Here is a 72,089-nt window from a genome sequence, read left to right on the forward strand (position 1 = left end):
TACATAATGCAATTATAAAGGAACTTAGGAGTTTGAATAACTCTATGAAAATTATGTAATTAAGTTAGCAGATAATCTTACCTATAGGTGAGCAGCCTAGGATCAGTCTAGCTGCCTTGTTTTGAGCTAGGCCTACTTGTAGCTTTCTGAATAGACCATTGGATGCAGATGACCATACTACAGAGCAGTAGTCTAAATTACATAAAACCATAGAGCAAACAACTTGACGAAACAGCAATGATGTGAGATAAGGTGAGCACTTCCATGTGACCGCCTTGTTGATGTGAGCGGACCAAGACAATGTACCATCAAGCCAGCTTCACAATCTTTACTTGTTGTATGGTTTGACCCTCAATCTGTAAATGAAATGTGGGATTGTGTGATAGTCTATAAATAGAGCCGAAAATTATGTTTTTGATAAATTACAGATACAGCCCTGAAAAATCAAGCATCTACTGCTCCTCTACCACTACTCCACCACTCCACTCCAAACTGATTTTGTGACTCCTATTGTTCTGGACCGGGCCAGATTTCACACCTCCACTGCCTCCCACAGGCTGGGGAGATTTTCATCTTACATTTTGATCCATCCCAAATGTCCCAGCCCCATCCGATTTCTTAGGTTTTTTCACTGTTTATTTATCATGCATTGCAACACTAATATATGGTCAGTACCCCAAGTCAGACTGCCCATATAAAAATTATCTTGGGGGTCTGAGGGCAGTAGCCCCCGACCCCCTCCCTGGAGAAGCACTTAAGTTAAGTACCCTCCCTTTGTTTACATTTAGACCCAGCCACCAGCCCCCGAAAATTAACACCTGAGTGCTAGTTCTAAAGTGGTAGACGAGTGGCAGAAGCGCAGCAGTAGGGACCTGAATCTGAAGGGCTTCATCTGTAAGTATAAGTTTATTTGATTTTATCCAGTTACTGTATGTATAATGCTAAGCTCACTAGACATAATCTGACTAAAGGTGCTCCCATAGTCGAGCGGACTGTACTCGGAGCGGACTCCGCAGAGGTCCGCGCGGACTCAAAGCGGACTCCAAGTGCGAAGCTCCAATTTTCTAATGCACGGATGTCCACGCCGCTCACTTGGTGTCGCATAAAAGGCTGCTCAGCGTTTTGGTTGACATCGACCTGCATTTAATGTGACGCCGATCTGCATTTTACTCTGACCACTCGCTCCGTGCCAAGTGAGAGTAGGGCAGGATCATGATTAAATGGGTAGGATTGGTCCGGTAAAACGTTGGCAGTAGATGCCGCTAAATTTAGTTTTACTATCGCTAATCGTCACCCATTGCAATTCATATACATTTGGACCATGTCTTTTTTCATCATCTGAAGAAACTTGAGATGTTTGAATGGCTTTTCTAAATGAAGTGTGTAAAACTGCCAGTTTTATTTCGAAATATTGGAAACGGAGATAACATAGACTCTTTATTTTGACATCGGATGACGACGACATGACAGAAGTTGAACAGCGTGGGGAAAATTGTGTAAACTGCCGCGAGACATGTAGGAAATTGGTCCGCGGAGGTCCGCGGAGGTATGCTCGACTATATGAAAGCTCAAAGTGTACGCATGGACCTCCGCGGAGTCCGCTCCGCGCACTGTCTGCTCGACCATGGGAGCACCTTTAGCTCTGTACATGTGGCAGCCGCATAATAAATAGTGGAGTCGTCGGCATACATTGTCAAATTATCTCTACTAATTGCAAATGGCACATTTGTAAAATTTTTGAATAAGAGGGATCCCAGGCAACTCCCTTGTGGGACCCTGCAATCCAGGGCCCTACTGCTCGATAGAGCCACATTCAAATAAACTCTCTGCAACCTGGCCGACAGGTAACTCCTAACCCATTGGATTGCAGAGGATTTAAAACCATAGCACACAAGTTTAGACGTTAAAATGTCATGGTCGATCACATCGAAGATCATCAGGATCGTCAATGGTGCATCAGCCCATTCAATATTCATCTTATTCAGTTCTAAATCATCTTCATAAAATGTTTTATATGATCTTGAAATTATAGTTTTGGGACAGGCCCTTAGTTCTCCTGGAGACAGCAACTAAATGATGGTCACTGAAGCCAACTGGGACTGAAACGGGTGAAGAGCTCAGATTGGGAGTATTTTGTGTAAATGTGATCAATACATTTTGAAGTTTTAACACCAATATTATTCATGACAATTCTCGTTGGTTGGAAAATTTATTTATTAAATTTACAAGCTACTTAAATACTGTATATTGGCACTGTCTGGGTGCCCTATAACAGCAGCCAATACTTATAGGTTTAAGGTGTGGGAGTTGCACTTGTAGCCATATAGCTTCAATATCATTTATCATAAAATCCTGCCTAAGTTTCACAGGGAAATATTCACAAATAAAAATTGCCACTCCACCACCAAACCTGTTTCTATCATGTCTGTAAATTGAGAAACCATGAATCTCAACCTCAGAATCTTCGAAGGAGCTGTCCAGATGAGTTTCGGAAACTGCTAGAATATCAACCTTATTTGACTGCAAGAATAGAGCAAGGTCATGAGTTTTCTTCGTCAGGCTACATATATTAATGTGAGCAAGGACAAGGCCCTTAGGCAGGTTGACTATGGTATCCATAATAAACGGTTAATGTGATAATAGTGATAATGTATAATGACATTAATGTGAATGTAATCTAATCAAATTTTGATCGGTCGCAAATTGCTCTCGCAAGGCCTACCTGTATCCATGTGCACATGGCCCTGTGTTGGATGACCTTATAAGAAGCATTTCTGTATGCAAATTCAGGTGTACGAGAACGTGCTTTCAGTTTAACCCTTTCACTACCACACTACATAATGGTTAACCCTTTCACTGTGACACTACAGAATGGTTAACCCTTTCACTACCACACTACAAACCCTTTCACTACCACACTACAGACGGAGAAGATCTATGGTAAGTTTCCTCTTACAAACCTCTTACAAGGTTATTTACGAGGAAACTTCGAGAATGAGGTCCGTTGTTCGTGTTGAAGTTGAGTGCTACAGTCTTGAGTGCATAGTAGTATAGACATTAGCATAGTAGGTAGTAATTAGTAGATTCCTTAGTAGCAGAGTGCACAATAGTCAAATATTCTGATATTATAGTCATATATTTATTGAAGAAGGGTTTTTAGTCGACAGCAGAAAATTTGGCAGGTTTCAGCTGTCGTGACTGTCAGGGGCGGAGCTAGGGGGTGGCTACTTGGGCTCAAGCCCCGAATGTATTCTGAAAAGCCCCGAATCTATTTATAAAAAAAAAAGAAAATAAATAAAAAAATGCAGAGGCTAATTTCCATCTGTGGTCTATCCAGCTGCTAACTGTATTTGAGTGAGTTAAGTCTTGGTGTTATGGTAGACTCAGACCTAAGCTTTAAATCACAATCAACAAGTTGACAAAAACTTAATTCTTCCACCTTAGAAACATAGCTAAAGTACGGCCATTTATAAATCAAATGGACGCTGAAAACCAGATGCCTTTATCTCAAGCCAACTCGACTACTGTAATGCACTCCTTACCGGCCTCCCGAAAAAATACGATGATAACTATTTTATTGCAATGCACTGCATTATTTTATTCTATTTTACTAACTATTTTATTGCACTGCACTATTTTACTTTGTATCAGTGAATCATAGACGCCTGGCCATAAGAGCATTCGGAGCATCTCTGCTCTCCCACTATTGAACTTGGGGGAGCAAAGGTATGATCTTGCTCCACCACTTTTTGATTATATGAAAAATATGATATATCCCCCCCCAATATATAAATCTATATGGTTAACTGAGTTTTATAGTGAAAAGAGCAGCTTTATTGGTCAAGATTGAAGGCTCTATATTGCAGGAAATTGCACGTACAGGTTCATTAAATTCAAAAAAAATCTGCCGTGGCGGGGGTCGTGCCTGACCCCCTACAAACCACCCCTTGCATGCCAAATTTTTTTTTTTAATTAAAATTAAAAAAAATTATAGAAAAAAAAAGTTTTTTAAATTAAAAAAAAAAATAATAATAATAAAGGGCACCTATCTGGGCTAAGTGCCGGATCTCCTACAATCCTAAATCCGCCCCTTGTGACTGTGGTGGGAAGTTCGTTCCACCGTTGTGGAGCGAGGAACGAGAATTGCCGGCTTCTCTTGGATGACTTATTGGGAAGTAGTTGGTGGTGATGATTTGATGAGGAAAACTATTCCTGCAAATGGCATCTCAGTTGCTATGGTGTTGGTAACGGTGACTTGGCTATTCCAGGAGGCTTGTTTTCTGCTAACGCTAGTTCAATAATATACCATGACAAACGTTCCATTTATTTCCTGGTATTCTGCCCAGCGTTGTTAGTCAGCTGCCTTGTGTCAGCTTTTTTTTTTTTTTTACTTCATTTTTTAGCGTTTATCGCTTTTTCTGGTCAAGCATGACCGACAGATGCAGGGTGAAATGGGAGGTAGAACAGGGGAAGACATTCGGCAAATGACGGCGGGTCCGGGAATCGAACTCGGAGTCAACCAGATCCGTGACGCAGCACGGTATTCCCAGACGCTTTCGCATCGAGGTACATGGTGAGCTACTGGAGCTCCCCTTGTGTCAGCTTCTTAGCAAAATCTCAGTAGGATTTCAAACTCTGATCACATTATAAGATGCAACACATTTTCTTCATTGTAGTCACGTAACATCCGGTTGTAAATTATGGTAAAAAGTTTAAATATTTTTTACCTTTGACAGTTATATTATCATACTGGCCAATCGCGTCTCGCTCTTCGCCATAATGAGATAACTCTTATCTCCTAGCACCTACTGTGCTCATGAACAAACAATTGCACCCATGCACCTGACCAGGCCACGCCCCAGCGTCCTCCTATAAGACGCCGGACATGGTCACACTCTACCTTCCTCTTTTTTTGTTTCCAACATGGACGCTGCAGTGCACTCCATGAACTAGTTGTTATGAAATGCAGAGAGAAATTACACAATGTTGGGTTTTCGCCGGAGATTCACCAGCCCCTGGAATCTTCTCGGCACATCCTAACAGCGCATCGGGCCTGTCCTGGGGTTTCCTCGTCTTGTGACAGCGGACCGAGGGACGTCGCGCGGCGGCTAGCTGTCGGGCTAGGCCGCGCACAGGTAGGGCCTGCGCTGCCAGGCATTAATGCTAGCATTTGTGATACTGCTCGTTGTCCCGGGAGACAGCCGAGTTGTGTATTGGCGTGAGGGGCAGGATATTTGGGAAAACATGGTCGTCATGACTCTGTTTTGGGTGTTTTGCCGGCTATCCTAGTGCGCGCGGCTAATGCTAATACTACAATGCTGGGTCTCCGTTCTTGTTCCCCGCCGAGGGCTGTCTTTTCTAAAAGGTCTTCCCTCCTCTTAACCATTCATGCTGACGGTCAATCGGTGTCTACTGTTGGGAGTTTTGACGAGGGCTTGTTTACCATTTCATGGGTGGATGGGCTGAGGCCTAGGGCTGGTGTGCTTTTTGTGAATCTATGAATTGTGTGCAGGACTGGTGTTTCTCTGGTCTGCATCCCCTTAACATTTGTGTGTATGGGCTAGCCCATTCTGCAGTGTGTAAGTGGAGTTTCCGTTCATTTATTCATTTACCCCTTCATGGGTGCACACCACAGTGGAGGTTGCTGCATTCCTACTAGTGAGGCAGTGCTTCACTAGTAGTAGTCTTTTGTTGCAGCCACCACTGGTCCTCCGTGCCTGTGAAGCAGGTGGCATCAGTCCTTTGCCTCTGACATGGTGGAACGAATTGCTGTTTTTAATGTCAAATTTGGTGTCAGGTGGTGGGGCCTTAGGGCCAGCCGACGTTGAAACATCGCGCAAGGTTTTGAGGTTATTAGCTTTGACCTAGCCGCAAGCTATAACCGCAGGGAGGGCTAGGATGCTGTCAACGCTTGTTTACAGACATCTTGGTTGGATCAGTCTCCCCTTGAAGAGGAGAGAAGTTTTTTCCCTCCTCAGGGCTCCCCTCTCCGCAGAGGGACTTTCCGCAGGCTACTCTCTGGCTCCCCGCATCTTCACCAAGTGCGGGCCTCTGCGTCGTCGGGGGTTACGAATTGCATTCTGCCCTGGACGACGTTCTGGTCCTTGGCCGGTCAGGGTAGATCACCAGGTCTCATACCAGGCAGGTGGTGTCTCACCAGCCTGGGTTTTGCTGTAGACTGGAAGTAGAGTTCTCCTCTTCCCAGTCAACGGGTGGAGTACTTGGGCTTTTTCTAAGCTCAAGGTCTATATAAGGGCATCCCTCTCGGAGCGGTGACGAATGGTTGGGTTTCTCTGCGAGCTCGGGAGGTTTCGTCCTAGGACTGTTACGGCGCTGTCCGTGATGCGCCTGCTGCTGGGGTCCCTCTTGGCCTCCTCTTCATGAGGAGGATGCAGAGGTGGTTTTTTCCAGTATGGAAATGGACCCGGTGTGAGACATATGGAAGCGGCTGAAGGTTCCCATGTCAGTACTGGGGGACCTCGTCTTCTGGGGAGGGTCTGGTGCCCTCACCTGCGGGGTCCCCTTGGGCAGCAGGCTGTCACACGTCACAGTCTTCACCGACGCTTCCCTCATGGGATGGGGGAGGGACGTGTCGGACAAACGCAGTAGGGGGCAGCTGCCATGCTGCCCGGTCTGCGCTACATTCAATGTGTTGGGATTGAAGGCAGTCCTTCTGGTCCTCAAACGGCTCGACCACCTTGTGGTGGGCAAGCATGTTTTGGTCAGGACGGACAACACGACGTCAGCGTTGTATATTGTCAGACAGGGTGGAGTGCGCTCCCCCCATCTGAACCGGGCGGCGGTCGGGCTCTGGCTATGGGCGTTCTCCATCTGCTCTGCCTGAGGGCTCTCCACATCCCCGGCAGGGTGAATGTGGGTGCAGGTGTGATGTCGCGGGGTGGTCCTCACCCTGACGAGTGGGGAATACGTCTCAAGCCTGTGGAACGTTCTCTGTCTCCGAGTGGGACCTCCAACTGGTCCTGGGCCGGTTGTCGGAGGCCCCGTTTTGAGCCTCTTGAGCAGGCGCCATTGGATCTGCTGTCTTGAAAACCGCGTTCTTTTTGGCCATCACCTCCGCTAAACGCGTGGGTGAGCTGTGTGCTCTCTCGGCGTGGCCTGAGTGCCTGTCTATTCGGGCCAATAGCGGTGCGACTCTGAGGCCTAATCCAGTCTTCGTGCCAAAGAATATCCGGAGCTCTTTTCGCTCCAGGGATATTGTGATTCAGGCGTTTCATCCGCCTCCTCACGCTAGTGGGTTAGAGGCGAGCCTTCATCTGTCGTGTCCTGTCCGTGCTTTGGGGTTTTACCTCAGTCGGACTCGGGATCTCAGGGCTGCCTATCAACTTTGTGTTTGTTACGGTGGCCCTCGCGCTGGTAAGGCACTGTCCAAGCATTGCCTGTCACATTGGTTGTGCGAGGGCATTGCCCTTTGCTACACGTTGGCTGGACAGGTCCCCCCTGGAGGTGTCAGTAGTGTCTGTGTCAGGTGTCTGTGGAGGACATCTGTTCTGCGGCCTTCTGGTCCTCCCCGGGTCCCTTCGTGAAGTTTTACCTCATGGACATGACTGGGGGTTCTGTCTCCCAGGCGGTTCTGAGGTCTGGGACCTCCCCTGTGTCCCGTCTGTCGGTGGGTTAGCAGGGGTGTGTGCCACGGGGTGATGTGTCACACGTGGTCCCGCCTGTACTGTGCGCTTTTAGGGGTTTCTGGTTCCCTTTTTTTCGCACATTGGTGGAGTTGACTGCCTCCCCCCCTTTGCTAGGACGGGCGGGTGGATGGGACTCCCTCCCCCCTGGTAGTAGGGCTTGCGGGCCCTCAGGGGGTACACTTGTCGGCCACGTGTCTGCTCTGCCCCATATCTCATTATGGCAAAGAGCGAGACGCGATTGGCCAGTATGATAACGAAAGGTTATCCTATATGAATACTGGCTGAGCGTCTCGCTCTTAGCGCCCTGAGGTCCTTGGTTGGGTTTTCAATGTTGGAAACTTTTTTTTCCGAGGAAGGAAGAGTGTGACCATGTCGGCGTCTTATAAGAGGACGCTGGGGCGTGGCCTGGTCAGGTGCATGGGTGCAATTGTTTGTTCATGAGCACAGTAGGTGCTAGGAGATAAGAGTTATCTCATTATGGCGAAGAGCGAGACGCTCAGCCAGTATTCATATAACTAGGTTATAGGATAACCTTTCGTTACTGTTACCATTGCTGGTATTCTCTGCCGACCTGGTTTTACCGTCCTGCTCTCGTCCACTAAAATGATATCCAGTTTGCCGTCTACCATCTGTCTGAATCCATGCGAATGCAGCAGGAAGCAAAATAAACATCCTAGTCTAAATCACATTTCACATGAACAAAATTGTAATGCTTAATTTAATGCTTTAATTAATGCAGGGTTTAATTAGTGCTTCACAGTTTTCTCCTAAATGGTAAATGTAAATGGCTGCATTATCCAAAGCGCTTTACAATTTGCTCCTCCTCACATTTTACCCATTCACTCACACATTAACACAATGACGGCGGAGGCGACCATGCAAGGTGCCGACCTGCTCATTGGGAGCAATTATGGGGTTAGGTGTCTTGCTCAAGGACACATCGACACGCTGCCCGGGAGGAGCGGGAATCGAACCGGGAACCTCCAGATTACCAGAAGACTGCTCTACCTCCTGAGCCACTGTCACCCCCCCCCCCCCCCCCCCCCCCCCCCCACCCCCCACCCCCTACACACACACACACACACACTAAAGAAACCAGGCAGTCGGAGTTCTATGTGTGATGTTGTCCAGAGGCAAAACTCTTTGTTCATGTTCGATCCTCCCTCAGGTTCACGGGATTCATCGATTGTGTACTAAAACGGCCCTCCTGGAAATCCAAGCTGTTGTCGGTTTATTAGGTTTAGGCAACAACAAGCAAGCGATTAACAATGTTTCCTTGATGACCTCGTCGAAGCTCAGCCAGCCGTAGGACCAGGACCAGCAGGAGTGCAGAGGGCCGGTCCCACAGGAGTGGTTTCCCCTCTGTAAACTGTGACTCAAAGTTGTGATTTATAGACCTTTTTTAGACGACCAGGAAGTAAATAGAAAAAAAAACTAAAACCACTCTCACTGTGACCTTACAAGACTCTTTTGAAACTGGTCCGACAGAGAATGATGATTCACACATACTCCTAGGTGTTTGTGTGTGTGAAAAAGGAGAGTGAGAAAGACCGTTTATGATTGCATGCACTACCTTCCTTTACCAGCAAGTGTCACCGTTAACTTGCAACACCTGTCCCCCTCCAGCCTTGTGACGCATGATGCATCCCTCCCACTCTCTCTCTCTCTCTCTTTGACTCGGCCATCATCAGCCTTGCCTGCCCACTTTTCTCTGTATCGCCCCCTCGCTCCACCCTGCCTGCTTCGCTCTCCCTCCCTTTCTTTCTTACCCCCCCTCTCTCTGAAATAAAGTAATTGCCTGCAGTATGGCTCAGAGTGTCTCCTTCTCTCTGACGTAGATCAGCTCAGCCAACCCAGTCAATCATTATTCTCCACTTCTCACCTGGTGGCCTGTAGTTGTGTGTGTGTGTGTGTGTGTGTGTGTGTGTGTGTGTGTGTGTGTGTGTGTGTGTGTGTGTGTGTGTGCGTGCGTGCGTGCGTGTGCGTGCGTATATGCTTGGGGGGTCGAGAATCTTAATGGGGGCCCTGTTGTTTGAAACGGCGTGTGAGTGGGTGGGAAAGAGAGAGAGATAGAGAGTGTGTGTATTTAGGGGCGGTAATGGGGGTGTTGTTGGGAGTTGGTGTGTGTGGGTGTGTATAATGTGTTTATGTGTGCATGGGATGAAAGGAGTTATTGGTGGCCGGGGGGATATGTGGGGTGTGTGTATTTGTGCGTCTTCCCTTCAGTCAGTCTGTGTACGTGACCATATAATTAAGTGTGAGTGCGGTCGGAGATGATTGTTAAAGACATCTTAATATACTGATCTGCCACTCAGCCATCCATTATTCACCAGCTGTATAGGCCCTCGTCCTGCAGGCAGGGGGTTGCCTGCAAAGCAACTTGGCAATTATGCATTCATTTATGCATTTATTTAGGTTACTTACACTGTGTGTGTGTGTGTGTGTGTGTGTGTGTGTGTGTGTGTGTGTGTGTGTGTGTGTGTGTGTGTGTGTGTGTCTGTATGTATGTTTGTGTCACATTGATCTGGACGTAAAAAGAGGGTAGTAGGTTCCCCAGATGGATTGGACAGACACAGCGGGTGCAAAAAAGTTATTCTATTTATTTTTGGGCTTTCTGTATTTTTCACCCAACCCAATTTCTGTCGTTATGCCAATTCCCTTCCTGGTCGTTGCGTGCATTGCCCCACTGTCTGCCTGGGGAGAACTACCACATGCCTCCTCCGATACATGTGGAGTCGTCAGCCACTTCTTTTCACCTGACAGCGAGGAGTTTCACTGGGGGAACATAACGCATGCAGAGGTTCACGCTATTTCCCCCAGATCCCCTCCCTGCTGAACAGGCGCCCCGACCGGCCAGTAGGAGTCGCAGTTTACAACGACCAGGACACATACCCCACCGGCTTCCCAACCGCTAACACTGCCAATTCTGTTAGTAGGGATGACTGACCAAGCCGGAGGTACCGCTGACAGCTGGATTAGATCCCAGGGTCTCTGCGGTGGTAGGCGAGTGCTTAGTCCACTGCGCTACTCAACCGCGCCGTAAAACATTTTATTTGACAAATTTCATACAGTAATGCAAGCACAGAAGCGATGGGAAATGTCCACTTTTCAATCGGAGGTAGAGGCAGCCAATGGCTCTTGTGTAGGTTAGAGGTGTCGAGGCGCCCTCTAGTGGGCAGGCTGGCTCCACTGCGATACCACTCTCACTACTTGAGCAGCGGGGGGGGGGTTAGTAACTAGCGTTAGACTTGGCGTCACAGTTACGTTAGCCACTCACCATAGGCGGCACACACACACACAATCACTACTATTATGCTAGCATGCCCACACACTGTGGGCCACTTTAGTACAAGGAAAATGTTATTTAGTGAGCTAGGTTTATATGAATGTGTGTACTGTCCATGTTCGTTTGTGTGTGAGTACTATTGATTGATTGATTGATTGATTTTTATTTATCTCAAACCAACACACATCACTATCACAACAAATTGATAAAAGCAAAAACAATATACATACATACACACATACATACATATATCTACATACACACATACATACAAACACATACGTATACACACATACACACAAACACACTCACACATACAAATAAAATGGGAAGGGGCAGAGAGAAGCAGTGCTTATCTAGCCCTGCCCTTTCCTTACATCACACAATTTACAGATTCTTGCTCTATCTATAGTAATCTGCATCTCTACTATGCAAGTGTGCATGTACCTTAACCACTGTATTTGTGAATGTGTGTGCTGTGCATGTATTTTTGTGTGTGTGTGTATTAATACTGTGTGAGCATGAATCTACCATTCCACAGTAAGTGTGAGTATATTGTATTATGCATGTATTTCTGAGTTACTATGCAGGCGTGACTGTATTATGCATACACATTCTGCTTGTGTGTGTGTGTGTGTGTGTGTGTGTGTGTGTGTGTGTGTGTGTGTGTGTGTGTGTGTGTGTGTGTGTGTGTGTGTGTGTGTGTGTGTGTGCGCGTGCGTGCGTGTGCATGTGTGTGTGTGCGTGTGTGCTATGCAAACATGCACATGCTGTGTACCCTACGTGTGTATGTGCGTGCCTGTCTGCCTCTGGATAGTTGTGTCTGATCAAAGCTTAGTGAGGCTGTGTTACCACTCTGACACTTCCTGCTCTAACTGCTGACAGAGGGAGGGGGGCAGAGCGAGAGAGGAGGGGGGTAGAGTGAGTGAGAGAGAGGGGGGGGGGTAGAGTGAGTGAGAGAGAGAAAGGGGGTAAAGAGCGATAGGAACAGGGGCGTCCATTTGGTATGGCAAGGTATGGCACTCGCCATACCTTGGCAAATAAAAATGTAAATTATTATTATTTTTTTTTTTACAATTTTTTATGTTGATTTAGAATTCGAATGTCAACATTATGAACGAAGCTTCGAACTATTCGGTACAGCCCTAGCATGTTTTGATATTGTCAATTATCTCACTTTTACTAGGTGACTTTTGCTGTGACTAACTGAAATATGCCCAAAAAAAAGGAAAATGGACATAGGGACGTTTTTTTTATCAAAGGGCAGCAGAGACAAGTGATACAGGGACACAGGTAAGGTCTGGCTTAGTGATTATAATAGTGCAGTTCAGCATTCAGTAACCCATACTTTTTGTGAATGTGTTTTTGATACTACATTCTGTTGAAAAAACACCTCAAAACCGTACTTAAGGAAAATTGGCTCAATTGCAAGAAAAGTAATAGACAGTTATGATATTACATTCTGCATAATTCGTATGCAAAATATTGTGGTTCCCTGCTTTAGTCTGTTGACACATTTCTATACTAAAAATGCTTGTGTAGTCCTGTGTCATACCTAAATGTCATATAACTGAATTGTATAGAAACAACTCACCAAAAGTGACTATTGCACAACTGATTTGACAAAAACAATGCACCTTCACCCCCCCCCCCCCCTCGCCATACCTTGCCTTTTACTGAAATGACGCCACTGGATAGGAAGGGAGAGAAGTGGGGTGAGTAAAAGAGAGAGGGGAGATGAGAAAAGTAGATAGAGAGGGGTGGGGAGGAGAGGAGATAGAGAAAGAGAGATGTGGGGTAGAGGGGTAGAAAGAGAGGGAGAGAGATAAAGGGAGGGAGGGAGAGAAAGAAGTGGAGAGAATAAGGCCTTGTCCAGACTAAAACTATTTTGATCTTTTTCGTTTTCGTTTCATTTAAAAAAAGGTTTCCGTAAAAACGAAAACGTCTCAAGATAATAAGTGCGTCCCACAAATTTACAAAATAAATGTCTTTCCTGTTTTTAGACGTCGCTCTTTTATTTTGAAAACCCCCGACCGGAAGTGTTGTCGTTGTTTTGAGCTGACCTAGTTTTCCAGGGGTCATCCCTATGTTCCCCGGGTTCTATGTTCCCCTGCTTAAAACAAAAAAAGGGTCCTATGTTCCCAACTCCCGAAATAAAGGTTCTATACTCCCCGGTCCCGCCCGCTCCCGAACAAAAAAAGGGTCCTATGTTCCCCGCTGAAATAAAGGCTCTGCTGCCGGCGGTGCAACAGATATGTCCGTCAGTCACTAAAGTATTTGGCATTATGCGTGAGTGGTCCCAGAATGACCTAATAACATTATTAGTTGAATAGTTACTGTACAGGAATTACAGGGATCATTTGAATATATGCGAGTTACGTGAATACGTGAATATAGCGGTGCAACAGATATGTCCGTCATTCACTCGAGTATTTGGCATTATGCGTGAGTGGTCCAGAATGACCTAATAACATTATTAGTTGAATAGTTACTGTACAGGAATTACAGGAATCATTTGAATATATGCGAGTTACGTGAATACGTGAATATAGCGGTGCAACAGATATGTCCGTCAGTCACTCGAGTATTTGGCATTATGCGTGAGTGGTCCCAGAATGACCTAATAACATTATTAGTTGAATAATTACTGTACAGGAATTACAGGAATCATTTGAATATATGCGAGTTATGTGAATACGTGAATATAGCTTGCCCGGGGACACAAACCTTCAATACGCATTAACAGCTCCGTCTTTTAATACACACTTATATCGTACAGTAACGTCAAATAAGATATTGAAAGATAAAGGAAGAAGTTACAAAGGGAAAAGGGCAAAAGCAATTACTCTTTGACAATGCTTTTTCGGGAGTAGCGGGGAACATCGGACCCTTTTTTAGTCATGAAGTGTACGTTTGAGAACACTACCGTAATGACAGAGAAATGAAGCAAGCTGACATGGTTGGCCCTCACACAACTCGGTCGCTTTTTCGGGAGCGGGGAATATAGAACCCGGGGAACATAGCAGGGGCGTATCTAGACCAAGCACTGTACTGGGGCACAGGGGGGCACTTAGGGATGCCAAGCCGGTTTTGGACGGTTTTTGGGCGAAAATGGGCAGTTTTTTAACTATTTTATTTTTAACTTTATTTCGGTTTTAGGGTTAGGTTAGATGCATCCATCTGTATGGAGAATGGGAGGGGTTTGTCTGATGTTAAGGCCTTGAGAACATCACCCACTGCCTGCAAGGATGTCTTTGACCAGAGCCTCTGCCTTTGTTCTTCCTAAAGTCATTTTCTTCACTATTTTGGAATCATGTCTTTTGATTGAGCTTGTTTTTTTTTTTAGAAAAAAATTATCATTTAGATGCCTTTATTTCATATTCGACGCAGACAGTAGGCTATATATAGCACATTTTGTTTGGTTTTCAGTTTTCAATCCATAATAAGTTAACAGAAAAGATAAGTACACAACCACATTATTTCAACCTAATAAAACTATGTTTATTGTCATTGTTTTAAGAACACAAGGTGACTTGGTAATACTCACATTTTGAGTAAAAAGAAATGGCGTTGCCCTCTCCCTTTTAACATGTGCAATGTTAAAATGAAATAAAAAAATAAATACAATTTGTTGATTAATCCCACTGGTGACCGTAATAATGTTTTTGTTATAAGGCTCTGAAAATGTTACTGAATGATGTATCAATGTATTTCCAGCTAAATTGAAATAATAAAGGGTCTCAATTAAATATGTGTAGTGTAAGAGAGAGAGAGAGAGAGAGAGAGAGAGAGAGAGAGAGAGAGAGAGAGAGAGAGAGAGAGAGAGAGAGAGAGAGAGAGAGAGAGAGAGAGAGATTCAAGTTAACATGCAGCCCCATATGTAGGAAAATAAACAGCTGCCTACCTGTCGCTGTCAGTGAGATCCCTGGCCCTGTTTTGCTTTACTGAGCTCCGTTATCTGGGGGCTGTAGTTGGTCCCTTTAAGCTGCACACCGGAGCATCTTTTAATCCAGCTGTTTGCTGTTCTCTGATATTTTTGGACATTTCGTTGATGCATTGCTCGACACTTCGAGCTGACATGGGGATATCTTTTATCCTTGATTTGATTGTCTCTTTGTTTGGCAAGCCTTCAAACAAAATATCTGAGCTACAGAGAAAAGCCTCCTTGATATACTCGCCATCAGTGAATGGCTTTCCACATTTCGCAATGCAATGAGCAATGCGATAGCTTGCTTCAGTTGTGTGGTCTTTAGCAGTCGTGAACACTTTGAGGGTGCTGGCTTGCTTTCCATACCTGGCCACAGCACGTTTAATCAATTCTGCCTTATCCGCCTGATCTTTGAAACTTTTTTGATGCTTCGTCTCAAAATGGCGTTTCACACCTGACGTTCGGCAAACTACATTTTCTAAACATAAGTACACACAGCACGGTCCTTCTGACACACCAACCTGTAGTCGTCTGTCCACGAGGGCTGGAATGCCCGAATTTCCTTTGCTTTAACTTTCTAAGCTGGCGGGGTTGCCATCATACAGAATGCAACCGCGGCACTGTGATTACCTGTGAACTGCGCGAGGGCGCGGCAGGCCAGCTGACTGCTGACAGCTGAGCACCATGGTATGTACCATGTATTAGCTGTCATAGGGGTGTGCAAAACAGTCGACTTACAAAAAGGTCTGTTGGAGGATTTCAACAAGATAAATGCGACAACAGTGCAAAATATTTCACTATAATATTTCAAAGCGAAGTAAAAAATTATAATAATAATTATTATAATTTTTCTGGGGACATTTTTACTGAGGCACAACTGATCAATACTGGGGCACGTGCCCCAGTAAAAGTGGTCTAAATACGCAGATGGAACATAGGACCCTTTTTATCGCAAGCAGGGAATATAGAACCCGGGGAACATAGACATGCTCCCGTTTTCCAGAGACAAACACTGCAGCACAGCGTACGTTCGGGAGTGGAGAGAGAGAGAGAGAGAGAGAGAGAGCGAGAGAGAGAGAGAGAGAGAGAGAGAGAGAGAGAGAGAGACCGCGGCTCAAACTACCTGTGTTGTATTAATAAAGTAATTGATTGATGTTTAACTTGTACCTGTGTCCAGTCCTTTCGACTAGCAAACGTTGTCTGTATTTAACGTTACCTCAGGATACTACTGTCTATTGTATTTAGTTGGTTAGCTATTTAGCTAATGTTGGTAGCATTGGATAGCATCAACGCTAGCTGGCTACAGCTAAACACCATGCCATGGGGATACTTTAAATTTAGATTTACTAAATTATGGAGGCTTTTTAATCGTCAAGGTAAGAGAGGATTTGTCATGATCAACTGAAGGGGTATGCTATGGAACAGTATGCTTGGCTACTACTTGGGTTTTCAGAAAAAGTACATTTAGCTGTGAAAGCCCGATCAAGCTCAATAGCTTCTGTAACACTGTAAGGGAGATGTCAATCTGTTGTCGACAGTGGTTGGTGATGTTTGGCTGAGTTTGCACATGCAGGGTTAAGGGAGAGGTGGGCTATCGCGTCATCGGTTCAGGAGAAGAAGCGTATAGCTTGTAAAGATGGTGACGCAATGGGGGGCGTCTTCAGAATTGCGCACTCTGGGAGCTGGTATCAGAAAGTACCGTCTTCAGGCTGCCAGAACGCAGTTCCGTGTGGCTGAAAGGTGCAAACGATCAAATACTTTGCCTGATACGACCAAAATAGTTTTAGTCTGGACATGGCCTAAGAAAGGGGAAATATGAGAGGGGGGTGGGGAGGTGAGGACAAAGATAAAGGGGGAGAGAGATGGAGGGAGAGACAGAAAAAGAGAGACGTGGAGAAGGAGAGAGAGAGGTAGGGTAGAGAGGGAGGGAGAGGGAGTATGGAGAGAGAGAGGGAGGGAGAGTTAGAGAGAGAGAGAGGGAGTATGGAGAGAGGGAGGGAGAGATAGAGGGATTATGGAGAGAGAGAGGGAGGGAGAGTTAGAGAGATACGGAAGGAGAGGGAGTATGGAGAGAGAGGGAGGGGTGAGGAGAAGAGATGGAGAGAGATAAGTGGAGAGAGGAGGGTAGAGGGGACAGAGGGCTAGAGAGGCAGAGTGTGCTAATCTTAGTGGGCGAGAGAGATAGTCAGATAACAGAAGAGAGAGAGAATATAAATGAGAGAGAGAGAAGAGAAAATATAGAGGCAGAGAGATGTATTTACAACTCAGAGGCGGAGGAGAGAGATATCCTAAGAGAGAGAGAGAGAGAGAGAGAGAGAGAGAGAGAGAGCCAGAGAGAGAGAGAGAGAGAGAGAGAGAGAGAGAGAGAGAGAGAGAGAGAGAGAGAGAGAGAGAGATAGAGGGGGGGTAGCCTATATGGAGGAGTTAGTGAGCAAAGAGAGAGTGAAAACGAGACCGTGTGAGAGAGGAGGCGGGGATGGTAAGAGATGGAGAGAGAGATAAGGAGAGACACAGAGAAGGAGATACAGAGAGAGCGAGACAGACGGAGAGAGTAATTTTCCCATTTGCATCCTTCAGTATGTGGAGTGCTGACAGCAGAGAGGCCTAATTAATCCAGAAAGCCCCAGCATCACTTTACAGAGAGTGAAGTGTTCGGTTACAAGTGGCATCTTTACCATAACACTGCCAGGAGGAGGTGAAACGCTGCCAGGAGGAGGTGAACACTGCCAGGAGGGGAGGTGAAACACTGCCATGAGGAGGTGAACACTGCCAGGAGGAGGTGAAACACTGCCATGAGGAGGTGAACACTGCCAGGAGGAGGTGAAACACTGCCATGAGGAGGTGAACACTGCCAGGAGGGGAGGTGAAACACTGCCATAAGGAGGTGAACACTGTCAGGAGGGGAGGTGAAACACTGCCATAAGGAGGTGAACACTGTCAGGAGGGGAGGTGAAACACTGCCAGGAGGAGGTGAACACTGCCAGGAGGGGAGGTGAACACTGCCATGAGGAGGTGAACACTGCCATGAGGGGAGGTGAAACACTGCCAGGAGGAGGTGAACATTGGCAGGAGGGGAGGTGAAACACTGCCATGAGGAGGTGAACACTGTCAGGAGGGGAGGTGAAACACTGGCAGGAGGAGGTGAACACTGTCAAGAGGGGAGGTGAAACACTGCCAGGAGGAGGTGAACACTGGCAGGAGGAGGTGAACACTGTCAGGAGGGGAGGTGAAACACTGCCAGGAGGAGGTGAACACTGTCAGGAGGGGAGGTGAACACTGCCATGAGGAGGTGAAACACTGCCAGGAGGAGGTGAACACTGTCAGGAGGGGAGGTGAAACACTGCCAGGAGGAGGTGAACACTGGCAGGAGGAGGTGAACACTGCCAGGAGGGGAGGTGAAACACTGCCATGAGGAGGTGAAACACTGGCAGGAGGAGGTGAAACGCTGTCATAAGGAGGTGAACACTGGCAGGAGGAGGTGAAACGCTGTCATGAGGCGGTGAACACTGCCAGGAGGAGGTGAACGCTGCAGGAGGAGGTGAAACGCTGCCAGGAGGAGGTGAACACTGGCAGGAGGAGGTGAACACTGCCAGGAGGAAGTGAAACACTGCCATGAGGTGAACACTGCCAGGAGGAGGTGAAACACTGCCATGAGGAGGTGAAACACTGGCTGGAGGAGGTGAAACACTGCCACGAGGAGGTGAAACACTGGCAGGAGGAGGTGAAACACTGCCATGAGGAGGTGAAACACTGCCAGGAGGAGGTGAACACTGCCAGGAGGAGGTGAACACTGCCATGAGGAGGTGAAACGCTGCCAGGAGGAGGTGAACACTGCCAGGAGGAGGTGAACACTGCCAGGAGGAGGTGAACGCTGCCAGGAGGAGGTGAACACTGCCATGAGGAGGTGAAACGCTGCCAGGAGGAGGTGAACACTGCCATGAGGTGAACACTGCCAGGAGGAGGTGAAACGCTGCCAGGAGGAGGTGAACACTGGCAGGAGGAGGTGAAACGCAGCCAGGAGGAGGTGAACACTGGCAGGAGGAGGTGAACACTGCCACGAGGAGGTGAAACACTGCCAGGAGGAGGTGGACACTGCCATGAGGTGAACACTGCCATGAGGAGGTGGACACTGCCATGAGGTGAACACTGCCATGAGGGGAACACTGCCATGAGGAGGTGAAACGCTGTTAGGAGGAGGTGAACACTGGCAGGAGGAGGTGAAACGCTGTCATGAGGAGGTGAACACTGCCAGGAAGAGGTGAACACTGCCATGAGGTGAACACTGCCATGAGGAGGTGAAACGCTGTCCGGAGGAGGTGAACACTGGCAGGAGGAAGTGAAACGCTGTCAGGAGGAGGTGAACACTGGCAGGAGGAGGTGAAACGCTGCCAGGAGGAGGTGAACACTGCCATGAGGAGGTGAAACACTGCCATGAGGTGAACATTGGCAGGAGGAGATGAAATGCTGCCAGGAGGAGGTGAACACTGCCATGAGGAGGTGAACACTGCCATGAGAGGAGGTGAACGCTGCAGGAGGAGGTGAACACTGCCAGGAGGAGGTGAACACTGCCAGGAGGAGGTGAACACTGCCAGGAGGAGGTGAACACTGCCAGGAGGAGGTGAACGCTGCAGGAGGAGGTGAACACTGCCAGGAGGAGGTGAACACTGCCAGGAGGAGGTGAACACTGCCAGGAGGAGGTGAACGCTGCAGGAGGAGGTGAACACTGCCAGGAGGAGGTGAACACTGCAGGAGGAGGTGAACACTGCCAGGAGGAGGTGAACGCTGCAGGAGGAGGTGAACACTGCCAGGAGGAGGTGAACACTGCCAGGAGGAGGTGAACACTGCCAGGACGATTTGAACGCTGACAGGAGGAGGTGAACACTGCCAGCCCTGCACACGTGCCGCATACCAATCGCGTAGCAGCCACACTACATAATGCTGCCTACTTTCTATACATTATAGAAAGGCACCTTTTTCATTACATTATTTTAGCCCCTGCTAAGTGGGAGTGGAGTGTAACTCTTTTATACATTTATAAATTAGTATTTATTTATTTAGGTATTTCTTCTTGTGTCCTTTTCTTAAAAGTGAACGTTGTTTTATTTATTTATTGTATGCTTGTTGTGATCTTGTACAATAAAAGATTTATCAAAAAATGTATATTTGTATCTCTTGACTGCTCCAGTGGAGCTCAGTGGCTAACAGTAGAAGAATGTGGGTGTACAAGATACAAGAGTTTTATTTGTCACGGCATACAGGTATACAGTGAAATGCGGGGGGTCTCGCCCGCAACGATGTGCAATAGTACAAGTAATAATAATAAGAGTCCAACCAATAGAGCGACGTAGTGCAATAAACAAGTAAACAAAGTAGGCATATCGGTATCTGTACATGAGCTATTTACAGAGCATGGTAGGACATGCTAGGTCCTGTGGCAGTGCAGTACACTGTTAGCTACGGATGAGGCATTGGGTCTTTATGTACACTGCTATACAATGCTATATTATATGATCTCAAGCTATACTAATCTTAAAGTGATAGTCCATAGTGTGAGCGTGTGCAGCATGAGTGAGTGTGTGCTCATGTTAAAGTGGCTGCTAGTGTGTGAGCGTGTACAGTGTGTGTGTTGTGTGTGTGCTCATGTGTGCTTGTGTGTGGAGAGTTCAGTGTTCAAGGCTCTGATGGCCTGGGGGAAGAAGCTGAGCCTAAGTCTCTCTGTCCTCGTTACTGGTGCTTGCAGGCGTTTGCCTGACCGCAGCAGCGTGAACAGGCTGTTGTTGGGGTGGTGAGGGTCTTTCATTATCCTGCAGGCTCTGGATTTGCACCTCTTGTTGTATAGGACCTGCAGGGTTGGTAGTGCAATACCCATGGTACGCTCGGCTGAGCACACCACTCTCTGTAGGGCCTTCTTGTCCTGTGCCGTGCTGTTGCCATACCAGGCAGTGATGTGTGTGTGACTGGGTGACTCCCAGGTGTGTGTGTGTGTGTGTGTGTGTGTGTGTGTGTGTGTGTGTGTGTGTGTGTGTGTGTGTGTGTGTGTGTGTGTGTGTGTGTGTGTGTGTGTGTGTGTGTGTGTGTGTGTGTGCGCGTGCGTGTGTGTGTGTGTGTGTGTGTGTGTGTGTGTGTGTGTGTGTGTGTGTGTGTGTGTGTGTGTGTGTGTGTGTGTGTGTGTGTGTAAACAAAGTTGGTTGAGAAGATTCAAGATTCAAGAGTTTATTTATCACATACATACCAGGGCATACAGTGAAATGTGGTAGAAGAAATTTGGCAAAAACTTCCATAGCTTCAAGAGCTTCTCATACACACCCACATTCAGTGCACATCAAATCCTGATAAATAAACAAACAAACAAACATATAACACATAACTCACTCCTGAAATCCTCTGTGGGCACACAGTCCAGAGGCGTCAGGTAAGTTATTAAGTTATGGCACTGTTGTCGTTGGGATAGTCAATACGAATGTTAAAATCTCCTCATATATATTTATTATTTTCTTTTCTTTTTCGGTTTTAAATCTCTTTTTAAGCTCTTTCTCCTTGGATTCCTTGTTTATCTACTGCATGTAAAGCACTTTGAATTGAAAGGTGTATACATACACAAGCCTCGCCTCGTGTACTGCGTCTATATTAGAACATACGTTTCTTTTTTTCTCTCTCTCTCGAGGCGTCTCAGATTTATTGAACAGCGGTGACAGCTGAGAGACGGGAGAAACGCTTGATTTATTTTCAACCGAAACATCCGTCAAAGCGAGAGGACAGACAACAATACAACAGAGATGAGGACTGAAGAACTCCCACACACACAGTATATACTGTATGTCCTATACTTCAGAGTCTAGCCTCAGTCGGCTACCAAGTCAAAACACAGTGTGACTGAACTTTCCTAACCTGTACCTCATTTGTACGCTACGACGGCTCTCTCCAGTGTTGTAGTTCTCAAGTCCGAGTCTTGGACTGATTTTCAGGACTTGTGACTCGACTTGAATGAATGAATGAATGAAAAAGTTTATTTTTGAACATGTAATTCTCCATATTCCTCCAAACAAATCACGATCTAGCTCCGTCAAACCAAACAATCATAGCACATATATATTTTTTATAAAAAAAACATAAAAAAAGGAAAAACATAAAAAAAAAAAAAAAAATTAATTATAAACAAAAGGTCAAGAGCAATGTGTTTGGTTGGCAGACATGTCCAAAAAAGAAGTAGAGGGAAGCTAAGCTTATTGATCCCTACCACCTTACATTTTATTTGTTCTTCCATTAATTTTACTAGATATAACATAATTTAGTATATTACAGTATAGAATATACTTTTACTTATAATAATAAAAAAAAAAAAAAAACTTGATTCACTTGACAGCAGTGAATATAGTACAGCACCACATAACACAATATAACATAACTTTGTTTATCCTCATTTCTCATTTCTGTATTTCTCTAATGTGTATTTTTTTAGCTGCTTTTTAAATTGTGCCATATGTTTACTCAGTTTGATGTATTCAGGTAAATTATTCCACAACTTCACTCCACACACCGATATGCACATGCTTTTCAGCGTAGTGTGTACCATTGGTTGTTTAAGATTCCCTCTCCCTCTTAAGTTATATTCTCCTTCCCTGTCTCTGAACCATTTTTTAATGTTGCCTGGGATTAGTTTGTATCTGGCTTTGTATACAATGAGGGCAGTTTTGAAATCCACTAGGTCCATACATTTCAATGCCTGTAGCTTTATAAATAAGTTATTGGTGTGTTCATAATATCCTACATTGTTGATTATTCTTATTGCTTTTTTTTGCATGGTGCATATTGGCTGTAGAGTGCTTGAACTTGAGCACTGATGACTCGGACTTTGACTTGGACTCGAGCATTGACTGCATTTTGACTCGGAAGGTGCAGACTCGGACTTGTTAATTGATCAATTAAATACAGTTATTTCTTTAAAGTTTTCTTTGTAATAGGCCCTAATCATTTGGCATAAGATATTGATGGCTAGTGCATTTGTTTGGCTATTGTGTCACAAAGTAAATAAACTCCCTTTTAAATGGTGACCGCTGTGTCATTTATGTTTAATGTAGACCTTTCTTTATTTGTATGTCAGCTCTTTAACTGCCAGAGTGGAGTGATGACTTGGACTCGGACTCAGACTAGGGTAATGGGGACTCGACTCAGATTCGACTTGGGCTCTTCTTTGGTGACTCGAACTTGGACTTGAACATTGGGGACTCGAGACTCGACTCAAGATTTAGTGACTCGACTACAACACTGGCTCTTGCCATGTGTTTCCGAAGGCGCCATTTTCCATTGCCCTCGCTGGTTTCATGTTGCGTGTCACCGGGGGCGTTTGTTGATTTCATCCACTGGCTTTAACGGTTGTGCTCAACACATATCTGTCTCTGTTGTAGGGACTTTGTCGACCGCTCGGTTTTAATTGACATGTCATGTACATTATATTATAGCAATATAAGTAATATATTGACGTATTTACAAAAATGTACAATGTGTACATATTACAAATAAGTAATATATTGACCCATTTATGTATTTACAAATAAGTACATATATTGTAGTGAAGCTCTTGGTGGTTAGGAAATGTAGTCAACGACACGGGGTGTCTAGTCAGGACACGGGAGGCAGGAACGGTCTTTGAGGAGTTTTATTATCAATCATCAGACAGATGCACAGGCAATTCCTACTTCTATTTCCCATTACCGCGGTGGGAGTGTGTGAGTGTGTGTGTGGTTCTAAATGGGGAGGAAACAAAGATATCAGCGTTACTAATACTTATTAATCAGTCTGTTATATACTATACTGTCGCTACAAGTAACATAAACCTCATGAGTGGAACTAACAATGGGGATGAGCAGTGCTTTACCTATACTAGTCACAGGGATAAGCAGTGATAAACAGGTACTAAATACTACTAAATACTACTAAATCTCAATACCTTGTATGCGAGGTTTGAGGCGGTGAATAACAACACCAGCCTACAAACCACTGCAATGGAGGGGGGGGGGGGGGCGCTGCTGATGGAGATTCAGTGTTCAGAATAACAGAACATGAGGTGAGGAGGGCGGTTAGGTGGTCGAGCGGAGATTGCGTTCGTCACCAGCCCCGGAGCTGTGAGCTTGGTTCGCCTGTTCGAATCCAGCTCACAGCTCCGGGGTTGTCACCAGCTTGGCTGGCCGTCTGCACTGATACAATTGGCTGTATCAGAGGGTGGGAGAAGCTGGCGGGGTGGGTCCGGGTCGTTGTAAACAGCGACTCCTACAGTTCGGTCGGGGCGCCTGCTAAGCGCGGATTGGACGTGAGGGGGATAGTGTGGTCCTCCCACACGCTACGCCCTCTCAATGAGAATCCGCGCTGCCAGGTGAAAAGAAGCGGTGATTGGCTGGACGTGTGTCGGAGGAAGCACGTGGTAGCCTCCACTCTCCCAAATGATCTGACTGTGGGGGGTAAAGCGCAGCGACCAGGAAGGGACTGGGAATTGGCATACGACTAACATTGGGATGGGAGAAAATCGGAGGAAAATGGAGGGGGAAAAAGACCAATAAAAAAAAATAAAGAACATGAGGTGAGGAGGACCTTTAAGAAAGTGAATATCAGGAAGGCAGCAGGACCTGACGGCATCCCCGGCCGCGTCCTAAAAGTCTGTGCCGACCAACTGGCCCCGGTATTCACTGACATATTTAACCTGTCCTTAGAACAGGCTGTCATCCCCACCTGTTTGAAGAAGTCCACCATCATCCCTGTACCCAAAAAATCTACGCCCACTTGCCTCAACGACTACCGCCCTGTAGCTCTCACCTCCATAGCCATGAAGTGCTTTGAGAAGCTAGTGAAGGGCTACATCTGTTCCTCCCTCCCCATCAACCTGGACCCCTGCAATTTGCATACCGCCCCAACAGGTCCACGGAGGACGCCATAGCCCATGTGCTGCACACAGCAGCATCACACCTGGACAAGAGGCAGGGGAACTATGTGAGAATGCTATTCATCGACTACAGCTCAGCATTCAATACCATAGTCCCCTCCAAACTCATAGCCAAGCTCAGGGACCTGGGCTTGAACTATGACCTCTGCCAGTGGGTCTTGGACTTCCTGACGGGCAGACCCCAGGTGGTGAGAGCAGGCAACTGCACCTCCTCATCCATCACCCTCAACATAGGGGCCCCACAGGGCTGTGTTCTGAGTCCCCTCCTCTACTCCCTGTACACACATGACTGTGTGGCTCAGTGGAGCAACAACACAATCATCAAATTTGCTGACGACACAGTAGTGGTGGGCCTGATCTCTGCAAACGACGAGAGGGCCTACCTGGAAGAGGTCAAGGTCCTGGCGGGATGGTGCCAGGAGAACAGACTCTCCCTGAACGTCAGCAAAACAAAGGAGATGATTGTGGACTTTAGGAGGTCAGGGGTCAGGGACTACCCAGATAGCAAAAGATGTTAATTCAATGTTGAGTTATGGTCAAAATGCTTGATTTTTGGTTAAGGTCGACGATTGATGGTGGATCAACCATTAACCAATGAACCACTTGGCCAATGTTGAAAACATGTCATTGAATCAATCTTGTTTTGTGGTTGAATTTTAATGATTGAAATGCCAAGATCTAATAAATGTTGAATCAACGTATCATGCTCAACGTATGCTGTCGTCATTGTCTCATCACCCAGACTGCACTGCACTTGTGCTGCCCCGCCTCCCAGAATGCACCTGTGCGGCAGCTTCCTGGCTGCTACCTCATGTCTCTCTGCATCGTTAAGACTGGTGAGTACTGCATGGCAATAATGTCGATTATGTTGTATGTTGTATGTTGTATGTATGCTTTCGATTGCAAACGCCAGCGGAGTAGTGCCGTGTTCGTTTTTACATGGTAGAGAATATTATATTAACCGTTATTCATGCCTGCTAGCTGAAGCTAATTTAGCTAGTAGCGTTAGCAGTTAGCTATGATGAATGTTTCTTGATTTTGGTATAGTGATATCCACCTGTTGCATATACTGTTATACATTTTATGAGCCGTATTGTATTGTACCCATATGCAATATGTTAAATAAAGTTTACATCCATTCATTCTGCTAGCATTACCGATTGCATGAGCAGCTGGCTAACGTGAGCTATCAGGATTCAGACCCTGTTAGCTCAGAGCTCCTCTTTCAACTTTACTAACCCTAACATTCAACAAGCATTAAACAAAATGGCCCAGTCATCTATTCACCTTTGTTTAATACACACAGCGTTGTCTCTAATGTTATCTAACTACTGATAGCTCGCAATATCATCAGTTTGGTGCTGCTAAGTAGCGTGAGCTAACGTTAGCTTCTAGCCACAATGCTATATTGTTATAATGGCATACTCCATTGACGTTAGCATGCAGCTAACAATGCTACCGATAGTTTTTTAGACTAAACTATCCGCTCTTGGTGGTCACTTGTGTTGATGTTAGTTTTGTTTCATCAACAAATGACAGGCAGAACACACAGTGAATGTGTCCGTTTTGTTTATTGCACTTTTATTAGGCTTTGCTGAAGAATAATTGCTGCATTGAGTAAATAGGCAAGATGGTGGCGCGGCATAGGCGCCAGGGGCGGATTTAGGATTGTAGGAGATCCGGGGCTTAGCCCAGATGGGCCCCCCCCCTTTTTTTTCTCTCTTTTTTTTTTTTTTTTTTGTTTTTGGGCAGGCAAGGGGTGGTTTGGAGGGGGTCCGGCACAACCCCCTCCACGACAGATTTTTTTTTAATTTAATGAACCTGTACATGCAATTTCCTGCAATATAGAGCCTTCAATCTTGAGACTTGAGACAAAGGCATGGATCTGGTTTTCAGCATCCTTTTGATTTATAAATGGCCGTACTTTAGCTATGTTTCTAAGGTGGAAGAATTAAGTTTTTGTCAACTTGTTGATTGTGATTTAAAGCTTAGGTCTGAGTCTACCATAACACCAAGACTTAACTCACTCAAATACAGTTAGCAGCTGGATAGACCACAGATGGAAATTAGCTTCTGCTAAATCTGGTGCAAACATATTTTCATGTAACAATGATGAATTGTACAAAAAAAAAAAAAAAAAAAAAAATTATTTTTATTTTTTATTTTTTTTTTAAATAGATTCGGGGCTTTTCAGAATACATACGGGGCTTGAGCCCAGGTAGCCACCCCCTAGCTCCGCCCCTGATAGGCGCCTGCCTTATTGACATTTTCTTTGCTGGAGCTTCCAGGAAGTGTATTGGCACAAAAAAACGAAAGTGTGACTCGAGGCGCACGACGTCGCGGCGATACGCATATGAAAACAATACGAAGATGATACGAAAGGTGTAACCGCCGCCGTACATTCAGTGACATTCATACAGTATCCTTTGATTTCACATAATTTAATTATTATTTCACAATAAAATACTGTAATCAAAATCCTCTGTAATATCACATCAGATTTTGTAATCTCACAATAACATAGCAATATTTCACATTTAATTATTATTTCACAATAATAGTAATCAAAATCGAAAGGCCCATTTGCATATTATTGGTATCTAGGGACATCTATGGACCTCAGGGAATGTATTCACATTGTCAGAAATATTGTGTCTATTACTAGGCTTGCTTAAATTGTGATGAAACAAATGAGAATATGAATTATGATGTTTCTTTGCATCTTTGACAGTGAATAACACCATGCTAATAATGACCAAACATTAAAAACTGCCACTGATCTCGTTCAGTCCCCTCTTGAGGTCATGTGTAAAAAAAATCGAAGGAAATTAATAAAGGGAAGATGATTAAACCGAAGGTTCTGTAGATGCAGTACTGAATTCTCCCATCCGGACCAATGCAATTTGAAATATTATTATAGAATATGATGCTTATAAATGACCTTATTATAGCCAATTCGCACATTTATATATATATTATCTTTCAAATGCCTGAGTTCAATTTGGATTTAGTATCACCAGGCATGCATAAGAACAGATAATAATCTACTGTAATCTACTGTACTTTTAAATTTTCCCCACAGTGCAACCGTTTTGAAACTAATTTCAGATCTAATTGTTTCTCCCACTTTGGCCTCCTGACAGACACCGATGCCCTTCAAAAGATCCAAGATGCCCTGGGTCAGAGAGGACGGACCATCCTGCAGTTCTGCCAGAAACTGGACAACCCGGAGATCAGGGAAGTTCTGGCCAGATATGATCCAGAGGCTTCGAAGAAGACTCCTTATGGTGTACTTCAAGGAGCCTACGGAGAAACTGCTGCTCGGAGTTGATGTAAGTTTTATTTATTTAAATATTAAAATATTTGAAATGCTAAACGAGTGATTACAAACCCTACAAACACTGTGATAGACCCTCTAAACACTGTGATAGACCCGACAAACACTGTAAACACTGTGATAGATCTATCACAGTGTTTAGAGGGTCTATCAGTGTTTAGAGGGTCTATCACAGTGTTTGTAGGGTCTATCACAGTGTTTGTAGGGTCTATTACAGTGTTTAGAGGGTCTATCACACCCTCTAAACACTGATAGACCCTCTAAACACTGGGACAAATCCTATGCCATTGTTTATATTTAACCCTTGTGTCTGAAAACTAAAGTATTATACTCTTATTAGGGGACTAAATTGAAAAACTCCATAAAAAGATTATGTTGAAATAATTTCCCACTTTCTTTTCCATAAATATTTTATTCAACTTCAGCCCTGATCATAACCATTTTTTATATTATTTTTGTAATGAAATACTCCCACTTTTCTGAAAAGAGTTGTTAAATATGACAAAAAAAAGAATATGTGGTGGTTATGATCGGGCTGAAGTGGAATAAACAATTTATGAAGAGTAAAAAAAAAAATACAAGATAATTAAAAGATTATGCCACATATTATGTTGGCTCATCACTGCAAAGTTATCAAACAAATACGAATCTGATCAGACACAAGGGTTAAGTTGTTGTTCCCTTTCTAATTTCCTCAAACATCTAGTCTAGTTAATGTGATCAATATTATTTGACAATTGATGCTTTTTGTTGGACATTTCAGTCAGTAGTGAGCTCATACTTTGAGCTCATAAATTTATAGTTAAAATGATTGCAATCTTGTCTTCGTTGTGCATGAATGCGTGTGCTCACCACACACAATATGTGTGTCACTATTCTGGCAGTGGCTATATTGTTAATGAAAGCCTGTTATAAGGTCTGTTATTTGTTTTTTGTAAAAGGTTTTAGTCACTGGAAGTTCTGATACCCTAGAAAAAAAATTATTTTCATTTTAAAAGCCATGTTGTCATTTTTGTTCACACATTTTTGGAAATATGGTCATATAAGAATTTTATTATTATTTATTTAACAATAGTGTGTTTAACAGCAGGAAAAAAACATGTAATGTTATGATGTATACATATCAGCAGCAATATTTTAATGTAAAATGTACATTAATCAGTATTGATTCCTTAACTTTACAAGTTACAAGTAGATGTACAAGTTACAAATGTACAAGTAGAGTACCATTTAGATTATGGTTGAATAAACATTGATGTCTAACATTGATTCAATATAAAATCAACTAAAATGTGCATGTAGATTACCATTTAGATTATGGTTGAATAAACATTGATGTCTAACATTGATTCAATATAAAATCAACTAAAATTTGCATGTATATTACCATTTAGATGATGGTTGAATCAACATTGATATAGTATCAGCTATGGTTGACACCTAACGTTGATTCAACGTTAGGGTCATAGACAACGATCTATATAATTTAGATGTCAGGCTTCAACATAGATTCAATATTTCTGCTGAACCCTATTTCAACGTTGATTCACCCTTTTTTTGCTATCTGGGTACAGCCCCCTCAGCATCGACGGGGCACCGGTTGAGAGAGTGAACAGTTTTAAGTACCTCGGAGCCCACATATCCGAGGACTTGACATGGACCACACACATTGACAGTGTTGTGAAGAAGGCACGACAACGCCTCTACTTCCTCAGGTGCCTAAGGAAGTTCCAAGTCAGTCAGAAGATCCTTAAGAACTTCTACTCATGTACAATAGAGAGCATCCTGACTGGCAACATCACCTCCTGGTTTGGGAATAGCACTGCACAAGACCGAAGCAGACTACAAAGAGTGACACGTTCAGCGGAACGCACAATTGGAGGGGGGCTTCCCACCCCCCAGAACATTTACAACAAGCGGTGCAGGGGTAAGGCTAAGAGAATCATCAAGGACTCCAGCCACCCGAACAACTGCCTCTTTGAACTGCTGCGGTCAGGCAAGCGATACCGGAGTCTCAAGGCGAGCACAGAAAGACTCAGAAAAAGCTTCTATCCCCAGGCCATCAGGCTGCTCAACGAACAATAAACACTATGCAACAACCATCAAATGCACACAGCACACACATCCACACGCACACACTCACTTTAAACAAACAACACACTGCAGTACCCACTCTCCACACTTTAGATCACCTAAACACACTTTATATTTATTGGTAAAGGATTTGCACTACAACTCGTACACCTTACTGTAAATTGTACCTAAATTGTACCTCACCCCATTTCTGCTTTGCACTATATAGTATTGTATATTAGTACATTGCATAGTATATTGTATGGTAACTCAGTTACTTCTATTCTGCATCGAACATTGTACATATGTCTACACTGAACACTGTGACCTATATTTTTACTTCTTTTTACATGCTACTTTATTTTATTTCATACTTATCTTGTCTAGCACAGTATCTGGAGCATAACAGTAAGAAGCATTTTGTATAAAAGTATTCTGTACTTCTGTATGACAACTATTAAAGAAACTAGAAACTACAATCAACAATATAGATTATACTCAATAGGTTGGATTATCACTATAAGCATACTGGTAAATTGCTTCCTAAGCAGCTGGTAGGACACGCACACAGACTGAGGGGATCAACTAAGCCCACTCTAATATATAAATGCTGACTATCAACTGACATGTCTGGGCATGTCTGAGAGGCATGCAGCTGCAGAACAGCACCCCACTGTCTTTATGTCTGCCCAGTCCTTGGGCCTTTTGCACATATATTATATATTTTTACTTTCAATGTTTTCAGAAAACATCGGAGTTCCGCTTCTGGGGAACAAACCCAGGGCGCTCGTATTGATCGTCCACGAGGGTACATTCACAGACTTACGAACCATTTCGCCATGTCGAAGTGTGGAAGGTTTTGCTGTTTCACTGACCCAGCTCCAGCTGCCTTTTACTCTTTTCCCTTGGTAGTCGTCGGCCGGTCGGCTGGGGCCTTTATTTTTATGCTCGAAAAAGAAGCCGCTAAATAGATCACCGAACACAGTTCACAACAATCCCGTGGATTTGATGCTTGGAAAATAACAGGTCATCACGGCCAGATGTACTCTGCCCCAACGGGATGTCGATTCCATGAATGGATGATCTCTGAACAAATCACAGCTATGATGTTTCTCACCCTAATATAACTATTCCTCCATATTATTTAGATTAATAATACAGATTGATTTACTACAGTAGCTATTCATTTGAATCTGCAACTATTTACTAAAGCTTCTGCTTTTTCATGTTTGTTAAAGATCCCCTCCAGATGAATTTGAAACCATTAACCCTGGTACGGGGCCGGACTTAATATCACGTCATAAATAGATTACAGTCCATATTAATTAATTTTGCATTTATTTTCCTCAAATGTAGCCAAGAGTTAAGACCCTAACCCTATCAAAACAACAGTCAAAGTGTATATTTTCAGCACTATGTTTGTTTACCAATGATTTTAAGTGTTATTAGGGCTTTCAATGGACATAGAAATGTCATAAAACTACACTACCAAGCTCACACCAGCCTCTGTGAAAGCTGCTGCAAATATTCTTTGTGAAAGATTCTGATGTTATTTTTGTGATTATATCTCCTGGGTCGAACAAACCTGAACGTTATTGCCATAAAATACAATGTAGATTGTTTCTCTACCTTTCTGTGAATGTCTAGAAAAAGAACACGTCTCAATCTGATGAAAAATGGCGGAGCTATTTACATTATAAAAAAGTAACTGTACTTGAAGTAGATTTCATTGACGGTCTTTGCTGCCCTGTCACTGGCGCCTGGTGGTACTAAATCCAGATTGAACTCTGCCTATGGAAAAGGGCCCGATCCATATATGTATGACTTGGCCATAATAAGATCATTTATAGGCCTCATATTCTATTCATATTTCAAATTGCATGTGTCCGGATGGCACAATTCAGTATCTACAAAAACCCCTGTAAATCATCTGCCCTTTATTCATTTGCTTAGATTTCTTGTACACTTGATCTCAAGAATGTGCTGAATGATCTCTCCTTTGGTTCATTACAATTTACTCAAGCAATCTTTAAAAAGAGGTTAACAATGTTTCCATATTGAATAACAATTTGTATGAATATGGTTTTTCCACCAAATTGTTCAATAAACTAGTGAGAATGGCTGAGCTGCATCTCTACACCTTTACCCTTATTAATAATTCAAGGAGCTATGGATATGCAAATCAGCAACAAGCACTCATTGATATTTACCAGTAATTCCAATTTAGCATTTTATATTCTCTCAAGACAAATCAATACCTACTCAGCTTTCTGTGTCTGCTGAAGCTAAAGGTGTCAAGTTACGACATATTGGCCCAGGATAGGTTCGACCCATTAATGACATCACACATATAACTCAGATTTCAGGGGAAGCAGAGAAGAATGACAAAAAGAAAAAGGTGTGCTGGTGACAAGTGCTGTACAAATAACAATCTTTATAGTCAAAGACATGCCTCCAAGAGGACACATTTATGAGCGTAGGGGACCTTTGATGGCACACTATGTACCTCAGGAAAGCAAAAAAGCACACACACTTCACTGCATGACCTTAAAAAAGGTCACTTCTCGAACCGCCTCTATTGACAATAAAAAGTGTCACTGCACATTTTACTCCCATCACTGCCAGAGCAAATGGATTCAAATAATGCCATAGCCATGGGGGTGTGAATAAATAAAGATTACTGTTTTTAAAAAATGTCACAGGAAATACAATCTTCCTGGTACACCTGGATGAGTGCTCAAGCAACATAGCAAACGGTACCTGCATTTTTATTCTGGTTAGTGTGTGGGGTTAGTACACAGACTGGTCTCAAAGCAGCCATTACACCACAGGCGGTCCCAGCCAGCCACCATCTTTAAAAGTGATTCAGAACAATGAACAACTTCTCTTATCCACACTCTCGTGAAGACTATTGTATCGCTTTTCTACATCACTTTCACTGTGCAAGTATACTGAGCCCATGAGAGGCTCAACCCAAACAAACACTGTCGCCTGAATAAGTAACATGCTGAACATGAAGTAAGCTAAAGCCTCTGAGCCAGTAACCTCAGATATGGCATATATTAATTTTAATACTCTTTTTGTATCTTTACACCATAGGGCAGGGGTTCCCAATACATTTTCTGCCCGGTCCACTTTTTTTAAATAACTTGGCAGTCCAAATGTAAGATTACAATTGAGTTTTTTTGTTACATGAAGGAGCATCAAATTTGCACAACTATAGCCTAGTGCTGGAAACACTTTAACGCAGGCATAGACTTTCATGAAATAAATGTTTTACTAATTGTCCATGGCAGAGAAGCACAACACTCATTTGTTTAACACAATTAAAAATAAGCTATTTACCGAATGGAAACTAGATACGCAGGACCACTTTGAACATAACAATTAGCATACATTTCAAACACCTTTGATAACGTCAAAACAAGTCTAACAACCAAAATGCCCTTTTAAAAATAAAATAATAATATTCGGATCAAGCTGAAACCATGGGATGGAAATCATAGCGTGTCAATGTGCTCCTCCTCTGCTCCTTCATCACCAGCCCTCTGCCACATTCTGCTCCTCTGCTCCTTTGTCACCAGCCCTCTGCCACGTTCTGATCCTCTGCTCCTTTGTCACCAGCCCTCTGCCACATTCTGCTCCTCTGCTCCTTTTTCACCAGCCCTCTGCCACGTTCTGATCCTCTGCTCCTTTGTCACCAGCCCTCTGCCACATTCTGCTCCTCTGCTCCTTTGTCACCAGCCCTCTGCCACGTTCTGATCCTCTGCTCCTTTGTCACCAGCCCTCTGCCACATTCTGCTCCTCTGCTCCTTTGTCACCAGCCCTCTGCCACATTCTGCTCCTCTGCTCCTTTGTCACCAGCCCTCTGCCACGTTCTGATCCTCTGCTCCTTTGTCACCAGCCCTCTGCCACATTCTGCTCCTCTGCTCCTTTGTCACCAGCCCTCTGCCACGTTCTGATCCTCTGCTCCTTTGTCACCAGCCCTCTGCCACGTTCTGATCCTCTGCTCCTTTGTCACCAGCCCTCTGCCACGTTCTGATCCTCTGCTCCTTTGTCACCAGCCCTCTGCCACGTTCTGATCCTCTGCTCCTTTGTCACCAGCCCTCTGCCACATTCTGCTCCTCTGCTCTTTTGTCACCAGCCCTCTGCCACGTTCTGATCCTATGCTCCTTTGTCACCAGCCCTCTGCCACATTCTGCTCCTCTGCTCCTTTGTCACCAGCCCTCTGCCACGTTCTGATCCTCTGCTCCTTTGTCACCAGCCCTCTGCCACATTCTGCTCCTCTGCTCCTTTGTCACCAGCCCTCTGCCATGCACTGCTCCTCTGCTCCTTTGTCACCAGCCCTCTGCCCACTCTGGCCATGTCCCCCGGGCCATGGACTTCTTCCTGCTTGCTCTCTCTCTGCCTTCTCTCTCCCCTTCTCTCTCTCTACTTTCTCTCCCCTTCTCTCTCTTTTTCTATCCCTCTCCCTCCCAATCATGTTTCCTGAATACTTTTGTTGTTTATCTGTTCCTCGCATTATGTTTTACAGTTTAGGTTAAATTGTCCGATGTATCGGTTTCAACGTCGTGGTTCAGTTCTATGTGTTGTGTTCCCTGTCTGTTTTCCATAGCTGCTAGCTAGGGGTGTAACGGTACATGTATTTGTCCCGTGAATTAACGGTACGGACTTCACGGTTCGGTACGTGCAGCCATACGAAGAATACGTCTGAATCAGTCAGTTCTGATCCACACTCCCAATCCAGAAGGTGGCGATAAAGCACCTAAACGCTATTTGCCAACCGTCAACTAGAACAGCAGAAGAAGACGACACACTAAAACGTAAGGTTATGTATATAACCAAGTTCTATGAATTCTGGTGACGCTCAGCGTCAGTCTGCACTGACTTCACTTCGTGCACGTGCACTGAATAAAAAATTCCACAATGTACCTTTACATACCAACATTCGTCTGGCCACACCCCTATCCGCTTACCTTCATAAGCAGGTGTGTGGTCACCTACTCGCCTCCTTCCCAAACGTTCACCACAAGGCGAGATCAAGGGCCGCAGCGGCGTCCTGACGCTGAGCGTCACCAGAATTCATAGAACTTGGTTATATACATAACCTTACGTTCTATTTCATTCTGGCCTCCGCTCAGCATCTGTCTGCACAAGAGGAGCTGAGCGGAAGCCAGAAGCTCGACAAATGTACCCCGCTGAGGCCCCCCACAACCATCAGACCGGGGAGGACCGAGCCCCCCGACCCTCCCTAATGGAGGGATACCCTCCCTATTGGAGGACGGGAGGGAGACGGATCCGACCGTGCGAAGAGGAACTCGAGCAACTCAACGCACAGGGTGAGCAGACCGTGGCTTGACCCCACGACTACGCACACGCACAACCCGCATGCCACCAGGGAACGAACGGAAGGAACAACCCTTGTTACTGCCCCCAAAATCACGGGGTCAAGAACAAACTCAACCCCGTGGCAAGGCCATAGCAGCGGAGCGCGAAGGAAGACCCAGACCCACTGAAGGGACTGGATCCCCTGGAAAAAGGGGGCTCGGAGAGGTCAATGACGCCAGGCATCAAGACCCCACCAGGCGGTCACTTAGTGACACCGCCCCCCACATCGCCAGCGTATTCGGACAGGGCCCCTCCAAGAGCGGGCCCTTTGCCCCCATTAGTACGCCGCCTGGCACACTGACCCTGCAACACAGGCAGTCAGCATGGCCGTAAAGCATTCAAAAGGTTAACCAACGGAAGCAGGCAGCGCACCGGGGAAACCAGGCAGCAGGCTGTAGACCCGAGCCTGGAGCACTGCGGACGAGACAGGCGCCAAAGGGGTCAACTGAAAACAGCCTCCCGGTGGAAGGGGCGTATGCTGGCATTGTTGCGCACCATGACAAAGCCTCCATAAAAAAAAAAACACCCAGAGGGGTCGAGGCAGAGAAGGCTGACACGATTGGCAGACATCATGAACGTGCAGGGGCACACTCAACCGAGTAACCCGGGAGTCGACTCTGCTCCAACACACCAGGGAATCAACCACCCTCTTGGTACCACATACGGTGGTTGTTCCTATAACCCCTCAAGAAAAACTCCAAAACACACCTGCGGGTATACACCAGCTATACCGCAGTACAAGTGTTTCAGTTTCCAAAAAAGGGTTATCCCAGGCCTACGGTTTCAACTAAACATTACTTCGGACCGGGCCCGGCGGCTCGGGAAGCACACAGGGTTACCAGAGGAGGTCCAGAAGACCACCCCAACAGCCCCCTCTTCGCCATGTGTGAGAGAGGAGCGAAAGAAAGGAGAACCAGCCCCTTATGATAGTGTCAAGTACAACCTGTACCCAACAAAGGGTCTCCATAATGCCTAACCCTGTGACACCCGGGCCGACCCGGCATTTTTCCCCCTGAAAAAAGCACAAGTCCCTCAGGGTACCAGAACAGCAGATCTGCATCCCCGGCGGACAACGGGTTAACTGACCTGGACCAGCGCGACCAGAACCAGTCCCGTGCCCTAACCACGCCGACATGCCCACTTCAGGAGAGGGGGTAGGTATGCGTGTCGATCTAAAACATGAAAAGAGGGCGCCACCCAGACGGTCGCATTTGTACCGCGCTCAGTGGCCCACCCCAAGGGCGTGAGACCCCTCTACCTATGTTCTGATCTATTCCGTTAACATCCCCCAGAGAATTCATCGAGACAACCTAGTAAACTGGCGCTCAGAAGAGACAAAACTCCATCCCAGTTGCCCTATAAAAACGCTGTTTTAATAACGAGCAACCAAGGCGTACTTAGCCCCCTGCGTGATTCTTAACAGAAACACCCCGAGCCAGCACTATGTACACGTCGAGACCCAAACACATAAATGGATAGTCTAGCAAGACACCAGACATTGTTCCTCCAAGTCGCCTGGGAGAACGACATGGAGCCGTTGTGCTTCATGTTCTTTCCTCTTTTTATTTAAAAAAGAAAGAAACACAGACTGACATGAATCCCACGTGACGCAGCTGAGGGTAATTTTTTTTTACATTTTTACATCCCGCCACCCTCGCCACAGGGAGGAGACTTCCCACGCGAGCTGTATAGATTGAAAAGAATATATTGCAACATTGAGCTATGTAACACTTGGGTTAGAGCTCTCCGAGGAGGAGGCACTGAACCAATACACACTCAATAATCGAATTGAATCGAATACACACACAATAGAGCAGAACTCCTTTTTTGAAGTTCTACTCACCTTGACAATCTGAGGAGGAGGCTCTGAACTCTGAGGAGGCTCCCTCACTGGGAAGGAGAGTCCGAACTCACAGAAGGCACTTCTCCCTGAGGAGGAGCTTCGTGAGGAGGAGCTCTGACAACTCCCTGAAACAGATCCATAACATGGACCTGAACAACCCACGGAAGTCTTACCAATAGAGACGCGCTCAGTGACGTACTCTATGGCGGGGGAATTTCCGCGGTGCACACGCCCAATCTTCCAGGGCGTGGGACCAGGAAACTCCCCCCCCCCCCTTACCCTGTAACGTGCCGAACAGCAACGTGACAGGAACATTGAAGGACAGGTGGTTTTAACCCCTGACCAATCAGAAAAGGGGAGGAAAGGATTACCAGTTCACCCCTTTACGACCCCTCACCCATGATACGATATAATGACAAGTAGAGCATGACACAGTCATAGCATGCTACTGTACATGAAGCATCTAACAGCCTCACATAGCTCATGCGCAAACCTGCTACCTGAGTTTTACCAAGGAAAAACACAGAACAGAGAGGGCCCCTTTAAGAGCCCCGGTCCAGACTTACACATGTGCTTCTGTGGGCCAACACTAACCCAGTTGTAGATCACAAGACACACACAACCCTTCATCACAACAAAAAATGGCAAAAGTACACTCTTACTACAGAGGAACACCGTTTTTCATAACGAGAGAAGACAGAAGTCCTCGATTATGTAATGGCCACAGACCTTGCTAAGCACACATGATAAGTGACCAAACAACCTTTCCTTTAGGAAAAAATAGTTTCTCAAGCGGAAAGCACAACCCCAGCAATTAAGCTGAGGGTTACATCGTATCCCCACAAACACAGTGACACAATATATTGTAACCAAACATGTCTGAGAGGAGGGGGGGGGAGCCCCAGGGAAACCGGGGGGGTCACCCCTCCTATCTTACCCTTGATATGACCAAGGCGAACAGGCACCTCTGTTAATGTGTGAACATGCTGTTCATTGTCATCACAGGCTGAGAAAAAAGATTCATTCCTCAATCACATGTCACTAAGCATAGCTTTACAGGTTAAATAACCCTCTTAGTTGTGAGTTCACCCACGGTACAACGTTACATGAACACACATGTTCTCATCACAACCAAACCAGTTCATTTTTACACATGTAAAAAAAAAACGCCGATTTACTACAGAGAGAAAAGCTATACCAGTGACAAGACAATTCACACACAACACGCGTCGTATCCTCAATGTATTGCAGCAACACATGTTTTGGAAACATCGTTATTACAAAACATTTAGAAGGGAAGAAAAGAAGAAGTGTTTAAAGTCCGGTCAGGACTCCTACCTTCACCCTGAACGCAGGCCGAGAGAACAGCAACACTGGTTAATGGGACACCGAGTTGAACCCAGCATCTCCTGCGTTGGTGACAAGGGTATGTCCGCTACGCCACCCAGCCGCCGTTCTCCATGTTGACGAAGTCCTCGCCGGCACTGGCACCCGGGTGTAGGGTCGACTAACATCCTCTGTCAAAGATGACGTCGTAGTCAGAGTGTTAAAGGCATGTTATAGTCACAGTAACGTTCCAACAGTGTAGCATTAAGCTAACAGCCGTCCGACTGATAGCAACAAGCCAACGTTTACTAGCCTAGTGAACACAACGAGCTAGCGCCGCAGCTAACAGCTGACTGGCTAACAACAGTAGGCCACAACTAGCACGCCAGCTAAGCAGCTATCACCTGAACTGTACACAACGACATAACAAGCCACACTTCAGACAGGCCGCTGTCCAAGTCCCTCCCCATCCTAAGAGGGAAGAGAAAAAGAAATGTCAAACACAGTTTTCAACGGTGATTTACCAGACATACAGCGGAGCCGGCACAAATTCCCATCCGGGCTGTAGCCGACTTGAGCATGGAACTCCCGATAATGAAGATCCTATGCCCACATTTTCTCGTTAGGGTGTACTTCCACATTTATGTGAAAGATGGGGCCTGCACGGGACAGAGAAGCATCCGCTTGTCCAGAGAATCCTGGGTTCACCAGGTCCCGGTCGCGGCCCACTAGGTTGACCATCATGGGCGTCAGACCAAGATCCTCCGTCCGCCGCTTAAGAAGCCGAGCAGAGGACCCCAGTCCGGGGTCGGCGTTCGTAAAATTGTCAGCTAACCCCCATAGCATAAACAGACAACCAGTGCTCGCAAGCAAAACAGTACTTACCCCACCCGGAAGCAAACCGGCTTCTCACAACAGCCGGTGCCTCCCACAGTCCAGCTGTATGACCGGAGGGCCAATACCCATCCAGCCGCAGCAAGGAGGACTGCAGTTGGGGAGTATGTCAGCGGCGCGAGCCCCTAATACGAAAAAGCCGGTGGAGGTCAGAATGATCATCATCTTCCAGACACTCCAGTGACGAAGACAATATCGCCGTATTTTCTCGAAAATAGTGAGAGATAAAATAAAGATATGATGTCAACGTATCTTCCCGTTCTTTTGTTTTCCAACTTTCTTCAACTAACAACCTCGTCAAGTGTGGGTATCTACCGAAGGCACTTCCTTGTGGTGAAAGTGAAGAAGGAGGCGAGTAGGTGACCACACACCTGCTTATGAAGGTAAGCGGATAGGGGTGTGGCCAGACGAATGTTGGTATGTAAAGGTACATTGTGGAATTTTTTATTCAGTGCACGTGCACGAAGTGAAGTCAGTGCAGACTGACGCTGAGCGGAGGCCAGAATGAAATAGAACAAGATGACAAGGACGCCTTCACATTGTAGTAGAGGAATCCGGCTTCAAACATTTATTAAAAGTGCTCGTGCCTCGTTACACTGTCGCATCCCGTGTGCACATAAGCCAGTCCGTGGTCCCAGCCACTAACAGGCGCACACAAGCAGTGATTGAGCATGAGCTGTCCACTGCATCCGCCGTTGCACTAACAACTGAGGGATGGACCTCCCGTGCTACTGAGAGCTATCTCGCAGTGACCGCCCACTTCATTAACTGTGAGTGGGAAATTAAAAACCCAGGCTATATGATAATAAGTGAGGCTAGATGATATGGAAAGAGATGAAAATAAGTGAAGTTAGATGATAATAAGTGAGGCTAGATGATATGGAAAGAGATGATAATAAGTGAAGTTAGATGATAATAAGTGAGGCTAGATGATATGGAAAGAGATGATAATAAGTGAAGTTAGATGATAATAAGTTAGGCTATGGAAAGAGATGATAATAAGTGAAGTTAGATGATAATAAGTGAGGCTACTGTAGATTATATGGAAATAGATGATAATAAGTGAAGCTAGATGATAATAAGTGAGGCTAGATGATAAGGAAATAGTTGATAATGCATTAGGCTAGATGATGATAAGTGAGGTGAGGCTTGATGATATGGAAATTATTTTGTATTCTATTTATTTTGTACTTTTATAACTTAAGATATGCTTTTCAGTTATGTAGCTGATTGTGACCAATTGCTTTTTTATCAGCCCTGCATAGAAATAGGACCTATGCAAGAGTGTATGTTCACTGTTGTGTTTACTGCTTGATGCACTACAGGGCCAGGCTGTACCAGCTATCTCAGGGGGGACTATGCCACTAGGGGGGACTATATGACACTAGGTGGAACTAGGCACTACTGTCTGTTCAAAATAAATGAGAAGAAACCTAGCCTTATGCGTTTGGGACTTTTGTTGCTTTTTTCCTGTTGTACCGAACTCATATCGAACCGTGACCCCAAAACTGAGGTACGTACCGAACCGTGGCTTCTGTGTACCGTTACACCCCTAATAGCTGCAGTTATTTTGTTTTCCTGTAGTTCCTTATTAGTCTGTGTCATTACCGGCTGTCCCTCGTTCGTCATCACCAAGGCGTTCTCAGTTTCTCATTTTCCCTGTGTGTATTCATGCTGACTCTGCCGTGTTCAGTTTGTCGGATCATTTGTTTGTTCTAGCCTGTACTAGTTATTATACAACGGCATGCAAATTTCTCGATTCTGATTGGCTGAAACAGTCATTTTACACGTGTTTATTCTTCACAATTCCACGCTGCTGGCCCAGGACCCGCCCACAACCGAATCACATCACATCACTCCGCCGGATCACAAGATGCCGGACAATAATTTAACAAATGGATATGTTGATAACGACTAAACGACTAAATATCAAGCGATTCTGTCACAGCAAATGTCTTAGTCATTTAAACAATGTTGGATGATGTAATTGATGGGTCTTGAATCATTGTGTAACAAAAGAAAAATCGATTGATTGATTGATTAATTTGCAATTTTTTTTTCAATTTCTTTTTCCTTCTCTCTGACTGCAGCCCTGGCTCAGTCTCCACCCACCCCAAGCACACACACACACACACACACACGCACACACACACACACACACACACGCACACACACACACACACACACTCCTGTCTGCAACGCGGGGGATAGTCAGACTGAGAGAGAGCTGGGTGCTGCGCTGTTCTAAGTGAGCATGGCCTATTGAGTTGATTGATTGATTGATTGATTGCTAATTTTATTACTGTACGATTGGTTTCCAACTGGTTAAGTTTAGGCCCTCTACAGTAGGTTTAAAAAAATAAAAATAAAAAAATAGGGCGAAGCAAACTTTTTTTCCCTATAGGGCAAAGAAAACGTTTTCATTTGTTTTACCTACTTTCTATAGAAGCATCTAAGAATGAAGTAGGTCTGCATCCCCTTAACAATTGTGTGTATTGAGCCGTACTGTATTGTACCCATTCTGCATCTGGTAATAAAATGTTCAATCAATCATTCCAATAATACATAGTTGGATGTGTTAGTTGGTTGGATGCACTTCAAGCTGCTTCCACATGAGGCAACTTCTCTCAATCATTCCAATAATACACAGTTGGATGTGTTAGTTGGTTGGATGCACTTCAAGCTGCTTCCACATGGAGGCAACTTGTCTTTTTTGTAGTTGTGGGAACTACTTTTTCTGGCGGATGGTTTTTTCAATAAATCTTCGATTAATGTGTGTTTATTGTATAGCAATAAGGTTGGATGAATATGGCAGTTGTATAAAAGCATTACACCACTTGCAGTCGTGATTTGTGAACAATAAACCATGCCTAGGGGGGTCTAACGACCATTGTTCACAAACCACTCCTGCGCGTGATGTAATGCTTAAGTACGTTTCTGTGTCTCTATATGTGGTCATTATATTCCGTCTGTCTCCTGTGACATCCTGTACCTGCCTGCATCCTGTTATGAAAAGATACCCATCGTTGAGTTAATTCAGTGCCTCTGCCTGTTTATTCTGCTTTATTCTGCCTTCCAACAATTAACCCTGACACTTTTGAATGGAGAAATCTGTTGTAGGTACCGGATATGTTCAGCCTCGTAGATCAGTTTTTCAGTTGAGTCACACAGCAAACATCCAAGGTCTATAACGCTGTACCGAAGATCATTGGCTGTACGTAGCTTCGCGGCCTCAAAACTGTCCTCAAGTGACTGAACTAGCTGAGGTGAAATGGTGGAACGAATGGAATTAACATGATGAGAAATATACAGCGTTTGTTTTTATGCCCTGAGCTTGTGTTAAACTAGCACAAGGGTTCACAGGCGCAAATACACTTCTAGATTTTTAGACATTGTCCCCACTGTTATGCTTTTCTGCTAGCTTGCTAACGTTAGCTAGCATGCTAATGTGATGAATGAATTGGCTTGGCTGACGCTTTTATTTTGAAAGCAACACTTCACCAAAGGAAGTCTTATTTAAGATGAATTAAGCTAGCTTGATGAAACTACTTCCCACAAAACAAACATATTCAGAAACGATAATTAGGGGTGCTATAGAGAGTGATAGATGTCGCACTAGAGCACCAGCATTTTTTTTTTATTATGAATTAATTAATCAATATATTTTTCGAAGGAAAAACAATACTTTTATTCTGCACATTTCTAAAAGCTCTGTGGATGTATTATAAAAAAAGAAAAAGATTACTCTACATAAAAGTTTATCTATAGCATCTTTAAATATGCTGTGATTTTAATGTATGTTGAGTAACATTATAATTGACTGCATCTTGAGGTACAATGGGAATGGGACAAATAAAGATGGTTTAAATTAATCAATGATCTCAGTGACTGGTTGCCATGGTAACTAAGGACTCTGACAGAAACCACTGGACAGTGCGTGCGTAGACGCTGGTCTAAATGGGAAAATGTAATTTCCCTATCACATGAATGTTCCTTTTGAACAAATTAAACATACTGTGTCAATTTGCCAGTGACTTCAAAAATATGACTTCAAAGCGATGATACGTATGAGAGATCCTTTGATACTGACGACTCACTCCCCATTCAAATAGATAGGGGTCGGGTCATGTTAGTCTCGTCAGTCCCCCTTATCGGGATAGTGGCGGAGTGAACCAACTTGTCCTTAGACAGACTTTGATGTGACCATCTTTTATATGTTGGTCCGTATGATGGAACCTAGGGGTGGTGGGTGATGGTAGTGACGGGTGGGTGTGGGGTTAGCAAGGGGTCTAGAGGTAACTAGATTCCTTTACTCAAGTGCTGTCCTTAAATGTACAGCTTAGTAGTTTGATTTAAGGATACCTTTTGCCTTTCCTTTATTGCAATTCAAAGCCTTTCCTCTCACACTACATTTATCAACCACATGTCGTACTAGTTACTTGAAAACCAAAAAACTAGTTTTTCTGATATTGAACACGATGAAGGTTATTAAAAATATTCCTCTTTAATCTTCATGTCAGCCAACCCTTGAATCAAACTTCAGTGGAAGAACTATCATACATCAGTGAAAAACTGACACACCACTAACCTGCACAGCACTTTCACAGGGGATCTGTGGGACACAGGCTCCTTTGATCTTTGTCAGCAAATAAACACGATAATGAGATGACTATGACGAATGGGTGTCCACATTAAACCACATTAAACACATCACTTTGTGAAGGCAATCAACTCAGAGTCATGCAGACATCCAAGTCTCGATGAACGTCATGCACCAATGCCTCCTTGGCTTTTGCCGTGTTGACAAATTTGACCAAATTGACAGAAAACGTTTCTGTATTTTCATCTTATTTTAGTTTGTTTTATAAGTACTCAATATTGTTTCAGTTCGTTTTAGTTTACTTTTCCTCTGGTCTCTAGTAATTAAAATTTGTATTTCAGTTAACTCAAATGTTTTTTCATTCCTAGTTTTAGTTTTTAGTTCATTATAATAACCTTGGGCCTTAGCAGGACATGGTCATTTTGGATAATCAAGATGCTGATCATGGGTTTTCAAAGGACATACAGTAGGACTGCTAGTAGATAGTAAGTAGAAATAAGAGAAGGAGGCTGAGGGCCATTGCTAGAATTGATTAGGAGGATGATTGATGAGTAGACCTATTGTGATTATGACGATGGTGATGAGTAGGCCTATTGTGATTATGACAGTGGTGGTGATGAGTAGGCCTATTGTGATTATGACAGTGATGGTGATGAGTAGGCCTATTGTGATTATGACAGTGATGGTGATGAGTAGGCCTATTGTGATTATGACAGTGATGGCGATAAGTAGGCCTATTGTGATTATGGCGATGAGTAGGCCTATTGTGATGACAATGATAGTGATGAGTAGGCCTATTGTGATGACAATGATAGTGATGAGTAAACCTATTGTGCGTATGACAATGATGTTGATAAGATAAGATAAGATATTCCTTTATTGATCCCCTTGGGGAAATTCAGGCACCATAGCAGCATGGGGGAGGGGGAGGGAGGTACAGGTAGTAAAAATAAGCAGTGTAAACAATATAACAAGTCAATATAATTAACTATCTAACTAACTGAAATATACAGTATTCACAGTATCACAGTATCACATAAGGTGCAGTATGCATAAGGTAGTGTTATTGTCCTTTTTAGGTTCCTAGTAGTTGTAGTTGGATGTCTGGCAGCAGTCCCTGTCACTGTTGTGGAGTCTGATGGCCGCTGGTATGAAGGACTGGCCGAGGCGGTTAGTTGAGTGTCGGGGGGGTATGAGTCTGTGACTGAACGTGCTTCTCATCTTGACTAGCTTGTCGTAGAGGGGGTCGGAGGGATTCTCCAGGATAGCAGCCAGCTTCCTTCTCATCCCCCTCACTGCCATCACCTCTAGTCTGACCAGCTCGACTCCCACCACAGAGCTAGCCTTCCTCACCAGCTTGTTTGTTGGTGTCCCTCGAGTTGATGTAGCCCCCCCAGCATGCCACAGCATAGAAGAGGACGCTGGCCACTACATACTGGTAGAATTACTGCAGCAGTCTATTGCAAACATTGAAGGACCTGAGTCTCCTCAGGAAGAACAGCCTGCTCTGTCCCTTCCTGTAGAGGGCCTCTGTGTTGTCCGACCAGTCCAGTTTATTGTTCAGGTGTACCCCAAGGAACTTATATGACTCCACCACCTCCACCTCCTCCCCTCGGATGGTGATGGGAATCGGGGGGGGCCTCCTCTTGCCGCTCCGGAAGTCAACCACCAGCTCCTTGGTCTTACTGGTGTTGAGTTGGAGGTGGTTGCTGTCGTTCCACCCCACAAAGCTCTCCACCAGGGCTCTATACTCTAGCTATATACTAGCTTACGATGGAGGAGTCGTCAGAGAACTTCTGCAGGTGGCACCCGCTTGACTTGTGGCAGAAGTCTGAGGTATAGAGGATGAAGAGGAAGGGTGACAGCACAGTTCCTTGGGACGTGCCGGTGTTGCTCACCAGTACGTCAGACTGACTGTCCTTTAGTCTGACGTACTGCGGTCTGTCAGTGAGGTAGTCCTTGATCCAGGCCACCAAGCCGTGCTCCAGCTGCATCACGGAGAGCTTCTGCGCTAGCAGTGACGGCTGGATGGTGTTGAAGGCACTGGAGAAATCGAACATAATCCTCACTATAGGCCTATTGCAGTGGCGGCTGCTGACCAAATTTCTTGGTGAAGCACAAAATTATTATATTATATTATATATTAAATTATATTTTTTAAACATCCCCAACGCTGCAACACCCCCATTCCTCCCAGGTGTCAGGCTCCTCATTCGCTTCCATTCATTTTGGGGACCATGTTTAAATATCATACTTCTGAAGTATAAACAAACTATACTGCTGTGACGATTTCAATAAAACAGACCATTCTGAGTCAATGGTACAGCAAAACTGTACATTGAAATATTGGTAAACATATCGGTCAATCCCATTGTTCTGTGGGATTATGCCCCCCCACATCTCCCCGCGGCGATATTAATATTTGATTAGAAACGCAAGCAAGGCTTGCGGCGACTCATGTGGTCCTTGGGGGCTACCTGGTGCCCGCGGGAACCATGTTGGTGTATTACACACGCGATGGCTTGTCGTACAGAACTTGTAAGTCGCTTTGGATAAAAGCGTCAGCTAAATGACTAAATGTAAATGTAAAAAAAAGGCCACAGCGGGCCAATGAATTCATAATCACTGTAAAATATATATATATATTTTAAATGCACTCACCACACAACAGCCAAAGCAGTGACCGATCTCATCTTCCATTGAATATTGCAGCTTCCTTATTTCCTTCTCTATTGATATCTCCTCATCACATCTTGGGAATCATAAACATTCCTTCCTTCCTCACTTCCCTAAAGCGTCTTGTTACTCTCTCTGCTCTCGTCCCCCCCGGCCCCCTCCTCCTCACGAGCTCCATGTAACGCGGAAGTGCAGTGGTCTATGCCATGTCTCGCAGCTCCTCTCTGATTGAGTCTCAGACCGTCGAGGGCTGTCAATCATTCAACCCGCGTTCGTGAGTAGCGTGCGCAAAGTTGCACGGGTGGGGCTTAGATGACTCAAATAGCCTATTTTGATTGGATAATAGAATAAAAAGATCAACCCGTGCAGGGAAAGTTGCACTTGAGTGATTGACAGCTAGCGATTACTGACTGCAGGCCTGATCAGAGAGCTCAGAGCTGTCACTTTTGGCCATTTTTGAAGAAAAAATTTATTTCACTGGCATTTTCTTTTTACAGCGGAAAACATTTCTAATAAAAAAATATATAATAATAATAATAATAATAATAATAATAATAATAATAATAATAATAATAATAATAATAATAATAATAATAATAATAATAATAATAATAATAATACTAATAATAATAATAATAATAATAATAATAATAATAATAATTAAAAAAAAATATATATATATATATACATATATATATATATTTTTTTTTAAATTATTATTATTTTTATTATTATTATTATTATTATTATTATTATTATTATTATTATTATTATTATTATTGTTATTATTAATAATTATGAATTATGAGTGAATTTGTGTTTCACGTGTTGTCATGGAATAACCTCCACTGGCCTATTGTGATGACAATGATGTTGATGAGTAGGCCTATTGTGATGACAATGATAGTGATGAGTAGGCCTATTGTGATTATGCCGATGGTGATGAGTAGGCCTATTGTGCTTATGACAATGATGTTGATTAGTAGGCCTATTGTGTTTATGACAATGATGTTGATGAGTAGGCCTATTGTGATGACAATGATGTTGATGAGTAGGCCTATTGTGATTATGACAATTATGGTGATGAGTAGGCTATGGCGTAGGGTAATGGTTTTCAACCGGCGTGTACTGCCGTGCCATGATGCAACATCAAGTGTGCAGTGGAATTTTAGGAAGACCAATGCATTTTTTACAAGGCTTCATACAATTTTATGATATGTTACCATTCAACATACATACTTGTGTCAGCACTCACTTATTCACAACTAGCAGGGATTTTATATCCTCCTGAGAACCGAGGAAACAATTTATCTTCAAATTTCAGTTTTCTTATGATTTTCTGACTATTTGGACAGAAACATCTCACAATTTAGCTTTTCCAAAATTTGTATTTATTAAAAAAATTACAGCATGTCCTTCACAATAGACAATGGGTCATTCTTCATGTAAAAAAAACGCAAATATGAAAAGGCTAAATTAAAACATTAGACTGATTGCAGTGAACGAAAATGTGTTGAAATGACCATTGTTGGGACAATAACATCAACTGGCAGAACAAACAGTTAACTACCTGTTTAGTAAACTAAAGAAACACATGTTTACTTGCTGTAACTCTTTACATAACTCTACATGTTCACTTTATTCGTATTGTTTCTTAATTTCTCCCCCTTTAGCTGTGGTACTCCTTGAAGCAATACATGGTACTACATGGTACTACAGGGTAATACATGGTACTACATGGTACTACATGGCACTACAGGGCACTACATGGTACTACAGGATACTACAGGGTACTACATGGTACTACATGGTACCACAGGGTAATACATGGTACTACAGGATACTACATGGTACTACAGGGTACTACATGGTACTACATGGTACTGCAGGGTACTACATGGCAATACATGGTACTACAGGGCACTACATGGGACGGCTCATCTCCCTGCACTCACGGACTGAGCGGCACAGGAGGTCCTTTGTCCCCACAGCCATCAGACTGTACAACAGCGTAATATAGTGCGGGGGACCTGACCTCTGACCCACACACCTGTTTTTACACCTGTTTTTACACCTGTTTTTATACACTGTTTTATACACCTGCTTTTATCTAATCACGCTCCTATTAATATTGATGGATATGATTTAGTTGAATTTTATCATGTGCTTATTTTTAATTCATGATGCAGACATAACGTGTAATAACTGAATGAGAACGGTCAATGTCTGTATACTGTGTGAGCTGCGGGATACCCTGAATTTCCCCAAGGGGATTAATAAAGTATCTATCTATCTATCTATCTATGGCAATACATGGTACTACAGGGCACTACATGATACTACATGGTAATACATGGTACTACAGGGTACTACATGGTACTACATGGTACTACAGGATACTACATGATACTACATGGTACTACAGGATACTACATGGTACTACAGGGTACTACATGGAACTACAGGGTACTACATGGTACTACAGGATACTACATGGTACTACATGGTACTACATGGCACTACATGATACTACAGGATACTACAACATGGTACTACATGGTACTACAGGGTACTACATGGTACCACAGGGTAATACATGGTACTACAGGATACTACATGGTGCTACAGGGTACTACAGGGTACTACATGGTACTACAGGGTACTACAACATGGTACTACATGGTACTACAGGGTACTACATGGCAATACATGGTACTACAGGGCACTACATGATACTACATGGTAATACATGGTACTACAGGGTACTACATGGTACTACATGGTACTACAGGATACTACATGATACTACATGGTACTACATGATACAACATGGTACTACAGGGTACTACATGGAACTACAGGGTACGGAACTACAGGGTACTACATGATACTACATGATACTACAGGATACTACATGGTACTACAGGATACTACATGGTACTACAGGGTAATACATGGCACTACAGGGTACTACATGGTACTACATGGTACTACAGGATACTACATGATACTACATGGTACTACAGGATACTACATGGTACTACAGGATACTACATGGTACTACAGGGTAATACATGGCACTACAGGGTACTACATGGCACTACATGATACTACAGGATACTACATGGTACTACATGGTACTACAGGGTAATACATGGTACTACATGATACTACATGGTACTACAGGGTAATACATGGTACTACAGGATACTACATGGTACTACAGGGCACTACATGATACTACATGGTACTACAGGGTACTACATGGTACTACAGGGTACTACATGGTGCTACAGGGTACTACAGGGTACTACATTGTACTACAGGGTACTACAACATGGTACTACATGGTACTACAGGGTACTACATGGCAATACATGGTACTACAGGGCACTACATGATACTACATGGTAATACATGGTACTACAGGGTACTACATGGTACTACATGGTACTACAGGATACTACATGATACTACATGGTACTACATGATACTACATGGTACTACAGGGTACTACATGGAACTACAGGGTACTACATGATACTACATGATACTACAGGATACTACATGGTACTACAGGATACTACATGGTACTACAGGGTAATACATGGCACTACAGGGTACTACATGGTACTACATGGTACTACAGGATACTACATGATACTACATGGTACTACAGGATACTACATGGTACTACAGGATACTACATGGTACTACAGGGTAATACATGGCACTACAGGGTACTACATGGCACTACACGATACTACAGGATACTACATGGTACTACATGGTACTACAGGGTAATACATGGTACTACATGATACTACATGGTACTACAGGGTAATACATGGTACTACAGGATACTACATGGTACTACAGGGCACTACATGATACTACATGGTACTACAGGGTACTACATGGTACTACAGGGTACTACATGGTACTACATGGCACTACAGGGTACTACATGGCACTACATGGTACTACATGGCACTACATAATACTACAGGATACTACATGGTACTACATGGTACTACAGGGTAATACATGGTACTACAGGATACTACATGGTACTACATGGTACTACATGGTACTACAGGGTAATACATGGTACTACATGGTACTACATGGTACTACAGGGTAATACATGGTACTACATGGTACTACATGGCACTACAGGGTAATACATGGTACTACAGGGTTGGCTCTGGCTCCATGTCTGAAGGGTCTTCTTCTTCACTTTCTACCTCGTCTGCCTCAGGTTCAGCGACAATTTCAAACTCTCTTTCTCCTTCTTCCTCATTATCAGAGAGCTCCAGATCAGAGTTACCCTCCACTATCCTGTACAGGAGTCTCTCTGCATCAGATCTGTCACCTAGAACAATGTTCAGACATTGTGTCCTTTTTAATTGACATTCAGAAAAGTGCTACTACATCAAAACGAAAAATGTTAAATAGCATTTTAAACTCATATTCTATTCCTAACATGTTAAGGAACAAGAACATATATGTTTATCATAGTAGAAAGTAAATTATTTGACTTATCTCTCCTCTTTTTATAAAATGTGCTTGTCGCGATGCTAGCCATGTTTGCTGAAAAGAAAGAGGAAGTTCCCAGAATTAACAAGTAACAAGTGAGATATCACTGGAAAGCCCAGGATGTCCTCTTTAACGGACAACAGGAGTTTATGGTGTAGCTCAAAAACCTGGAGAGATATGCATGGTCAACCAATGTCCTCCACAGAGGACAAAGATCAAAGAACGGGTCTCAGGAGGATATACCTCATTCGGTGACAATACACATACAGCCAAAGCCTCATATTTGTATAATGCGGCTTTGGCTGTATGTGTATTGTCACCGAATTTCCCCAAGGGGATCAATAAAGTTCATCCATATCCTTATCCTTATGTCCTCCAGTCACATTATCACGTTGATCTTGGTTACAGGAGGGGGACTAATTATATAGCTGCACATCAAATGTCAGGACTCACACAATGAGCTGCTAGCAAAATCGTACTAAATCACTCCATCTATCCAGACAGGTTTCGTGCACAGATGCCACCCTAACCAACAATCAAAAAGGAGGGCATCCCACGTCAAGAAGAAAGAGCAAAAAACTGTTGACAGTGAGACAGTTATACACAGGGATACACTGCCTCACACTGGCTCACACTGCCTTTTTTACCATTTTGACCTTTTCCACTATTTTGACAATATTTGCTGTTCTATTTTTGACCATGTGCTTTACTTTATTTATATCCTGAACTATGGAGTCTGGAGCACCCAGCTCCCCATTATTTTGTGCTTTAGCTAGTAGTTGCCAATAAATATAGTTACTTTTGGTAAAAACTTGTCCGTTTGCCTGTGTCCACCTGCTTACATTCAAGGCCTACTGGGGAAACGAGCCATATTTTCCTGACTGCTCAGGCCTTAGGCCAAGTCAATTTAGGGTTGCATGTAACAGACTGTCTGGAATCAGACATGCGTCATCTGCAGGGAACAGTTGTTAGCTAACTTCATGATGCCAACAACGCTGCTGAAGAGACTCTTGAGACCAAAGCATTCATTCTAATGATAACATTAGCTACATCGCTGGCGATTCCTTCCCGCCCTCACTCACGCACTCAATCTCTCTCTCCCTCTCCCCCTCCGTTCCTTCCCATTTATTTTGATCTCTGGTCCCCTAACCCTCCTCTCACAGTCTGGATTATGATTACAGGCACTGGTGATATTTTATGAATGCACATTCATATCACCTCTTTCTCTCTTAATCCAGATAAGAGATCATTACAAATACTGTAAAATATCTGCACTTGTTAATCAGATGCCTATTAAAAAGCGTATTTGAGCATTTGGAAAAGTGCTATATAAATCCAATGTATTATTATTATTACTTCCACAAGTGCTTCTTGTGTGCTGTTTGTGACACTGCACTGTTCTCTTATCCAGTGGCGGCTCTACCACTAGGGGCGCTCGGGCGCCGCCCCCCCCTCAGCTCCTACCCTGGTTATATGAGAGAACAAGAATTTTTTTTTTAAGTTTTTAGTTTTTAGTTTTATAGCCCTATAAATAATATAAACATGTTTAAAATTAATAATATTTACTCATTTTAAGTATGTTTGTGTTTCCAATGCACAATATAACGTTATTATATTAAAAAAAAAATACTCGTTTTCTTGAACAGGAAGTGACTCACCTTTCTTTTTTTTTATAATTTTTTTGTATTTCTCTGCCCGGGCAAGACGTGATAGCGCTCTGAGTGCGCGTCACGGTTTGATCGCTGTATCACGCGCAGCCAATCAGTGCGTAACGCGTTGTGCGTTGAAATATGACTATTATGTTGGAATCCGGGCACGATTTGAAGCGGTCTAGCCAGTAGCGTCAAGAATTTCTGTAGCCGCATTTCGCGGAGACGCTCTCTGATTGGCCGACGCCAGTATTTTTTTCCGTAGCAGAATTTCACAGAGACGATCTCTGATTGGCCGAATCCAATTTCTAATGTTCCAATTCTAGCTTATTCCTAGGTTGGTCCTCCGTTGGTGGTAGAGATTTGTGTTGTTGTGTTGTTGTGAGATGCAGGCAGCTGAGCGTGCCGTGACTGCAAGTTCTTTAGACTGTTAAGCTTAGGCACTCTTTCAAAGTTGGTTAAGGTTAGAGTTTGTCTTAGAGCATGGCGATAGAATGCCAGGTAGTTTGCAGTCTGTTCGACGGAAATGGACAAAGGAATGAAGTACTTGTGTTGTGTGACCAACTGCTAACAAGCTAACACTTGGCTAACAAGCTATATGGCGGATGCAGTCTGGACACAGTGGACAGTGGTCTGGAATACATCAACAGTGGATTATACACTTTATCAAGGCAAGCCCTGGACGTGTCAACTAAACAGTGAGTCTCTCTCTCTCGCTCTCTCTCTCTCTCTCTCTCTCTCTCTCTCTCTCTCTCTCTCTCTCTCTCTCTCTCTCTCGGATTGAAAATACGTGGATTATGGCTTGTTCAATATCGTCTATGTTTGAATGAATGAATGAATGAATGAAAACTTTATTAACAGATTGCAGAATGGGTACAATACAGTACGGCTCAATACACACAATTGTTAAGGGGATGCAGACCAGAGAAAGACGTTTGTCTTGTTTACATCAGGGTCCCAGATTTTCGATTCATATCGATAGTTTAATAGCTAGCCTTGGCTCGTTTAACAATATGCAAAATATGTGTACAGCCCTGTACTCATACTGAAGTTATTCTTGGTATATAATAGGTCTGATTGTGTAACGAATCGATTCCACGTCGCGCTGTGTGTGAGAGAGAGAAGGAGAGAGGGAGAGATCTGCGTGTATTTGGAGACGGAGCGAGTTTTGTTTCTAACTTTTCTATTTATATATTGTGTTTCAAGTTGTGAATTAGACTATACTTTATTTGACTGGTTGTGTGTTGTTGTAGTAACAGCTGAGCGACTCGTTCATAAGAGCCGATTCATTGCCGTGAGCGTGAGTCGAATCACTCACGTCTTGCCATGAGTCGGTTGCGTGGTACTGTACATGTTTGCAAAATGTTTGGTATAGCGCCCCTAGTGGCGAAGCATCCACGAGCCGCCACTGCTCTTATCTATGATTCTGAGATATCTGATTGCACATCAACAAGGCATCATTTTCTCACTACATCAGTCATAGGCCTTGATATCATTAAATCATAACATGCATCAGTTTATCATTATTGTAATAATTTATTGTTCTGTTCTGTTCTCCCGTAAGAGAGACCACATCACCCCTGTCCTTGCCTCCCTTCATTGGCTTCCAGTACGCTACAGAATACATTTGAAAGTTCTCCTATTCGTTTTTAAAGCCCTTAATGGTCAGCCCCCCTCCTACATGTCAGACCTCCTATCCCCTATTCCAACACCAGGTCCCTCAGGTCAGCCAATCAGAGGCTCCTGACAGTCTGGAGGTCTAACCTTAAGCTCAGGGGGGGGGGCTGTGCCTTTGCTGTCGCAGCCCCTGCACTGTGGAACAGCATCCCCACCATTAGGCTTGCCCCCTCGATAGATGCCTTCAAATCTAGACTCAAAACCCACTTCTACCTATTAGCTTTTCCCGATGTTCACTGACTCATGCCCTGTTTTCCTGTGTTTGCCTGTGTGCCCTCCCGTAAAACGGAGATGTGATTGTTGTCTATATCAGGGGTTCCCAAACTTTTCAGGCCGGGGCCCAGAAAATAAGGCGTCAGAGAGCCGCGGCCCAATGCACATCGTCTGGCCTTTTTTTTTTTATTTTTTTTGTCAGGCGACTGATTTTTTAAGCCAAATATCACTTCAATCCTATTAAGTTAGTTCAAGTTAGTTATTCATTTATATGTGCTATTTATGAGAGGGCTAACTTGTTGCAAAATAATAATGATAATAATAATAGCCTCATTAAAATACTATTGTTGCTTCAGCGTTTTATGTGCATAATCTGTTATTTAGTTTGAAATGTTCGTTGAAATAAGTAGATTTTACGTTTTTGTTTAATATTTTTGTTTAATATAAAACCATATAGTCACATTTTAGAATACAATAGAATATAATTTTAGAATACAACTAGAAACACTGTCCTGGCCTGCTTCTAAGTTCAGTGACCTGACAAAAAAAAAAAAAAAAAAAAAAAAAAATTATTTTTTTTACATCATCTCGCGGCCCATCCGTGGCTGCTCGCGGCCCACCTTTGGGTCGCGACCCCGACTTTGGGAACCACTGGTCTAGATATATCTATGTGTATCTACCCTCTCTACAGCACTTTGGTTGACATGTGTCATGTTAAATGTGCTATATAAATAAATCTGATTGATTGATTGATTATTTAATCAGAATAATAATGTATTGCACACTTGTCTTGCAAGCTCCTTGATTCATATAAATAGTAATGGTGGGACTTGATTAAAAATGTTTATTGAATTAATTCGAGACTTTATAGTTAATTAATCGGAATTAGTCGCATTTTAAGCGCATATCAATATTTAATGCAAAAAGCAAAATTGTTCAATTCAAATGGATTTTGGTATACGAGTGAATCAATGAATATACATTATTCATACGTTTAAACAGCAAAATCCTGTTTATTAGCTAGACCAGGGGTCAGCAACCTTTTTGACATGGAGTGCCTGTTTGAAATATAGTTGTAACTAGTGTGCCTCAACAATATTCCATGCATCGTAATATTTTTTTCTCATAATCAGGTATTTTTAATGATAATTTTTACATTATTACATCATTATTGTTATTGTTATTATTAACAATATTATTATGATGGTTGTATCAACCCTAAATCTGAGTTGGGGGGGGGGATGCAATGCAGACAAACAGCTGCATACAGTGCGACCATTTCACTCACATTTGCCCATTCATTTTTGGACACATCACACACCATCGGTGTGTGTACTGTACGTGTGCTGTCATAGCTCCACCTACAGGCCTAATGGAGAACACCAGGAGAACACCAGGATGTGAATGGAGGGTGAATGTGAGGTATATCGTGTAAATACGTTTTGATTGATCGCAAGACTACACTGTAAAAAAATAATAATAATAAGTTACCAGAACTTAAAAATATTGAGTTCAGTTACTGTGCATTAAGGTTTTCAGTTTTCAATCCATAATAAGTTAACAGAAAAATAAGTACACAACCACATTATTTCAACCTAATAAAACTATGTTTATTGTCATTGTTTTAAGAACACAAGTTGACTTGGTAATACTCACATTTTGAGTAAAAAAAAATGGCTTTTAACATGTGCAATGTTCAATGAAATAGAAAAATAAATAATAAAAATTGTTGATTAATCCCACTGGTCACAATGGTGACCGTAATAATGTTTTTCTTATAAGGCTCTGCAAATGTTACTGAATGATGTAGCAATGTATTTCCAGCTAAATTGAAATAATAAACAAATAAAGGGTCTCAATTAAATATGTGGTAGTAAAAAGAACCTGTGGGAGGATTTCAACAAGATAAATGCGACAACAGTGCAAAATATTTCACTATAATATTTCAGAGCAAAAACAATTTTTTTTTTTTTTTTTTTTTTACTGCTGCCCCCTGTGCCTATGCAAATGCCCCCGCGTTCCTATGCAGGCACGCGTGCCTAGGGTTTGACGACCCCTGAGCTAGACCAACAGATCAATGAAATGTTTAACACATTGGGCGCCGTGCATTGTACCTGTGAGGATTGGCCCATTCCCGCCACACGCTTCAAGGTACTGTGAGGAGGATTGGCTCATTGCCACCACACGCTTCTAGGTCAAGTACCAATTGCCGTCACGCACCTGTCGGTTGTTTGTAATCAGCGCCCAGAGCCCTTCATATACTCGGGTCTTTCTGTCAATCGTTGTCGGGTCGTTTTGGATTTCCACTGCTACTGCCTGTTCCCCCCGTTGTTGTGCCTCGTCTGTTTTTCTTCAGGACGTCCATGGAAGTCGCCGCTGTTGTGTATCTCTATCATCCGTTGGAGCTGTGCCTCGTTGCCCGCTTTGCGCATTTGCGCTTTGGTGAGTTTTTGGAACGAACCTTTTGGATTCTCTGTTTTCTGTGTGTTTGGATAACACTGAAGATTTGCCGTTTTTGTTTTGTACTGGACTCAGCTAAACTTGTGTGTTGGTAACACTGAAGATTAAGTCACGTGGGATTGTACTGGGCTCAGCTAAACTTGTGTGTTGGTAACACTGAAGATTAAGTCACATGTGTTTATACTGGACTCAGCTAAGGAGGACTGGACTGCCTCTGTATTCCGTTGGCTTGTTTATTGACCACTCTCTCTCTCTCTCCGTTCCTCCCCGAGTTGGATCCTGGAGTAGCTGCAGAGCCGCAGAGGCAGTGGCTCTACGCCGCTTCACCATCTCAATACCGGGACGATCTGCAGAGCCGCAGACAACTCTGCCAAGAACATTCTCCCTTTTGTTGTTCTTATTGTTATCTCGCTCATTCCTGTTTCAGAAATAAATACGCCCTAGTCTTTGGCTAACTCTGAACTACCTGTCTGTACCGTGCTGTTGGGGTCGGTTTCAAACCATAACAGTACCCATCATTGGGTCCAGTCTGCCACCGCTGTAAGCCTATGGAGATGTTTACCTTCTTTGCAGGGCTATAACTTTTTAAATATTATAGCTATATCGACATTACTATGGCCCATTCAACATCGGGTATCTATCGTTCCGGATGTGGGAACGTCATATTTTTTCATTCATACATTGTTGTTTTAATACCGTCGAGAATATAAGTATGTTTTTAAGGTTTTCTCTGCTGTAATTCCAAAAACGCGAGTTATAGGCCCTGAAGCATATGATAGATTATCGATTGGCGTTTCTTTCCTATACACGCTATATTAAAAAATTCAAATGTATATGATGTATAGATTATGCTTCATCATGCGTGAAGGAAAGGGGGGGGGGTCGTTTATAATTCCTTGATTGTCAGTAACGGCTTTATTTAGTATGGGTTGATATGTTGAGCAGATGGATTGCCGTGAAATGAATAAACAATCGGGCTGAAAATAACGTTATATTCCTCTTACCGTTCGGCGATGAGACTGGAGGAAAAATATTCCAAGTATTTGACGTCGATCTGCTAGATCCATTTCCCGTTTGTATGACGCAATAAACGCCGAAATCATATAGATTATTGCATTTCGAAAGCGATCCGATGCACTCGAGTGTTTGTCTGGACCCACGTAACAAGATATTACTGCCGGAGGGATTTCCTCGATGCGGGCAATAACGAATTATCACGTGGTTGGCGTCCAATGTGTTAAAAAAGTGCAGCAATTTTAGGAATAATATATAATATATAGCACAAAGGACCTTTTGTAAACTCAAGCACTTTCAAGGTAAAAGTAAAACGCAGTACTTTAATTTTTTTTATTTATTATATTTTTATTGGTTTTACACACAGTGTCATCACTTTACATTAATTTATCTGTGTCTTCTGTAGTTCAATTTGCATCAAGGAGTTCCGACTCTGAGTTAAAGTGCAGAAGTAGGCCTACATGTACACAAATGAGGACCGCTACATTCAGTAACCACCTATACATTTTTCTAGATAAACAAAAAATTACGAAAATAACAAAAAATTATATGTTGGGGTGCATCTTCCTGACACTCACCTCCCTTTATGTAAGGTTTACTTAACTTAAACCAAAAGGACACAACAATGCCCCTTAAACAAATTAAGAGCGTACAGGTGTAATGTACACTATCCATCTTTCCCATTTTTTCAAAAACGTGTCCTGTTACATTCTAAAATACAATGTAATTCTTTCCATCTTAAAAATATCATAAATAATATCAATCCAATCATCCACTGTAGGAGTTTCTGTTCTTAACCACTTTCTAGTAATGGCTTTCCTGCCCGCAGCACTTAAAATCTGAATATCTATCACATGAGTACCATTTTATAATGGCAGAGTGCCCAAATATAGACTCTCCAGCTTAAATGGAATGTCCCCCTGGAATACTTTTTCCAAGAATTTATGGACCTCCCTCCAGAAAGGTATCAGCAAGGGACAAGACCAGAATATGTGATAATGATTTGCCTCGGAGAGGTCACACTGTCTCCAGCATTTGGACGATTATGGTTTAATGACTCTTTTTAGCTGGAGTAATGAAGAACCTAATGAGGGTTTTCCAACTAAATTCTCTCCATACGGATGAACTTGATGTTTTCCATTGTATTTCACATAAATCCTCCCATTCCTCTTCCGTTATACTTAGGTTTCCCTCCCTTTCCCATTTTTGTTTTACATACAATGAATTACCTTTTGTCTGTTGTAGTATTGAGATGGTTTTTTGGTTTGAGTTAGAAACATAAGCCTCTCTGAAGACTTTTAGTGAAATATTATCCAAAACCGTATGTTTACTTTGCTTCAGTAATTGCTCAATATGGTGTCGAACTTGAAGAAATGTGGACCCGCCATCCCCCAACACAAGGTGTGCCCCCTAAAACCTACCTGCTTACCCAGGCCTTTTAGCTTTCAAAACTGAGTTTTTTAATCTGGATAGTCTGATCTCACACCTACCCTGTTTTATGTTGTGTGTTCTTCTATGTAAAAAAATTTGTGCAATATATATGAAGAGTTATTTGGTGCAACTACAGTTGTTTTAAATGTGCTTTAGAAAAAAAAACACTCACTTACTTACATTCGCAGAACGACCACGGAGGCAACCATGCAAGGTGCCAACCAAGGTGTTACATCAGGACACATTGGTTTTATGTGTTCCGTGAGTCTCTCTCTCTCTCTCTCTCTCTCTCTCTCTCTCTCTCTCTCTCTCTCTCTCTCTCTCTCTCTCTCTCTCTCTCTCTCTCTTCTCTTTCCCTTTCCCTCTCTCTCTCTCTCTCTCTCTCTCTCTCTCTCTCTCTCTCTCTCTCTCTCTCTCTCTCTCTCTCTCTCTCCATGGAGCAGGCCGTGGAGCAGACTGTGGAGCAGACCATGGAGCACACCATGCCAGCGAGACCATGGAGAAGACCGTGGAGCAGACCATAGGACAGACCATGGAGCAGACCATAGGGCAGACCATGGAGCAGACCATGGAGCCGACCATAGGGCAGACCATGGAGCAGGCCATGGAGCAGACCATGGAGAAGACCGTGGAGCAGACCATAGGACAGACCATGGAGCAGACCATGGAGAAGACCATAGGGCAGACCATGGAGCAGACCATGGAGCAGACCATAGGGCAGACCATGGAGCAGGCCATGGAGCAGACCATAGGGCAGACCATGGAGCAGACCATAGGGCAGACCATGGAGAAGACCGTGGAGCAGACCATAGGACAGACCATGGAGCAGACCATAGGGCAGACCATGGAGCAGGCCATGGGGCATGCCATGCCAGCGAGACCATGGAGCAGACCATGGAGCAGACCATGGAGCAGACCATAGGGCAGACCATGGAGCAGACCATGGGGCACGCCATGGAACAGACCATAGGGCAGACCATGGAGCAGACCATGGAGCAGACTATAGGGCAGACCATGGAGCAGACCATAGGGCAGACCATGGAGCAGACTATAGGGCAGACCATGGAGCAGACCATAGGGCAGACCATGGAGCAGACCATAGGGCAGACCATGGAGCAGACTATAGGGCAGACCATGGAGCAGACCATGGAGCAGACTATAGGGCAGACCATGGAGCAGACTATAGGGCAGACCATGGAGCAGACTATAGGGCAGACCATGGAGCAGACCATGGAGCAGACTATAGGGCAGACCATGGAGCAGCCTATAGGGCAGACCATGGAGCAGACCATAGGGCAGACCATGGAGCAGACCATAGGGCAGACCATGGAGCAGACCATGGAGCAGACTATAGGGCAGACCATGGAGCAGACTATAGGGCAGACCATGGAGCAGACTATAGGGCAGACCATGGAGCAGCCTATAGGGCAGACCATGGAGCAGACCATGGAGCAGGCCATGGAGCAGACCATGGAGCAAACTATAGGGCAGACCATGGAGCAGACTATAGGGCAGACCATGGAGCAGACTATAGGGCAGACCATGGAGCATACTATAGGGCAGACCATGGAGCAGACTATAGGGCAGACCATGGAGCAGACTATAGGGCAGACCATGGAGCAGACTATAGGGCAGACCATGGAGCAGGCCATGGGGCACGCCATGCCAGCGAGACCATGGGTTTCTTCTGAAGCATATCAATCTCAAAGGATAAGAAGTGTAATCTATCAACATTAGAATAGATTGAAATGTATTGTCATCAATCATACAGCAAAAGTACAGTACAATGAAAATAAGTTTGGCATCCAACCAGAGTGCCAATGTAACAATGTAACAGTAGAGTGCAATAGCAATATACAATGTACAGGTGATTAAACTGGGTATAAAATATATAAATTAGTACTACTGATTTAAATATTATTTTCAAGCTTTCTCTCTGAGACCTCTGATCACTTGGTTTGACGCTCAAGCAGCCGTGTCTTGGCGACCATTGGAGGAGAAGATGGTGTCCCGACATAGATTTCAGGATATTGTGTATACCAACATTTCAATTAAGCAATGCAAATTACGATTTGGCCGTCTTATCACACATGATAGAGCGAGCGAGAATCCATGTGTATCGTTTAAAAAAAAATTTGTCTTCTATGTAAGGGATAATGTACGAGGTCATTGTCGCAAAATAATTGACCGACAATGCGTTCTGGAACACCGAGGCGCCGCGCAGAGGTGTTCTAAACGCAGTGAAGGTCAATTATTTTGCGACAATGACAGAGTATAGCTATACATTATCCCGCTTATTACAGGGCTAACTTACTAACAATATACGTAATTCATTTTACACCATCGACAAGACGTGATCAAATGCAGACACGATTGTTCTGTTGCTCCTCTGGCGTGTGTGTGTGGGCTTGATTGCACCTGATGCAGTGCAGCTGTGCATGGTATAACGCTGCGAGAGTCCGGCTGCGAGGCTATCTTTCCCCGTTGCCCCTAACAGCGGTCATTATTGCGCGTTTCCCCTAGCAGCGGTGAATTATCGAGAAATAATTGACCACTGCTAGGGGCAACGGAGCGCTATTGACCAATCACAATCAAGCATTTTGGCGAATTTTAAAACGCCATGTAATAAAACTGGTTATGTATGTGTTCTGGGCCCCTTTGGTTGTGTCGGTGGGTCACAGGCTCGGGGTGGGGGGGGCCCTTGGTTCGGGGCCTCGGCGAGTCGTGGTGTTAAAGAGGCATGATGCTTTGACTCGCTGGGGTGCCGGACTCTGGCCCTCGAGGGTTGGGGATCGTGGCTGCGGTGGGTGGTGATAGAGGGGGCTTGGGATGTTAACTGTACGGTCTGTCTCATTTATTGTCTAGTCATTGTTGTGTTAAGTTAATGTTTTGGGATGTCTTTTTATGTATTATTATTATTATTATTATTATTATTATTATTATTATTATTATTATTATTATTATTATTATTATTATTATTATTAATATTATTATTATTATTATTGTGTTGTGAGATGTTTTGTTTCATGTTTGAAAAACAAAATAAAAAAGATTTGATCACAAAAAAAATTAAAATGTGTACTACTGAGTAATAGTACATAGTACATGGAATTTATATGTACAGTGATTCAGGTATAAAGACACTATGGTAGTAAGTCATACAGACCAGGAAGCATAGGAAATATGCTATAAAGCATAGGAAGGATGTTAGGAAGCATAGGAAGGGTGATAGGAAGCATGTTAGAAACAGGTTCCAATCATGAAGGTCTTATTTCAATGGCCAATGATGGGAATTAATTCATGCATAATTGTTCTTAATATATTATACAGTATGTTCTTAGGTATAGCAATAGGTTCACTATGGCATTTCCATGTTGCAAACAGGGGTCAGAGAGATTATTCCTGGAGGCTCTGAGGTGAAACCTGTGTATAGCATCACCCTCCTGAGTAACTTCATAGTGAATATGTATTTGAATGGACAATGGCGGAAATAAATTTACGTAAAATACTTGTTGTTGACCGATTTGAAAGATATTCTAGGATTCATGTCCCTGGTCTGCCTTTGTGCCCAGTTTCATCCACCACTGCCTTGTAGTTGGATAGATTATCTCCAGATAGATATAAATACATACACACATACACACATACATACATACACACACGCAACCAAATGCATAATCCTTGCCTGGTGAAGATAATTAATAATGCCTGTAACTTCTGCATAATCTTTCCCATAATAAATTGGTTTTGTACAGCATCATGACTGGAATAGAGTGAATCTGAGCAGGCCTGAGCGGTGGAACGACAGATATACCTTGCTCAGGTGAAATTGACGGTGTCCAATCTGCTCGCATCCTCTCAAACATAAATACTAACATGAGATAAATAATATAGATTTAGCCCCCCCCCCCTGGCTGCACATTCCACGCGCTTCACATGTTCATCTCCCTAGAGCCAATGTAGAACTGCTTAAAAATAGAATCACGCTGAGCTGGCTACTATATGACTGGCCTGTGGGTGCTCGGGCTAATGGGTACCCACATGTTCGGTTCATATGCATGCTCCCAATATGACAAGGCAAGTTTATTTACACATTTCATAAGCAGAGGCAATTCAAAGTGCTTTACATAAAATAGATATAAAGGAAAGAGTTCAGGAAAAAACAGATTAAAGCAGCATAAAAAATTATAAATGTCAGAGTGGAATTATAAGCAGGCATTACAATTTGAATTATAGGCAGGTGAACGTAAATGTTTTTATCCTATTTGGAAAGTAGCCAGAGTTGGTGCAGATCTAAGATCTGCCGGATGTTTGTGCTAACTATAGCATAATAAATGACCACTGCTTCACCACAAAGTGACCTAACTGTGACATCAGCCAAATCGTCGACTATTGGTGTACTGATGGGGTCAGACAGACAGACAAACTCTGTCCTAGATGACCGCAGCCACTCATGGCTCCTTAACCGCCCCCTTTTTTGCACTTGTGTCATCTCTGTATGTACAGGTATGTGCAAGGCCAGATTAAGACTTCAGAGGCCCCTGGGCCAGATTCTTGTGGAGGCCCCCCCACACACACATACACGTGCACGCACGCACGCACAGTGGCGTTTTTATATGTCACTTTAAAAAATATATAGAATATTTAGAAGTGGTGGGCTCTGAGGGCCAAGCTAAAAGGACTTTGATCACCCCTGCCAACTTTGACAACCTAGGATGGCTTAGAGTAGACGACAGAGTACAGCAACTTGCAATGGGCCTGGTCTACAAGATACACTACACAACCAAGGTACCCATGTACATGTCAAAATACTTCCCAAAGGTCAGTGAATACCACAATCACAACACCAGAGGGAGCTCCACAAATCATGTTAAACCCAGATTCGGCTCAAACAAGGGACTAAACACGTTTCGCAATTATGCCACATCAATGTGGAACACCCTACCCAAAGCTGTAAAGGAATGTGAATCACTACCCACTTTCAAAAACTCTCTCAAAGAACACCTACGGGAGACTGCAATTCGAAACTGGCCCCTGTAAATGTCCTAACACAACCCCCTCCAATGTACAGTAAATGACCAAGTATGGTTTTGTCAATATTCCAATGTACAGTTTTGCTTGTACAGTTGTACAGTGTCCCCCACCCACCCACCCCTCCCACCCACCAAACCACCTCCAATGTACAGTCCCCCCCACCCCCCCAACCCCACCCCACCTACCCAACGTCCTCCAATGTACAGTTTATACGTCAAATGTATATACTCTCTTTTCTGGACTCTTTTCGTATCACAAACAGTACTGTATTTGCAAATCTGGTATGTCATAAATGTATAGATATAGCAGTACTGTCTATCTGTATGTCATATATGTTATGATGAATTGAAAACGGGGGACCCTGATGTAAACAAGACGAAAGTCTTTCTCTGGTCTGCATCCCCTTAACAATTATTGAGCTGTACTGTACTGTACTGTACCCATTCTACAATCTGTTAATAAAGTTTTCAATCAATCAATCAAGAAGAGAAAAGAAACACATCATGTTTAGATGGGGGGATGGCGCCATCCTCAGGAAGAAAAAAAACATGCACACACTTTGGAGACAAGAATATAATATTAGAATAGTAAGCTTACTTTTACGTGAATGTCAATTTAAATTATAATTAGGGAAGGGAGGGGGTTGAAATGTGTTTTTGTCCTGTGTTACTGTCTGTGAATGAATGAATTAATGAAAATTGTATTTAACAGATTGCAGAATGGGTACAAATAATACAGTACGGCTCAATACACACAATTGTTAAGGGGATGCAGACCAGAAAAAGACGTTTGTCTTGTTTACATCAGGGTCCCCCATTTTCAATTCATAGTGACATGTATGACATGCACAACATATATGACATCATGACCTTTATGGCATAGGGACATACATGACATACAGGTATATAGTACTGTTACATTTGTGACATATATGATGTGCAAATATACAGTACTGTTACCCATAGATCCTGACAGAGAGTATATACATATGATGGGGAGGGGACTGTACATTAGGAAGGGGTGGGTGGGTGGAAGAGAAATATACATACGGTGGAGAGAGAATATATACATTACAACATATGGTGGGGAGGGGACTGTCTATTAGGTGGGGGTGGGGCTGTATGTATGTATGTATGTATGTATGTATGTATGTATGTATGTATGTATGTATGTATGTATGTATGTATGTATGTATGTATGTATGTATGTATGTATGTATAAAAGAAAAAAAATACAATAGAAATATTGACTGACGTATAGGCGACTCTTTCGAAGTTGGTTAAGGTTAGAGTATGGAATCAGGGCTGGTGTTCTATCGCCCTGCTCTAAGACAAACTCTAACCTTAACCAACTTCGAAAGTGTGCCTAAGCTTAACCGGTGAAAGAAAGAGGCGTCACACGATTGGCGCTACCAGAAACGTCAGTGGCCAATCAGAGCGCAGAACGCGAACGTGGAACTGGAAATCTGTTGGTAAAAGTATTCAGGCGTCGGGGCTGGGATGTGGAGATGCATGTTTTGACTTTTTATTGCTGTTTTTACCTCAAACGGAAAACCTCAAACTCTTATGAAGAGGAGAAAAAATACTCAAGATTAGCCACTTGCAGACGGCAGGGTGTGACGTACTGTATATTTTAGTTGATGAAATATTTTTGTTGACTAAATATTTTAGTTGATGAAATATGTTTTCATTTCAGTGTCACAGTATGACATCGATCTCCAAAATAAGAAAAAAAATTTAAATAAAATGTGGGGCCTCTAGTGACGAGGGGCCTCCAAATTCTTTTTAAATAAAAGTTAAAAAAAAATAAACAAATATTTGGGGCCTCTAGTGACAAGGGGCCTCCAAAAAATAAAATAAAAGTAAAAAAATAAATAATAATAATTTGGGGCCTCTAGTGACGAGGGGCCTCCAAAAGGCCTCTAGTGACGAGGGGCCTTCAAAAAAAATTAAAATTAAAGTTAAAAAAAAAATAAAAAATGTTGGGGCCTCTAGTGACGAGGGGCCTCCAAAAGAATTAAAATAAAAAATTTAAAACATTACTAGAGGCCTACGGGCCGCGGCCCGGACGGCCCGGTCGTTAATCCGGCCCTGGGTATGTGCATTACCATTTCTATACTCCACATCTGGACAAAAAAAAATTTCACTTAATATTCGGCGGCCCTCATATGAATGAATGGAAGCGGACTGCCATTTTGTATAATCACGCTGAATTATTGCGGTACACATTACAAAAACCTTTGTAAAACACACATTTTGTGTGGGATTTTTATAAACTTTGGACCTGTATGACTATAAGACTTCAGGCTATGGCATTTGTTGAGGAAAAACAAGATGGCAGCACGTCTATTGTCTCTGTTCGGTGTTTGCTCATGTCAAGTTTGTAACTTGTCTTTTTATTAGTTTTTAACACTTTTTGTACTATTTTTAGTGACCAGTATAGTTAATCTTTCATCCTGGCATTCTTTCCAATCCGGGTAAGGATTTTGTGCTGTGAATTTGTGAACTGTTTGGGGTATTTGTTCTGCTTCTAGGGATATATACAAGCTGACCCTACTCAGAGCTCTAGCTCTTGGTGCAGCGAGGCTCGCTTTTAGCCCGGGTCTGTTTTAAAGGAACACTCCAACATTTTGGGAAATTTACTTATTTAACATCTACCCTGGAGTTAGACAAGAAGATACATACCCTTTTCATCTCTCTGCATGCATTAGGCTTAGGGAACGCCTGGACCGTTAGCCTAGCTTAGCTTCATCACTGGAAGTAGGTCCTACACTAAGCCTATTCCCAACAGTGAAATACACTCCAAATACAATCAAAATACTACTCCAAAACGTTCCTGTAAACATGTTGTGACCTGTGTATTTACCACGTGGAGAAATAAAAAATTATTGAATTAGACATTTCCATTTTCTAAGCAGATATACTCTGAATAATTTTTTGCCAAACCACTCCTGTCTGGGCGCAGTGATTTCACGTCACCAGTGCTACTTTCTAACGTCGAGGGAGGCCAGTGTTTACATTTTCGTTTCATTCATAGGATCCGAACCGATTGAAGTTATTATGGCTACCATGACTGTGGTAAGTTTTCATTTATGTTTTTAGATGGAAGGCTGTATTCCATCTGTCTAACGTTAGCGGATATTGTGAGATTGATGAATAGGACATAACTTTGCTGGACTATCCGACCTAGTATAATCCTCAGCGGTCCCTGCATCCCTTTTGATTCAATGCTACTTTCGCTTGCTGACTGGCGTTACATTAGCCCCTTTCGTGACTGTGATGCACGCCAACAGGCTTTGGGCGAGTTAATCCACACTTGTGGTATTATTATTACTTGTTTATTATGTAACGCTAGCCCCCAGTACTCTCTTCTGGGGTGTTGAATGTAGTAGACTTCTGGTGGATCCTGCTAGATTGTATTTGGAGTGTATTTCGTGACTGTTGGGAGCTAGGCTTAATGTAGGACCTACTTCCTGTGATGAAGCTAAGCTAGGCTAACGTTCCAGGCGTTCCCTAAGCCTAATGCATGCAGAGAGACGAAAAAGGTATGTATATTCTTGTCTAACTCCAGGGAAGATGTTAAATAAGCTAATTTCCCAAAATGTTGGAGTGTTCCTTTAAGAAACTTCCTGTGGTTTGTGGATTATATAATCTGTTTTGTTGTTGTGGGCTCCATCTGCATCCTGAGGCCCTTTCCATCTGCTCTGTGAGCTGAGGCTTACTCCATCTGCTCTACAAGCTGTAGCCTCCATCTGCCCTGCTTTGTGGGCTGAGGCCTACTAGCCTCAGTCGAGGCTTGCTAACCTCCACCAGCCCTGCAGCAGCTAGCCTCCACCAGCCCTGCAGCAGCTAGCCTCCACCAGCCCTACAGCAGCTAGCATCCACCAGCCCTGCAGCAGCTAGCCTGCAGCTACCAGCCACCATCACCAGGCCAGCCCCAGGCTACCAGCTACCAGCCACCATCACCAGGCCAGCGCTCAGGGCTCACAGTGTGCCGTGGGCTCAAGCGTTGCACCCACACCTTTTTGTCGGGCTTATCGGAGACAGGACAAGCACAAGAGGGGTTGTCTCAGGTTTGTATACACTTTTAATCAAATCCACATATAGAAAATTGACATTAGATACAATCTGGCCAGGGGACATCCCAGAGTTAGCCCCTGAGTTTGACTGGGATGACGTGACAAATGTTATATTAGTCTCCCGCAACCTATAATCACCAGCAAATTAATTTTAATTATATTAATAGGACGTACACCTAGGAAGCTGTTTGCTATGGGACTGGTGACTGACTTTCGGTGCACTTTGTGCTCTCTAAGGGCCACTGGCACTTATATGCACATGTTCTGGGATTGCCCACCAGTAGCCCATTTTTGGAAATCCATAACTAAACTTTCAAACATTTGTAACATAACAATTCCACTCACGGCAGCAACACTACTTCTAAACAATATATCATTACTACCAGCATCCATACAACAAAAAATAATCATTCTGGCAGGCGTTACAGCAGCCTAGAAGCTGCCATGAGATGGAAAGAACCTGGAAAAACTCACAATAATTAATTGGTCTCTGACATTGCTGGATATTATTTATTTGGAGATCTCTACTGCTCGTATATTTGGAGTGGGACAGGCCAGGGGGGGGGGGGGGGGGGGGGGCTTTTGTGGTGTTTTAAATGTTTATTTTGTATTCTGTATTTATTATTTCTAATTGTCTTGTCATTATTATGATTATTATTGTTGAAATACTGTCCTGTGATGTCCTGTGTATTATTGTTGTCACTGTATTATGTTGTGTTCTGTTTAATTTAAAATTGAAAAAGAAAAAAAGTATAAAAAAAAAAAGACTTCAGGCTATGGAACCGTTATGTTTTCCAGCTCCTACCTCTCAACTGGAACCCCAAAACAGGCATCTGGCAACAAGTCAACACAAACATAAGGAGCAAATATTTTATTTCAGTGTGTTCAAACCTCTGTTACTCTATTATATTAGCACTCAAAGTTATCTTTCTTTATTGTGTAAGAAACTTCAGAATGTTACCTTTCAAAAGAGACCAGACTCATTCATGGTCTATAAGTATAAAGTATAATAAATAGCCAATTACTTTGGGTATGCAATCAACGTTTTATGCTAAATGTGCCCGACTGTTAAGGGGTTAAGCTGTTGTTGCCCCTTGGTTTGAATGTTAATTACCAGCTCTCCAGATGTCCAGATCAGGCCTGCTGCTTATATTTCCCTGCTTGCACACAGACACATGGCCCGAGGCTCATTCACAATAACACACACGCTTGCTGAAACACACACACACACACACACACACACACACACACACACACACACACACACACACACACACACACACACACACACACACACACACACACACACACACCGGCAGAGGTGTTCATTGTATCTTCGAGAGGCGTTTTCTCAGCTTAAAGCACTTTTTACAAGATTCAAATGAGCACAAACATCTTCAAACATTTTCAGATTTCAACATATGACACATCATTTGAAAACTTACATTCTGTACTTTTCACAATCTGGAAAAATCTGGAAAATGACAATGGAGACATGTGGTCACAATCACTGGTCGGTAAGGTGGCGTAACGGAGATTGCGTTCGTCACCAACCCCGGAGACGCTGGATTCGCCTGTTCGAATCCAGCTCACAGCTCCAGGGTTGTCACCAGCTTGGCTGGCCGTTCACACTAATACAATTGGCAGTATTAGAGGGTGGGAGAAGCTGGCGGGGTGGGTCCGGGTCGTTGTAAACAGCGACTCCTACAGTTCGGTCGGGGCGCCTGCTAAGCGCGGATAGGATCTAAGTGGGATAGTGTGATCCTTCCACACGATACGCCCTCTCAGTGAGAATCCGCGCTGCCAGGTGAAAAGAAGCGGTTGATTGGCTAGACGTGTGTCGGAGGAAGCACGTGATAGCCTCCACTCTTCCAGACCGACTGTGGGGGGTAAGTGCGCAGCGACCAGGAAGGGGATTGGGAATTGGCATAACGACTAACATTGGGATGGGAGAAAATCGGAGGAAAAAGGAGGGGGGAAAAGATCAATAAAAAAAAATAAAAAAATAAAACAATCACTGGTCGCGGTCACAAATTCTCAGACCACAGGCCAGGGCAGTGTGCAAGACAAGACTAAAGAGTGTTCTCAGAAAGGTTCACTCTGTTTACAAAGTGTCGCTGCTAATGGTGAGTAAAATCACAGTTGTCATCCAGGGTATTTTTACATCCTTGCAAGCGTGAAGCACTGTGCAAGAGGGTATCACTCCTGTGGTCATTCTGTCTGTCTGTCTATTCTGTCCGCACCAGCCAGAACCTCTACAGTTCTGATCCAATTTGGATCAGACTAAGCACACAGGCTGACAGCAGACCAGACTTCAAATCTCAAATATATTTTTTTAATCGGTCAACAACAAGTATTTTATTTGATTAATTGATAGAGTGTAAACATAAACGAGCTGATGTTAACATATGGGTAGGGTGTATATAGCTGATGTTAACCAGATGGGTAGAGCTTTGCCAGCTTGCACAGGTGTAGGCATCTCTCTGAGTGTGTTTTGTATTGTGGGCATGTTGAGAGAGAGAGAGAGAGAGAGAGAGAGAGACAGCTACATGGCCCATCAGTGGAAAGAATGACATTTTTTTTAACACATTGATCGCATGATTAATTGTGATTAACACAAATAAAGAAATATGTCAATTGAATCTGTAGGGGCTGCCGTCATATAATGGTTATGGTAAGTAATCATAATGTTATAAATCAACTGGCTACGCTTTCTTCTTCACCTATGGGATTACACTCAACGCCTGTGCGCGTCAACTGAAAACGTTCACATGCACCTTCCATCTGTCCGACCACACCCACCTCCGGCCAGCTTATAGCCCAGGTGTGGCGGTCAACCCTTCCCTTCCTCATTGTTTCAACGAAACTTGGTGCTCATAAGCCTTTGGCAGTGTGAACTTGTAGTTAGTTGGGGAAGTGTTGAAAAAGTGTTGTACAAGAAAGGAAAAATGGATTTGTCGAGATATTCAGCGGGACTCCCGGGACTCTTCGTTCGGCAGGTCGCCACGTCGCGCCCGGGGGTTCCTTTGGACCGCCGTTTCTGGGCGTCCCCATGTCGGTGTC

The sequence above is a fragment of the Notolepis coatsorum genome (assembly GCF_963971535.1).
Source record: "Notolepis coatsorum genome assembly, chromosome: 1".
NCBI classification, from domain to species: Eukaryota; Metazoa; Chordata; class Actinopteri; order Aulopiformes; family Paralepididae; genus Notolepis; species Notolepis coatsorum.